Source organism: Corvus kubaryi, unplaced genomic scaffold (assembly GCF_017639235.1).
Source record: "Corvus kubaryi isolate FWS band 111438036 unplaced genomic scaffold, C.kubaryi_AGA036_p1.0 37357, whole genome shotgun sequence".
Classification (NCBI taxonomy): domain Eukaryota; kingdom Metazoa; phylum Chordata; class Aves; order Passeriformes; family Corvidae; genus Corvus; species Corvus kubaryi.
The window spans coordinates 9,583,717-9,655,805 of record NW_024581117.1 but is presented as its reverse complement, the minus strand read 5'-3'; positions in this window follow the sequence as shown (position 1 = coordinate 9,655,805).

Here is a 72,089-nt window from a genome sequence, read left to right as displayed (position 1 = left end):
GACATATACAGTGTTGGTAATTCCAAATTTCAGTGTCACACACACACAAAAAAAAAAAAAAAAAAAAAAAAAAAAAAAATCAGAGCTTTCACAGAGATTTATAGATCCAAAAATCAAGCCAGAAAAATAATGGATTTTACATGAAACTGACATGGGAGAATGATGAAGTCTTAATGGACAAATAAAAGAAATTTAATTGATTCTAATGCTGTTACAATGTGTGCTCAAGCTAAGGAAGTATTCGAAATTTTATGAGCTCTTAAATATAAGAGAGTTTTACTGTAATGCCCAGAAGAAGTTGTCCCTTACCCTCTGAAAATTAAATATTTTGTAAGGAAGGACAAAGTTTCTCATGAGGCCAGTCTAAGTATGGGAAATGGCCTGCTTAGGAAATTAAGATTCATTGGGCACAATGCAAATTCACTGGTCACAAGTTCCTTACCACATATATCAAAGTAAAGGTCTTATGAACAAAAATCAATCACTAAAAGACATAAATTCAAAACAAAGATACTCCACTTGATTTGCTGCTTCCTCTTAGAGGAAAAGATCGAAGTGTTATGACAACCATAAAATAACACAACATACTCTGAAAGCTGCTCAGGCACCCTGCTGGGAGCTGACATACACACGTGTCCTATTCTATACACCCACTACAAAACACTGAACAACTCACGTGACTGATTGAAATGACATGATTGTGTATTACAATTTCACAACTACAGTTAAGTAGGAAAACATTACATTTGCTTCTGCTTCCTCACTGGATGGTGTATGTCCAGCTCAGCAGATCACTATTCACCTTGCAATCCATTATTCCCTTCCTGCAAAAGGACTACACTTTCATAAGTGTTTACTTTAAAACTCAGACAATTCAGCTGAGAATGAAGAGGCTCATGAAGAGCCTGGAGAGCCTATTCACTATGTGCTGACACCAGATTTGACAGAAGAATAAGAACAGTAACTATGTACTTTCTTCTCCCACCTCTCTGTGTGTGAGTAGCAGGCTGTGTGAAGAAGAGAAGAGAAAGTGGCTCCAGGCAAGGCTGACCCTCTCCTGCCTGACCCTGACATGTGAAGGCACAGTTGTCACATGCAGGAGAGCTGCTGTTCTCCACTGCTTCACAGAAATGGCAGAAAATGACTTGACTGAAGAACCCCAAACCCAGACAAACTGCTATGCTCCTGCACAGAGATTACAGGAAACCCACGGCCTCCAATAACCATGGATTTTATCCAGTTGTGTGTACAGAGAACTGTTTTGAAGGAATTTGTCAAACTATTTACATAAAGTCAATTAAACTGCCTTTTTAAAAAATAGTTCAAAATTGACCTTTTCCAGCAACCCTTCATGATTTCACAATATTAACTTCTCATGCTGCAGTATCTTCCAGAAGATTGGTTGGCCACAATCAAACCTGGTGTATTTAAAGTACTACTGAATGTGAAAGATAGGATGGGCACACTCTTCAGAGCTGCTGAAACATGAAGCATCCAAGGTCAAATGCTGACAGGTAAGTTTTAACTGAGTAGAAATGATGGTGGAAAATGCACTATTTTCAGCAGTGGCACAACAGCTGAAAATATCCATGTTGCCCTTTTTATTTTTTTAAATTGTTGAGTGAATTACAATGTGGAATTTCCTAGTCCATCATCATTAAGTTTCCTTTTGCACCGCATTCTACTTAATGTTTTTGTTCTAGTTCTTTTTAATGCACCTTTATATTGGGCTGAAGCAAAGTTTCACAGGAGTGTCCAATTTCTTTCAATTATCTGCAGTATGATGCCAGATTTGTTATATGCCACCTCATTTCCTTTACTGGTATTTACTGTCCTCCAGCTGTCAGCATCAATGTTTATTTTCTACCTGCTTGCTGCCAAGCTGCATTTCTAGGGTTGTTATGCATCTGCATTTCACCCACACTGCTCTTTTCATCATTATCTGTAGCACTATCTCTAAACATGAAATCCAACCTTCAAATGTCAGGCAGTTATCCACAAAAAGGTACCCAAATCACTAAATGCAGGGTTCTCCACTCATCTCTTCAAACAGATTTGATTTAGTTTGACGTGTCATGCAAATAATATCCAAGTACACACTGAAATTAATGCGCAAAAGAAAATATTTACACTATTCCCTCAACCAGGCTACAGCAGTAAACATGATTGTCACCAACATTATGTTGTTTGTACCTTTCTTTCCTTAAAGAGAGTGGAGCTTGTAGTATTCCCAAAAATAAACAATCATTCAAGAACCTACAGCCATAATATTTACTTGTTTAACACTTAAAACATCAGCATGCTATGCTTAGAATACGGAAAGCAATTCAGAACACTAAACAATAACAAATCACCACTGCCTTCAAGCAAAAACAAAAAACCAAAATTCAGTTAACACAAACAAAATTTCCATGTATTTTGTTGCAAATTGCACTCAGAAGTGGGAAAGCCTCATAGAGCTCAAATTTTGACTCCTACCTGTTTCACTGAGGTTTGAAATTTACCATGGGCTAATTAAAACAATCAAAGTAACCCAGACCTTGAGTCTAATTCAAAAATAGACATGTCTACTGTACAATACACTGTTGCACTGGTGCATTGCACAGTTATGAGACTGGAGGCACTGGTGATCAGAGAACACACCAGGATAAATTTACAGATAGCATTTATTACAGGAACTGGCAGGATGGAAAAAAGCAGACGTGATTCTGGACAAACAATGCCTCTCTCGTGTGAGATCAACTCAAATGATCTTTCACAACTGAAGGAAATATTTTTCTTTCCTTAATACTTGTCAACCGCTATTAAGATATTACTTCCATCAGCAGTGCTTGAATTGCTTGGGTCTGACACATTAATATATCTGTAAAGGTCAGAGCAACACCAGGCCCAGAGCAGGCCTGGCTAGCAAGGGGGATTTCTTGTACTCAGGAGCACAAAAAACACAAGCAGACTTTTATTTTGGAGTGTGTGAGGACAGCAACTTCTGCACAAGTTTTGGGAACAGAGTGCCTTATCAACATTGGCAGACACAATTATTCATTAACTTTAATTCATATTTAAAGAGATTGTGTCTATTTGAACCCAGGTTCTGTCAAGTGCATTGTTTCAGGAGTCTGCTATCCATGCGGCTTGTGAATATCTATGAGAACTGATGTAATAAAGGAGAAAAAAAAGACTGAAAAATACAAGATGAAAATACAGGTCAAAGACCAAAGAAAGTTACTCAGTGCAATTTTTAAAAATCTTCTTATATTACAAGTGTCATCTCACTGTTTTGATATCATATACCTTTTAACACTAGTATTACAGATTCTATAACTCTGGAGAAAAGAAATATATAGTTGAGTCAAAACTGAAATTAAATTACTTCTACTTGGTTTTTTCCTTACCTTCAGATCCTCCTTATTATCCCCATAGTAAGCATTTCTTCCAAACATAAGATTGTTAGTTTGGTTGAGATATCCAGTATGATAAGAACCTTTTTCTGACACAATGTTTAAATAACAATAATCTGGTATTGCAGCAGATCTAAACTGTCTGTGTACTTATAGTTTGAAGGTGACCCTGTTAGACTAATTTCATCTTGAAAAAGCAGAGACAGTCTCATGACAAAGCTTGAGATCAACAGCTTAATACAAAGGTTCAATATAGGGAAAATATGGTCCAATATAGGGAATGATGTGCTGCTAGCACTCCAGAAAACACTGTGGACGGTTTACTGATTATGCATATGGAAGACTTCCCCTGTGAATGAATAATAGTCTCAGGTTCTACAAAAATTAATGTTTTAAAGCCCTTATAGGCCAATTTATAAATTAAGCTACAGAAATATAGTGAGAAGCTTGTTATAGTCATCATAAAAAATGCACTTATTTGTACTGTTAAGGAATATAATAGGGTTTTTTCAGTACTTTTATAATTTTGGCATTTCTCCCCCCAAGAGTACCTGTTAATGTTCTAATTGTCTAATTCGAGAAGTTATATTAATATTTACTGTCTCACTTTTGTAAAAAGACAGCAAGCTTGCTTGAATGCAATCCAGCAGTGACTGCAAGTGATGCTTTGATACACAATACACATGGCTTCAATCCTGCAACACCTCTGTCAGTGTGGTGGGATCACTCACTTCAAACTCTAAAAAAATCATATGAGCCAAGGTTTAATATTATGTTATATTAATTTAGAGTGCACAGTTTTAGCATCTTTGAGACAACATTTAATCCTAGGTTCTAATTCTGACCTTAACCCCAACAATTTGAGAACAATGGGTCCTGCAGAGCACTGCAAGGTGCTGTCACTTCCCCACACTGGATGACAGTAAATTCTCTCCATTGCAGCCTTTGACAGGCTGTAAAATGAGGATGGTGCTTATACAGCACTTAAATTTTCAGTCACAGATATCAAAGTATTTATATACCTGCCACAAAATGTGATTGCAAAGAGAAGAAAAAAAAGTAGGAAAAGTTGATAGACATGAATACGTAATGTGAAGATTATCAGAGGATAGATTTTGTTTGATGGATATAATAGTGTTTTAGATTTGGAAACTGACTTCTTTGTATTACCATAAAGTATAAGCTGAAAGATATATATCCAGATTTGTCTCATGTTTCTTGCACTTACACAAGAGAACATTTTCTCATGGGGAAATATTGTATTTCTCAATTTTTTTGTTATTTGAGTGTTTCTTAAGATATTATTAATGTTGTCCTTTATTATGTGTCTTTTAGCTGACTTAAATATCTTGTGACTGCATCAACAGATTCACTATGTTTTTTTCTTGGAGACCACTCTTAGTATTCAAATTTCCCTTTAGGAGCGGACATAGGTGATCATCATCGTTAACTATTGGGGGATCTTTACATAGGTAAGCATTTTGCTTAGACAAAGCAATTCTTAAAATGCCCAAAACAATGCATCACCTTTAGGTACCTTTAGGGTAACTGCATTTGTAATCACAAGAGGGACTGAGACAGGAGGGGAAAAAGAGAAGGGAACCACCCAGGGAAGTCTTAACCTTTATGCATTTCTGACTCTTCTGTGACTTTACTAGATTTACAAACCAGCTGAAATTTCAGCTGAGTGCTGAAATTCCTCCCTAAGGCACCATAATGGTTGGCCAATATGTGCTCAAGTTTAATAGCAAATATTGTCTCCTTTCACTGAGGAACCGAGGTATGGCCCCTCACATTCACTTAGGTCTGCTCCTTGAAAAAACCAAACAACCCCAAAAAAATAACAATAGAAACAAAGTGTCTTTTATCCTGTAACAGTTCCCACCTAAAGAAAAAGGAAGGAATCAAACATGAACATGCTAAGATGATGATTTATCTTGTACAGAAGCTGGAATTCCATGGGGCAAATAAAGATTTGCAATAGTACATTACATAAATTAAATAATACTTTAAATACCAACCACCCCAAAAGAACCAAACAAAGCAAATTTTGTAATTTGATTGGTTCCTGAAGTACACTAAGCAAAATGACTTCAATGTATAAGATATGACAGAGAAGGCATTTTACCAAACATTGCATGTTTTTCAGTAATTACACACATTATTTTCATAATCCTTCTTTTGACTCAGGTTTGCCATCAAAATTTTCCAAGCTTGAGGATCTGAGTGCAATATTTCCGTTTTGGAACAAATGTCTTGATGAGGCTGAACATCCCTCAGTTCTATGTCCAAGCTACAAGAAATGACAGTTTGAAGACAATACTTATTTTCCCCAAATTTCTGTGGTGGCAAGACTGAAACTCAGAATTTGAGGTCAGTCTTCCACATTTCATTCTCCCCTGGAAGTTATCCTTTTAAAGAAAAGGCAGAGTATTAGAGTGCAAAGAGCAATACTTTTAGTAGAGTGTACCTCACCCCGAGATCACCTCCACTACTGTAATAAATCATGTTACATTTCACACCTTTCTGCTATGCAAATTAAGTCCTCATGCAGTTGTATCCTGTATTGCAGTGTGTCAGTACTGCACAGTGAGGGTGAGGGGATGTGTGCCATTCCCACTTCCAGGGATGTGGCATTCTGCCTGCTGGGGACCACAGGGGGCACTGCAAACGAATGCACAACTGAAGCCTCAGTGAGTCACATTACATGAAAGGGCTTATTCAAAATTTGAATGCTCTAAAAAAGTTCTGCATCCATTTAGGGAAAAGACCAGAGTGAATTTCCAGATTCTGGAGTTGTAGAGAAACTAAAGGAAATCTCTGGTGTTCTGAGATGAGTGAGCCCTGTGAGGGTATCAGATACACAACTGTATAGAGCTCATTATATCTAAAGAGACCATAACAGATTCAATCCAGACCTTGCCTGCACAAAAACAATTCTACACATCACTGCATCCAAGAGGAAAAGAGATCATAAACATGCTATTTTCTATGTAAACTAAAGACCAATCTGTTTGTGGGGTTTTTTTTTCCCTGAAAGATGTGTGTGTACTTCTGTATAATAAAACCTGACTTTGAAGAGCTTAGAAACTGCTCTGTTGCCAGCCTCCAGTGCTCTGATGTCTTCTGTGGAAAACTCAGAACTCACAAACATCTGCATGCACACAACTCCATATATACCTCTGTGTGAGTGAACTTCTCCTATAGAACTCAGCCCAGACATTTTCTCCAAACACAAATCAGATCTATAACTAAAAAAAGCTTTACTCATTTCCTGTTCTCACAACAGATGACATAAAAAATTAGTTCCATGGCAGATGAGCACCCTGGCAGCACTTTGATTTGTCAGAATAAATAAGACTCCTGTAAAGCCTAAATATATTAAGTAGATGTCAGTACTGACAAAAAGAATTAAAGACCTCTCTCCAGAAGAGTAGTGAGTATTTGCATGTTTGGATACCTTTTTGCAAGTACAGAGCTTTTTCAATCTTCTAAATGGAGATTTGAATCAGCTAATATTTTCTGGCAGAAGAGTTTTTAAGTAATTACATTATTGCTTTTAAAAACCATTTTAACAAGGAATGGGGAACAATTATTAGGTTGTATATTTTGACTTTAATATGCTTAGGACTGCATTGGAATGTTTGGGACAAAGAACACCTTCCATCCACACCAAGTTGAACTTCTCCTCCTCATCCTGACCTATCCCTTTCCCACTGTGGCATGTGGCTTACTCTCTAATTTTTATGTATTCACTCATTACAAGATGTTTGTATATCCTACAACACTGTTTTTGAAGTGAAAGATGATTTTGGAATCCTTTGTCATCCTGACAAAGGCTGCATTTGGAAGAGCTAACAGACCACTACAGAAACTAAGTCAGCCATCAAAAGCACTTTTCAAGAACTGAAAGGGATCACTTGGTAAGTATTGTTCTGAAAATGCCAATTTTTTTTTTCTAAATTATAGAGCTCTTTGAATTTGTCATTAAACTACTTCCAAGAAAGGCACCTAACTGATAATTCTTCCACAGATGTTTTCATAATAAAGTATTTGCATTTTTAGGCTTAGACCTCTAATTGATTTCGACATAGCCTTTTGAGTTAAAGGAAAAAAATATGGACATGCTGAATAAATTTTAAAAGGGTATAAAATGCTAGATCATCCAGAAGAACAAAGCTTACTCCTAAAGGCCAGTGAAAGATTTGAAATGCTCAGAGATCTTTGCATCGCTCTGGATTTGCAGGGGAGCTTCTTATATACAATATGATTAGTAGCTGATGATTAAGAGAAAGACATTTCAGGGCTATTGTATTCCTCTGGTTTCTATTTACGTGCATAGAAATAAGTCTGCTACCTAGTGCAGTTGCTTGTAACAGCACCTTACTGTTGTCACAGGTCACAAACTAAATAAAGTGAGGCAAGTCCTACCCAGAAGCTCTTCTAATGAATCAGTGAATTAACCAGAAGAGTAAAATTGGTCTAACATCTTTAAAACAAGAATTTCACTTGGAGATATTTTTAACTTTGTTGATGGGTAAGAACCTTCCTGAGCAATTAGCAGCATGACTCTGTATGACATTGACTGAAAGGGAATTTACCATTTTTCCACTGGAAAGCTGTGGAAAAGGAAACAAACAAAACATTTTCATTTAAATGAAAATTTTTCTTGAAAAAAACCCTGTTCTGATGAGATGCAGGACTTTTGTCTGACAAACTTGACTTTGAGGTGTTTGCAAATAAAACTTTTTCTTTTCCAGCTTGACTCAGGGTTTCTTTTCCCATCCCCAGTTGTTATGCAAAATACAGCTCTGAATTTATGTGCAGCTCATTTCTACATAGATTTAGTGCACTAACTTTTATAATCGTTCCACTTCCAAAGTTTCAGAAAACACTCTCGGCATTTAAGGACTATGACTGTGAAGGCAGTGAAAAAAGAGTTAGGAAAACCAGGTTTCTAACCATCATGTTAAAAGAGTTCTCAGACAACTGAAACAAGATAGCTGACAAACTGAAGGTGCTTTGCTGACTCCCAAGCCAGCTGTGGTGATTTGTACACACTGAACTTCTGACCCATTGCTTCACTGGTCAATGAAATTTTACAGCTATTTCTGCCACCCTAATAAGGCAAGATTCCAGTCAAGTTACACTCCATTAAATGAATGCCATCCATACACAGTTAAACCAAGCCATTATCAGGCCTTCACAATAAAATGACAATAAACTTCACAGAACAGATACCCACTCCATACTGAGAACTAATTAGGTTTGCATAAGATCCAGTCTGACACAAAAAGAACATCTCTATAGTAACCACAGGCTCGGCTGGTTGCTGGTTTTGCACTAAGCTGACATTACTCTTTTGTCAGTTGATGCCAGCCAGGTCCCCAATGCCAAGAGACTGGTACAAGAGCCACCTACTCTGCTGTGGAGGTTTCCTAAATGGCTGCACCTTATTTAGCTTTATCTGGATTGCTGAAGTTGTAGCTCTGGAAGAAAAACCCAGAAAGCCTTAAACGTTTAAATGGGCAGAAAAGCTCATCTTGGTTAGGGACTTCCTGAAGTTCAGCTGTAGCTGCCTCCTGGGGACAAGCTCCAGAGAACAGCGCACACATAGGCACTTGCAGCCAGGAACACGTGCCCAAGCAGGTGGGGCCATAAATGTGTGTGTAGGCTTCCCTCAAAGCCCCAGGAGGTAGGAAAGTACCATTCTCACTTTGCAAAGGAGGAGTGAGGGGTGGGACAGCTAAAGCACAGATTCCTTGTCCTTGTGCTCATTTGAGATCTTCACCCTGGCTGAGTTCAGTATTGTAAAAATGAATGCAGCCAATTTATCCTCAGCAAGCCAAGCTCCTTGGCAGCAGTAATGAGGTCTCCTGTTCAGGTTTTCATGGAAAACCAGTCTTAGGCACTTTTGAGGCCAAAGAGAAGTTGTTGCAACTCCACAGAAAAGATGGTATACCAGGTTTCACAAGGAATGTCTGAAATGTTCTGAAATATTTCAGCAGATACCACAGATTTATCACCATTTTTCAAAGTTTTCCATCTAATCAACATCTTTGCTCTCTCTGGGGAAATGAAAATTCATTCTGGAATCTGAGTTGATTAAAAAAAAATCTTTTTATACCTTGTGACAAAAGGCAAGGTTTGTCTGCTTTTCTGAAGAAAACCACTAAACAAATCTCAGCAAAACTATTTATTAACTAAAACACTGGGAAACAAGCTTTTTAAAAAAGGCTTCACGAATAATTTACAAATGGCAAGAGTGACTCAAAAACCCCATAGTTAGGTCTCACAAATGCCAGTTCAATATAACAAAGACCACCATAATGAAGTGGAATGCAAAGCAAATAAGCATTTACAGCCAACTTCACACACAAAAAAGGCAGTGCTTTGAGACTATATGAAGGAGAATTTCATTCAACAATTAAGAGGGAAGCTAATAGACAAAGAAGTCAAATAACTTCTGAAAAACATTTTTTTAGTCTACCTGCAAATACTTTATAGACACGTATTTCCAAAAGTTTCCAGTTGCCAGTGGAAAATATGTTAGTTCAAATGCATCAACATAACATTGGAAAACAAAGCATTTTCAATCCTATAGAGAGGGAGGTTGCATGCACTGCAGCCATACACGATGATAATATTGTTTAGACATTGCACAGATAGTCAAGTATAAGTTTGCCTTTATCCAGATCTATCTAGTTCTCAGAGTCATACAGTTATTTCAGAACCAAGGCTGGCATATATACACACATTGGAAATTTTGAAAGCCTCAAGAGGACGGCCAGACCTTGATTCCTCAGACAACATGACAACAAACAGAAGAAGAAACCAGCTCATCTGGGCACTCTGTTAGACATCACCTGTACCAGCCCTGCTCCCAGCTCCATGCCAAGTTCCTGCAGCCCCAGCCAGGTGCAGCACAGTCACAGGTGCTCAGGTCTCCCTGAAACCTCAGCCTGTTTAACATGAAGACTTGGCCTTGTATAGTTTTCAGTCCTTTCTTCCACCCCAAGAAAGAGGAGCACACACTTTCCCTCCTGTCTCATATAATTACTACATCAAGGGTTTGGTGGCTTGTGCAACATGAGCACAACCACAGGGACTCTCTGCTCTGTATGCTTAGTGTCTATGCTGGCTTAATGCAGGTTACTGTGCACTAAGAGTACAGGAATGCCTCATGCAAGCTCCTCCTTTGTTCAAGAAGCAAACAACAATGTAGAAGAACTTAATAAAACAGCACAAAATTTGGAAGTTAACACCACCAAAGAGAGTGCAGGAATGAGGACTTTTTCCCTCACTGCTAGAAATTTCACTACAGACTAAGATGCAAAAGCATAACTTAAACCTACACTGAAGATAAAGCAAGATGCCTTAGTGTCCTACTTTATTAATAATGTCTTGGTTTGCCTGACATTAGTAAGTACAAAAGAGTAAACAGCTATTTTAAGAAACCTTTCTACTTACAGCTCACAACTGTAAGTATTGAATTGTATTCAAGCTACCCACCCAAAGCGAAAGAGGACACTGAACTTCCTCCCTACACTTCAACAGCACCCTCCCAAAGGCTTCCTTTTTGGGAAAACAAGTACACTCAGACAGCTCAGAAACTGAACACATTCAAACTTAAGATCTCTTACCTCAAACCCAAGTCAGCCTAGACTAAATCTCCCTTGTTAACCTGGCACCTTTTATTGCCTCTGTTATGAGACACAGCTGTTCCTGGGTTGGTAACAAGGCACAGGTGTGTTTGTGTCCCGTGCATTTAATGTCCTCTGCTTTAACATTAAGCCTTTGCTGGGAAAATGAGTTTTGGACTTCAGTTCTATTTTAGAGTTGTCTAATTGACTGAAGTCCTAGGTAATAGGCACTTCCTGCAAATACTGTAGTCTGTCTGCAGCTATTGGGTGAGCCTGGTTGTGCAGTGGGTACTGCTGTGCCCTGGTGGGAAATGGGAGTCAGACTGGAAGCCACCTGCAGAGCAAGAATTCCAGGTGATTACAGTGTGCTGAGCAGAGATCACAAACTACTGGCCTTGCTAAGTTATCATTTTCTGTTGGGGGACTGGGGGAATAAAAAGCAGAGAAACATGTTTTTCCTAGCATTTGTATTGTAGTAAGACACACTTAGGCTATCCTAAGACTTAGGGATAATTCTTATATGCATTCAGCCACATTAGTGGTAATTTTAAACTGTAGTACCTGGCAAACAGATGGAGAAGGGCAAGAGACATAAAAGTGCTTTGCTTCATGGATAAAACAAGTGTTCACAGGAAGGCATTTGATCAAGGATGAGTTTTTAAAAAGAGGATTAAGATAACTCAAGAACTGGATGGGGAACAATCCAAGTAATAGCAGGTTGTGAAAATGTGAGAACACTATTCATTCTGTACAGAATGAGACAGGATTTTCATGAGAGAAAAAAAATGCATCACGATTAAGACAGTATGAAAAACATACTCACAAGGGTCAAATTAAGGGTGCACTGATACAGCCTAATGTTTCAGTGTTTACTCAAAAACATCATATCATTTTTATAATGGAAAAGGGAGACAAAGAGGATTGCAGAGAGGAATTGTCACACTTTTTTTGTGATCTACACATATCACTGTGAAATGTTATGCATGGTTTACTATTCCAAGGGAGGACTATTTTTATAATGGTTTTCTTAAATATATAGGTGAGAGAGAACTTTAGCAGGTGTTCTAATTATTAATGAGTCAAAGAAGTTAGAGCATGAGCTGGGGCTAGGCAGAGGATTGTTCATTCCAGTATTATATACTACAAAAAGCAACCCTACCTCCTCCCAATATCCTCACAGTTCCCCAAAATTACATAACAAACTTGATTAGTTTTCATTTTTTTATAATATTTATAATTTTGCTTCTCTTTTTCCTTACATTTTTTTGGATAGAGAAGGAAGTGGAGTAATGGAGAATGAGCCAAGAAATGTAAATAATTTAATTAAAAATTGTGTTTTGCTATAAGTTTTCAAAATAAAGCAAAACATTTTTACAATAAAAAAATCCATAAATATTTATGATCTGAAAAACATAAAAAAGCTTGACCAGTTCAAGTTATAACTGCTTTTCTTAAATAATGGTGCACAACAAACATGTCAAGCAACAGAGAACACTACATTATTTATCACTAAGATGCTTTCACATCTGGGGATACCAGGGTGGTGAGTAGTAGTAGCAAAAATGGAGCAGTCAGGAATAAGTTGTGTCAGACCAGCCTAGTTTCCTTTAATTCTCCTTACTGGCCTAGAGACTTTGTGAATGGGGAAGAAGTAGAAGATTCAGACCTCGTGACTTTTATCTGGACACCCCAGAGGTCGTTCTCACAAAAGAGATGGGTAAAATTGGATTAGATTATAGCAGTAGGATGCACAAAGTGTGTGAGAGGCTGTTTGAAAAGGGAATAAAAGGTCTACTCCATCCATGTGGATGGGACAAATGCAAAAGGAAAAGGTGAGACAACCAAAATCACTCTTAGAAAGAACAGAGACCTGATTCTGCTCTTGTAAAGTTTGTAGTCTCCACACACACAAAAAGATTTAATGCATTCCTGTCGAGGATGCCACAGGTTCTTCTAATCCCAATCTGAGTAAAAGGGACCTCTCAAGGAACTCTCAGTCTTCTTTTTCATAATAGGCTTAGTGATCTGAAAATTATACACATATTGAGAAGTGTATACACAAAATGAGGTGCAGTTGAATGGTGACTTTCAGAAGCAGGTTTAAACCTACATGTGAAAATACACCAGAATCAGGCAAAATATGGATATTTTTAAAAAGCATTTAAAAATGTACAAAAATTTCAAATATCTCTGTTCTACAGAAAAGTTTAAATGCATGATCATGCTCTCCTCTGATTTTGAAACTCTGTCCTCTGTTCAGGGGATCCTACAGAAGCAGGATTCAAAGGTAACAGAGAACTCGTCATTGTACTTCCCCCTCACCAGGAAGCCAAAGCCTGGGGCCAAAGTTCCTGCTACCTGTAGAGCAGGATGAGGGGATGGATTCCAGCCAACAGAAGCAACAGTGGAGAACTTTATTTCACTATGTTTCTATGATTCTTGCAAAAATTAATATGATCTTATATCACAAGAATGTTTTGTCAGTGAATGAATCAGGGGCATGCTGATGGAACGGGGAGCTTCTGTTTGTACACAGATATTTCAGTAATCAGCAGCGATGGGAAAGCAAATACAGAAATGTTCAGGACAGTTAAATGGGAGTTGAAATATGATAATTTTTAAAATTGTGGCTGACTCTGGCAGAGTAGTTTTAAGCAGGATTTCAGCCAATGTCTGAAAAGTGCATATCAAGCAGCCTTGAGCTTTTAATTTAATTTATATCAACCAGCTTACTTGGAGTTTTCAAATTGATTCACCACCACTGTTTGAACATTCTGTGACAGAAGCAATGCATATTGAAGTAGCTAAAGTTCTCCTTTCAGCATGCCTAATTAACTGTATTTCTGTCACAGGGAGTTGCAAAATATTAGAATATAAATTCATTCTGGATATCAGACAGAAAATTTTAACGGTTGTGACTGAGTAAAATTCATGATTTGGCTATGATGCCATTGAGTATCTTTCTTTTTCATAATAGTGTATTCAAGTGTCCTTTTTCAATAATGTCTCATGAATGATAAAAAGTTCTCAGTTCTCATAACTACGTGTGGTCATGTTTGTGCTTAAATAAAAAAGATACCACAGTAGTCTTGGAAATACTGAGAGAACTCAAAAACATCAAATCAGTGATTCCATCAGGAAAATTCAGGTTGCAGATAACTGCTGAATGGCGAATACAGAAAATAATCTCAGTAAATATTATGTATGAGACTGTTGCTTGAGGATTTTGGAAAAATAAACATATTTATAACAACATGAAAATCACCAGCATAGGAGCTAAGCTTTCAGAATAGCACACTTGCTCTGAATAATTTATCCAGTTCCAATATTTGCTCATACATACTCTAGAATTGAATTACTTATTTCTAAGCAATCATAATTGGAAGAGTATTTAAATTCTATTTTCTGCCACAGGTTTCTCTATGACCTTGAGCAAGCTGTACAGATTTTTTTGTGCGTTTGTCCTGCCTTCTAAAATCAGCAGTGAAGGAACTGACAGAACTGTGAGGATGAACATTTTCTGATGCATACAAGTAATATTCTAGCAACAGGGGCACCTAAGACACCAGTACAGAGCCCTTTAGAGAGGGAGCTGGCAGTACAGGAACTTGCACCACAGAGCTGCTGTTTAGGTTTAGGTAAGCAGGATAGTGCTGAACCATGATCCAATGGCCATGATCAGCGTTGCAAGCTTGTGTTTTCTCTTTCATTTCAGCCTTTATTTTAACCTGCTGTAGCTATGAAGTTTCTCCAAGAAAAGAGAGACAAGATTGAAATCCTTGAGGCCTCCATATCTGAAAAGGGTCACTTGGTTTGTAAGAGAAACAAAATGCATCCAAATATCATGAGGAAAGTATCAGAATACCCACAGGCTGCAAATAAGTTTAGTTCCACTTAAAACAGCACCAGCAGGAAGAGTTAAACAGGCACACTTCCCATTTTGCCTGTTCCTGCACACTTCACTTGGACTGCAAGGAAATCAGTGCTGTGACAGATCATTTATATTAATACAATGCACCTGCCAAATTATTTATACACCATAAGCATCAGTCTGGAGAAAGCACACTCTGGGAACTTCATTGGTAGAGAAGAAAGGCTTCACTGGGAGGAAGGCATGTTAAAATAGTGCAGGATTTTGATCTCAGATGTACTCTGGTAAATAGAGAGTGACGCCATTGAAGCCTATAGACTTAGTTTGGATTCATACCAGTGAATGTGATTGACAGGAGAAAAAGTGTAAAATTGCAGCATAAGGTGATAAGTCACTGACAAGAAAATTGGAAACAGAAATACAAGTTAGTGTTGGATTGATCTACTATTCTGTTTCTCCTGGAATAACTGAGCTTCTCTACCACGCTTTTTTGACTGTAATCGCTTATTTTCTAATCCCTAAGTGTACATTAACTTTAAATTACTGGGTACTCCAAAAGTTAGAAAAGCTAAATAAAATCTACAGTTTAAAAGGGCATACTTTCCCAAGTTCTAAAGAAAGGGAAATACTTGGTAAACATGGATTGGTTCCAATAATACTTAGTTACTTTTGTTATTGAAAAGCTTTGATATCATGTGCCTTGCTTTAGAGGGAGTTCACATATCCAAATGTCAACCCTTACTAGCAAATGGCTTCAGATCTGCTCCACACAAGGTCCTTCAAAATTTATATCTTAATCTCAGCTATTTTGAAATATAGTGTGCTCATATTTGCTTCCTTAAGGAGAAAGGTTTTCAGTGCTGACACGAAGAGGGATTTAGGGGAAGCTGTACGCTTTATTCAGCATAGAACATTTAATTTACTATGTTTGATCTGTAGGTCATTAAAGTTTATTTTTTTTTCAGCTGATTGCACTGACTTCAGCTCAGGCCCCGTTACTTATGATTTGATAGGATCATATGCTAATGTATGATCCAGCTCCTTTGCTCTTAAATCAACCTGCAGATGCAATTGCCAGTCAGCATTATTCCTTTAGCTTCCTTACTTTGTGTTGGACTATATGAAAGCACATGTACCCTCAAACCAGAAAGAAAACCTAGCACAAGTCACTACAAAAAACTATTAAACAGTAATTAATTAACAAATCAAGGACCAATTTTTTCCAACCCAGCGATCTGCCATTTTTTCAAACTGACACTGCATAACAGAAAATAATCTTGCACATTAATAATAAATTCAGAGCAGCTGACAACACAGCATGCAGCTCTCCAGGATGCAGATCTTGAATGACGACATCGGTGTCAGCATTCCCTTTCTAAGCAGAAATTGGTAGACATATATAGTTTATAAGAAATAAATAATACAAACAAGATATTGACTCTTCTTTTTTCAGAACAGGCGAAGCAAGCATGAAAAATGTTTCTGTACCAGCCATATCTTCCAAGGTACTATTTATCAGTTATCTACCTACTCGAATCTAAGGAAAGACTGTCCTTCATGCTGATAAGTTTTGCTTGACACCCATTTCACTCTACGCTCTTCAAAATGTGGCCTGTGACCTCTGATTGAAATACTCCAATCAACCAATCTACAACATCTCCCACAAAATTTTGTTAAAACACAAAATTGCTTAAGATATGAACTGGAGAGGTTATTGTCATTCTTTCTCACCAGAGTTGTATGTTAAAAGCACATGCTAAAGAAATTCCAAGTTTTGTTGTGGAAAAAACCCCAAAAACTAACAGGAAAGAGCATACACCCCAAAGGACCTGGTAAACTGTAAACTCTTGGATGACAAGATCCAGAGGTCACCCCAAAAAGACTAAGTGAGGACATCATAAGGTACATCATAACACAGAAGCAGGGGAAGAGCACTAGGATTTGCACCTGACCAAGTCAGAAGAGGAAAACAAGAACTGAACTTGAGACAAAATATATTATTGTGAACAGAAGTTGGAAAAAAAGAAAAATGACAACAAAAAGTTGTGGAAAGTGCATGCTCAGCTGAGGCAACTGATGAATCCTCTGGAGTGGGTGAGTGGCACCTGAAAGCTCCTGCCAGGCATCAAACTGCCAGGTCTGAAGCCTTGCACATGGAGAGAGTCCCCAGGGCTGCTGGGCCAGGGCTACCAGAACTCCACGTTGCCCTCAACTCCATGTGGAGGCACTACAGGGCACAGTGGAGCTAATCCTTGTTTTCTTTTGAAGAGGGTGAATGAGAATCAAAGTACTCTTGAAAACCTACCCGTGGAACAAGAGCGATTCTCTGTAGCAACAATGGGAGGAATATCACGTGCTAACAATTACATTTGTGTGTTGTGAAAAGAATTTAGTGTCTATTATGCATAATTTTACTCCAGCTTCCCTTCATTATTTTCTTGGCCTCATGATCAACTTCTGAGATGTTTCCTTAACAAAGCAAAGGCTCTTGAAGTATTTTGAACTGTGGCTGCTTAAAAATTGGATGTCCTTGCACAGAATGTGATTACATATTTATAGACCTATTCCCATACAGTTATTTTAAACTAAGACACAGCTAACACCTTCTGTTATAGTCAGAGCTGAATAATTAAATCAATTGAGGGAAGGAGATGAGGTATTTTTCTGACTTTTATATAATTTATGGAAAAATTGCCACGTTAAATTGATCTGTAGATCCTCAGTTCTTGTTCAGCTGTAAAGTCAACAACCATTTTAAATTTCAAGAAGGACTAGAGCAAACAGAAAGTTTTGTCTGGTTTTCAGATGCCTAATAGGTATTAATACTACAACCTTGACTTGCCTCTGACCCTAAACCACTATTTCCTAAGTAAAGTATTATTTTATTCAGAAACATTTCACTCAGTCACTCATTCCCTCATTTTGCAATTTCATTCAGGATTTTAGAAAAGTGTTATTAGGTAAAAAAGTGACCCAGCATCTTATGTCCTTGCCCTAGGAAGGGATGGAGGGTGGAACAGACATCATTCAGAGGGGAAGGTGTGTGATGTTTCACAGCTCAAACCCCACAGTTTCCCAGTTCAGAGACCCTTTATTTGTATTTGGAACGATGGCTGCAGGATGCAGTTGAGTTCCCCATGCAGATTTACACGGCACCTTGAGCAGACATCCTACAGATTAGGGGTTGCTTATAGGTTTTATATCTGATAGCAACAATTCTTGCTAAAAAAATGGGTTAACTTTTGAGTTTTAAAAGATACTCCTTTAAGAGGGAACTATCTATGTAGGTATTTTTTGCTAAAATGGCCAACAACTATGCTTATCTGAGTCACATTATTTTGCTTTCAGGACTAGTAGAAGAAATTCTGATACTAGAATTTTTTGAAAATCACTGATTTCTTTTGTAATGGTACCATGTATTTCCCTGTCACAAACTAATTGTTATGATATGAAAGCATGAGAAATGCTGGGAAATTACTTGCTTTGTCTGTATTTGGATAAATTTTAATAAACTTAATGGCTTCATTGGGTCATTATAGTTTTAAATAGGAAAAAATTGCAGTCAGAGTAGCTTATCTGTGGGGGACATTAATTTTGGTTTAGAGTTTGGGTTTGTGGTGGGTTTTTTCAATCCAAAATAAATCACCACCTAAATTTCACTATCAGGATAATAACCAAACAGCTTTCCCTAATACAAAAAAATTATTTGTGAGATAGAAGGCTGAACTAAACTATTTGATGAATGGTTTAACATTTTCATTTTTGTATTCCGAATGCAACAGTACCCTCAATGAGTTCTAATTAAAATCTTACTGTGGCTTGATGAAATACTACTTACTGAAATGAAACCCACATCAGCATGTTGGTTAATTTCTAATCATTTACCCTATAACAGTAAAATATAGTTTGCAGCCTCTTCACTTGCTAATCATGAGGGTGTCATTATGCTGGCTCTGCTGTCTACCTCCAGAAATAATCAGTGTAAAAATTACTTGAAATTTAGCTAGAAATAGTTGTCCAAAGAAGAGCTCCAATCTGTTACTCTAAATTTAATTAAGTGCATATTCAGTTTATGATTTTTTTTCCCCCCGATGAAGTTCTTTTTTGCGCGTTGGGAACAGTTTAAATGGATTTGACTACAAAACTAAGAAATTTAACTTGGTGTAAATGCATGGGTGTCTGTATGCGTGCCTGCTATGTGAGCAAAGAAAGGGGAATTGCAACATCGGCTCATTTCCCTATACACCAGTAAAGATGCTCAGGAAACAGCCAATACAGGAGGCATCAGTAACAATGCTCTAATATTGAGATGAGTGAAACTACAAAACTAATTTGAAATAATCTAAGAACCACATTAATTCCTGCTTGCCTACAGCAAATCAGAGGGATGGAAACACTGATCAGTGTATGTAGACTCAGCAGCAAGGCCAGAAGAAATGTCTGAAGAGATGCAGCTATTCTGATAACTGCATTTTCTATTTTAAAACCCCTTCAATTTCTTGCAACATCAAAATAGTTTGTTTCTCTTTTGAAAGATTTTCTTCACGTCTGCTAGACCTTGAGCCTCAGCTAGCAAAAGTGTCTTTCAAGCACCTAATGACTCAGCTCTTTCTTAACATTCATGAAAGGATAAATGAAAAATAAAATGTTGGTTTGACATGTGTTTCTTTTCTGTTACTGGCCCCTGTCTGTGTGGTAAAACTTTCCTATCCAAAAAGATAAAGGGATTCTCTCAATAAGGAAGAAAAGTACAATCCTGCTTTCCACAAATAAGAGATCCATCTTGAGTGGTTCTGGTAGTGAAGAGTGATATTGTGAGGACAGTGACCACACACATGATTTTATGCTTCTAACACTCTTTTTATAAAGGGAAGTGCTAAATCAAAGCTTTTTATGTAGTGTAAATAAATTGAAACTCTTTCTCCTTATATTTCTAGTCCCTCTGCTCATTCCAAGCCTGCCTTGCTTGCCAAATTTTAAATACCTGTCACTATGAAGTATGTTCTGAGCCCTTGGCTGATGCTTTTACTCTAGTGAACAGAATTTTTTGCCTACTTAGTAGATGCCAAACTGGAAAATTGTTAATAAATTTCTATTACTGTCAACTTCCTCTGGCTCCTTTTGTTTTAGCAAAATTGGATCTCAGAGGAGATACATATCTATTCCTCCTTCAGGTCTCAATACTAATTAAGTAATATGGACTTAATTAAGCAAAAGGCAGGCTCTGCAAATATATAATGTATAAGTAGGTAACATCGACCTCCTTCCCATGACTTATAGATTACTACCACATAACATTTGCTAGATCAGTATCTTTTCATTTCCCATACTGTTCAGCCTACCCTACTGCGTGACTTGGAATGTTTTGGACTTGCAGCAGTTGCTTCCTACAACAACAGCAACAAAGAGCTCCTACTGAAGCACATAGCTGGCATTTAAAGTTCTCTTATTAAGACTGCTATAATTCCCAGTACAAATAAATAAACCTTCTCAAGCAGGATCAGCGCAAGCCGATCCTTCACCTGACTGAACTCAGTCTAACACTGAAGCAGTGCATGGATAACAATAGGAACAAGGCAGCTCACACAGGAGGTGAAGCTTGGAAACCTTGCCCTTCATGTAACCTTTTAGATATCCTAATAGCAGAGATATTATTGTGATCTGCTGATGGCGTATGTCATGTTAGCTTTGAAAATAAATGAGTGGCAATAGGCTAGAAAGAGGCTCTTATGTTGTGAATACACTTTTTATATATTTTTTCCTGAGAAAATTTAGTGCCTGAATCATGATGAAAAAGTCTAACAAAACAAAACTCTCTATTCCCTATGCTGACAGCAAGAGCATGTCCTGAGATAATTTGGCATGCAACTGACCCTGGTTGGAATCTTTCAACAGGAAATTGTAATAAGTAAATGAATGACATTAAGGTGCTCCTGGTGTGTTGCCTACAGGTTACCCTTAGATTTGCTTCAATGCTCTTGTGCCCCACAACTCTTCTCACGCTTCTCTTGTGAGCTGAGAGGAAAGAACAAAGCTGAAAGCAGGATTACACAAATGCAAAGATTTCCAAAGTGGAACAAATGAAGACGTTTAAACTGTCTCTGAACTGCAGGAACCACAGTGGAAACTCCTTGAAAGTAATTCCTTGTTTATTCTGGGCTTGTGGGCTGCAGGGCAGCCACAGCACGTCGCAGACAGGTTCCTGTGCTGCAGACCCAGCAGGCATCTCCCCTGCCATCTGCACAGATCCTAAGAGATATCTGTGAAAAATTGTGAGCTTTTTGTCTACTTAACTTGGCACGAAAGTGTTCATTTATCATTCGTGATCAACAGGATGATTGATACTCACCAGGGAGTGTGACTTTATGTGTAGACCGGATGGTTAAATACAGCCCAAGTGCTAACTAGGGCTCTTCAGTAATGTTGTATTCATTATTAAAAAGATCAAAGAGTATCCAAACACTTTCTTTTTGCATATATATTTTCTAGAGTATAATTTAACTTTATTGATTAACGCTCCAGAGCTAAATTCTTATTAGCTATTTTCACTACTTTCATTTCACTTCATTTCACTTACAACACACCTCATTGAATTGTTATTATTCTACTAGGTATGTTTACTATGGTAGGTACTGAAGTAGCATTCTTCACTGGTCATCCAAAATAATCATAGGCTACACACTTAACCTCACATTTTTAATTTATGAGCAGCACATGTCACCAAGCTGGTTTCTAACCAGCAGACCTACAATACAGTCCAGTTACACCAAGCCAAACTCTTGAACTTACATTTTCTCAGCATGCACTTCCAAAAAGAGAACACTCTGTAGCATCAACACCTATAATACTACTACTAGTTATTATGTCAACAACTTTTCTATATTTTATGCATCTTCAAGTAAAATTTCTTTTCAATAGAAATTTAACTGAGAAAGAGACACATTAATATTTATTCATTGCACATTAGACACTTCTTTAAGTAACTTATATAGTTGTTTCTTTAATCTTCAAACTTCACACATAATGTCAGATCTTCATTTGATGTATGTACATTCAATTCATAAAGCCGTGATTTTACTCAGTACCACAGAATTTGAACAAAAGTCTTTTCAATTACACTTGGAAAAAAATATCTTATTATACTTTTCTCCAGAAGATCAACATGAGAGTATTCATAAAGAGAAAAATCAAGTCATAAATCAAGCCATGCAGCAAACATGTGGATACACGTGCGAGAACACACATAGGGATGAAAAGTGCATCGCTATCTCAGTGCGCTTCAGTTCAAGAGAGGAGATTTGTGCTACAAGAGGGTTAAATTCTTCAAGATACAGAGCTCTCTGGAGATGATTTGACACAGACAGCTTTAAACATACCAGTATAATCATTGCATTCTTGATTTCAAACAATAAGAGAATGAGAGCAAAATGAGAGAAGATTTATGGAGATGTCGTATTACTATAAAACCCCAGATAATATGAAAATTCTGAGGAACTAATTTTTCATCTCATGAGTCCTACTATAATTACAAAAGAAGCTTCAATTGCATCTCTAAACTTTTCCAAAGTGCATGCACTCTCTCAAAGTTAAAAATTGGACTGATGTAAATACATGCAGTGCATGTAATAACACTAAGCAGCTATGGCAAGCTTGCACCTCTGGAGCTACTGAAAGCTGATCACAGATTAGCTTCATGCAGCTTTTTGAGAGCCTCACTGCCTCCTTTTCCTTATCTCTTATGCTTTTGCACAACCAGACACTGAGTAAGGTAAAGGCTTTAAGGGACTGAATGGAAGTTTAGAAAAGGGATTAGTATTAGTGGCTCTGTGCTTCATTAAACTAATCTGGCATCGATCAGGGGCCTGTCAAGCAGTCTTGAAAGATTCCCCTTTTTATTTCTGGACTGTGTGAAGAAAGATGTGTTCCTATAACACGCTGTAAAAGACTTAGCTGGGCATATGTTATTCCTTGCCTCATTAAAACAAGCAGTCTCATCTATTTTTGTAGTTGTTATATCAACAAGTCCTAATTTTAGAATAATCAGTCCTGGATTTGGAAGCTAGCTGACCCTATAATATTTGTCATGCAAACCCTCCCTAAAAAGACATCTATCAAAACGTTGTCCCCCTTAGAAACATATATAAATAATGCATCTATCCTCAGGCCTAAATGGTAATAAAGGCACAAGGCCTTAAAGATTTTTGGTTTATTCTGCTCTGAGAATAGAACCAGTATGTCTTAGCACAAAATATAAAACCAATAGCTTAATCCAAAAAAGATTAAAATGCAGTTTGGTTACAAAGGCTTATTGTCCAGTAGCATCCTGGAGCCTCTCCGGGTCCCCATTGATTTGAATCAGGCTCCTACAGAACATGGAAGGATCAGTCCAACCTTGCAGTTGTTAAAGGAAGTTCCCTTCAGGGAAGCAGGTATCAAAAGAAATCTAATGGCTGCTTACAGCCTGGTGGCAGATGAGATGATGGGACTTTCTTCTAAATGGATGTAAAAACAAACCTCACCCCATCAATAGTCATTTATTGACAACGTTTCTTACAGTTGCTCTCCTTTAAAAGGCATCCCTGCAGCCTGGGATGGACACAAAAACTTATCCAGAAGTTGTCAGTGTGACAGTTTTCATGACAAATAATCCACTGAAATGAAGCAAATGCATGTCTAGTGGTATCCAAATCCCTCTCTAAAACGAATAATTTAAAATCAGATATTCACTTGCCATTTAAACTATATCTTTATTTAAGGTGTTCTTCCCCAAGGCAGTTATGATGAGTTAGGTCATTTCCATCTCTTGTTCACATCCCAATGTGGAGGCAGTGAGTACAGGAGTAGGTAGTGAGGAAGAATGTGTAGCATATCTGCACAAACACCGAGGATAGTCAGGAGCCAGATTTTAAATGACCTCATGCTAAGATTTTCAATGAGGCTTAAGGAAGTCAGGGATTCACATTCACTGGGAACTACGTGGCAGAGTCCTCTGAGCTGGTCTAGAAAGCTCAGCTTAAATTAGACAGAATGGTTGGGCATTAATCTTCTCAGGGTGGTATTCCAGCAGTCCAGTTTGTTTTGACAGGCTGCCTGCTTAGAAAGTCGTTCCTTAGATTAAGGCTTGAATTTCCAACAGGGATCTCGGTTTGTATTCTCAGTGGCAGCAGGTCTCTATTAATAGCATTTTTGGTTTGTTTCAGTCCTGACCCTTTACAATACTGTGTTTCCTGGTTTGGATATAATGGACGGTTATAACAAAAATCACTAGAAATTTTCAAAGCCATCATTACAGAATCTACTTCAATTAAGGGAAAGACTAAGATCTGTTCAAACCTGTGCTAGTTTAATAAGCAGGCAATCACATTTTTGACTGAGTGAAACACTAAAAAAAAAAGCCTTTTACTGTTTCATTTTCAGACTCTGGAGTTCTTTTTTGCAGCACCAAATTACACATCTCATAGTTGGAAAACAGTCATCCCAGATTTAACTTGCTAATCAAAATGAAATACTAAGTCTCCACACCAGACAGAACTATGGCTCCTCCATAGCTACTCCAACCTGTAGCAGCCTCTGTTGGCTGATGCAAACAGAAAAACAAAAGAGGGCTGGTGGAGATCTTCCCTTACCTTTGGATAAGACAGGTTTGCATCAGGTTACAGTCACTGAAGATTGAGAAATGAAAGGGTCCAGTGACAGACCAAGTGTTGCTGTATAACACAGTGTAATAAAGTATTCTGAGGTACTATGAAGGGTGGGAGAAAAAAAGGCAGTAGAAGGCTGGATACATTTGGAAAGTTACAGGCAATATCAAAGAAAGAATAAGCATAAGAAGAGGAAGCTGGAATCTGGGAGGAGGGGAAATGCAGGTAGAGGATGCTGTGCCAGCGGGGGGGTTAGAGGAATGGGTGTGTTAACAGCACAAGGTGTCAGCAGGATCCCAGGGAATGAAGTGTTTCAATGCCACAAGGAAGGAAGGAAGGAAGGAAGGAAGGAAGGAAGGAAGACAAAGAAAGAAAAACAGTTCCAAATGGGTGTGTAAGTGAAGGACTTTCCATAAGAGATGGATGATTGCAGAGCATTGAACAGATTGGAAAAATAGAATGACTGGATGAATCACGGACTTGAAATTTAAAATTCCACTACTTCTGACAGCACGGTTTTACTTTGATAAAGGCTATGTAAATGGCATTTTCTGCCTCAACAGATCTGCAAACAACTCTTGTTCTGTGTTACACGTGCTGACTTGAAGATAAACCCTCCCCAGCCACCATCCACCCCCTCGCCCCCCACCAAGTTTTTCTTGTCTTTCACTTTTAAAGAAGGAGCATTTATTCTGTGTTCCAAAACTTGGTGTTTCCCATGGCAGGAAAGAGGAAGCAAAAGGCAGACTTTCATTTTTATGTCATATTGATCTCATGACACTACTAAGACTAAACAATATTTTACTTTTAAGGACTGTTTTAAGGACTCCTGTCAGACACAGTTCACGAAGAGATGCAGACTTTGCTGCCCTTTTGGTACCCCCTTGGAAACTCCATAAAAATACTGATGTGCAGATTCAGTCCTGAGTTTCTCAACACCCCTGTTCTCAGTCCTTCTGCGGTGCATGGCATTGCTGCTGAGAGAGAGGGGGAAACAATTCCCAGACAGGCAGCAAAAAGCTCATTCCTGTTACTGCCATCTGTGCAAGCCACTACACGCAGTACAAACCAACCAAAAAGCATCACCCGTGTTCCACACATGGCCCTCAGTTACAACTTGCAGTTTAAGAACAATAGTTGATACTTAAAGTCTAGAACTTGCTTTTCATGAATGTAAGATCAAGAAGAAAGAGTGACCATCAAATTTAAAATCAAATTTCTTTAAAGTCTAGAACTTGCTTTTCATGAGTGTCAGATCAAGAAGAAAAAGTGACCATCAAATTTAAAATCAAATTTCTTGGCAGACATAATGTGAGTGTAACACGCAGGTGTTGCATCATCATTACCCATGCCTGGTTACATCCCTATTAGACATACATTGGATCCCAAAACATCAGTCCAAAGAGTATATTCTGTAGAAATGAGGTATTGTGCTTGGGGTTTTGTTTGTTTGTTTCCCCAAAAATAAATGCTTTGCCATTCTTTCCCCCAAAAAGCCCTGCTCCACATCACAAGTTTCCTAAGGCAGTCCAATAGCTTTTGCACGCAGAGTGCTGTGAAGTCCATGTGAAAACACCAACAGCCAATTTATCCATCTCCTAACACAATACAAAAGGAAAGATTTTGACCTTGGACATGGTGAATGGGATGAAATGATCTAGGTGGAAACACTGAGCAATTCCTGACATTCATTATTGAACACGATCAAAGTAAGTCTTTGTAATTTGTGCATATTCCCTGTTCTTTCCGTTTTGATGCTCATCACAAATTTTCTTATTTCACTCAGCAGCTGTTTGTTCTTTACTTCTGTAATATTATAAAGAGCTGATTATTTGTTTACAGTTATTACTTATATATTTTAATGGAGAGGAGGAAGCCAAGAATTTTAAATGCTCAGCAGAACTTCCTCCAATTATGAAAAAACACAAACAATATTTCTAAGAGTACTTTAATCTTTTGTCATCGTTGCTGTGTTTTCTTTTGATAATTCACATTTTTCCATTACTGTGCTGTCATTGGCTTTGTAATCAGCTTTAGTTCAGAACACCATTTTTTCCAGGATGATACTTGAAAATAAGACATTAGAGGCCTGCTGTGCTGATCAGCAATGATAGTCCCCAGCAGATCCAGCAGCAGTGTCAGGGGATTATTTGTCAATACCCTCAGTTTTCTTCTTGCTAGTCTGTCTGTACTTATTCCCAGGAACATGTGATTACAAATATCCTGACAGAGACAAATAGATATCCTTCTGCTGCACTATAGTCACTCCACCTGATCTGACTGAGGGTTTTACCATTAAAAACAATTTTCACTGGTGTCAGGAAAACTGATAAAGAAATTCAGAATAATTTCATCTGATGGTTTGCAAATAGACTCGTCTAGGGTTTCCAGACATGTTTTTCCCAAGTACTTAACTCTAATCTTCTAATCTTGGGATTTTCCAGCATAGCACCAAGCCCCAAAACCCAATCAAATGAAGGTGATGTAAATTCTGACCCAATTAAATGTATTAATGGGTAATAGGAAAAAAAAAAAAAAGAGAGAACTAAATAACACCATAAAATCTTAATGTGAGATTAAAAAAAAATATGGAATGATTGAGATGTTGTTCTCAAAGGATCTAACTAAAGTTAATGGAGGAGGGGACAAAGGAAGATTTTCCTTTCTTTCTCCTTTCTTCCAAAAAATGAGCACAGAAATGCTTAGCAACTTGCAGAACGCATGAAGGACACAGAGGACAGAAGGATCCCATAATTTTGCTCTTATCTCTTGTACCAATCCTTGCTACATAAGCAAAACATGTAGGAAATGTCTCTGTTGCACCTTGATAACTTTAATACACTTTAGTTATAGAGAGTTGGCAGTTTCAGTTTAGCTGAAAAGCTGAAAAGCAGAGTTTGTTAATATCAAATGCTGCAAAGAAGGGATGTAGTTACTAAAGACATGAATTGTCTAAAATGCTCGTTATTTTATCAGCAATATAAAATTAAAGCAACCAAGCATCCAGAGGCGCCTCGATAATTTCATGTAAAACTTACTGTGTAAAAACTGTCAACTCAACAATCTCACTGTGGCTGGCAGGAAATTATTCCAAGGTCAACATGTTACATAAGCAATCATGAGAAAGCTTATCTGAGGCTAGGCAGCTCATGCTGACTCCCCATCATGCAACAAGCTCAATTTACCTTTCAGCCAAAGTCATGTTCTAGTTTCACTCAAGTAGCAAGTCCTGTCTTAGCTCCCCTAAAGACTTTGTACAGTAAATGCACAATTTGAATTGGTTAATAAAATGTTACATATTAATACCTGTTTTTACCACACCTGAGGTAGGAAATAAGATGATTTTGAAAAGAAACCCACCACTACCTGGTTTTTCTCAGCAGACATGGATAGGAAAGATGATCTAATTAATATTTCCCCTTTTGTCTCTGAAGCAATTTCACATTCAGATTTATACTTTTATAAAGTTCCTCATTACGACAAACGAAATATTAAGCTATAATTCAGCCTTAGCTTTTTTCAAGATTTGGCTTTCATGATGTTTTGAGAAACTTATTGCTCCAGTTCCTCGTGTTCAAACATCTGAATTCCATTGCACTGCTTCTGCTGCTTGGTTGGGTAAAGTGATGTTTACTCAAACAGAGCCAACGCTCATTAAGTGAATAATGAATCCTACTATCTACATAGGAATTGTTCTTATCCACATGAAAGATTACAGTTGCATTAATAAAACACTGCATGAACATTCATGATGAAGCAAGCAAAAAAATATTAAGAACACAGACAAGATGGAAAGCAAAAAATGATTTGTTAAAAAACCCCACAGAACCCTTATGTACAGGTTTTCAATTTTTAATGTCAATGTAGAACTCTGAATGCCTCATTATAAAAGGGTTAAAGTATATAAAAAAGGTAAGGTGATGAGCAAACGTTTATTTTCTCTGTATTCTTGTCATTTACCTTGGAATATAAGTAAATAAGCATGAATAAATAAAGTTCTGCAAACATTGGGTACAATCCAATGAATGTGAACCCCTCTGTATATTTGAAATTATTTTCCCATCTCATTGCTTTAAAAAAAACCCCAACATTACATTTTATAATAAGGAATAACAGAAGCATTATCAGTTCTGTTGCTAGTACATTAGCATTTAAGTATTTTTTAAAATGTTAGCTAAAAATAACAAAATCATCAATAGTTCAATTATAGCTGCAGCTTTGGATAATTCATTCCAGTATTTTTGTTATGTTGACTTGAATGTTTATCCTTTTTTCTCCAGTGAGGAAGAAAATTCAGTTGAAATGTTTTCTCTCTGTACAATCCTTATTCTTGTCCTGCCGTGGTTAGCTCTCTTCTTGTTATTAATAGCACCCAAGTGAAAATATGGGAGTTCTGTGGCTTGCCTTCTTAATAATGAATAAAGGTGATGCATTGTATGAAACTGCTTCAATAATTTAAGAGGTAATATCAAGCAAAGACTAACTGTAGTGGTCTGCAGAAAATATATTGCATTGAAAAATGATTTATAAGTTGCATAGATGTAAAAATGCTAAATTTAAGTACCAAGTTTCTAGTCTATTAGAAATATTAAAGTTTTAACACCAAGCGTGGCTATTTTCCTACTTGTTTTAAGTTGTAAATTATTTTCTATTCCTGTCCTTTTTCATGTATATTTAGAGACAGAGTACACATTCTTCTGACAGGACGCCCTTTGACCTTCAATTCAAGACAAAAGAAAGAGACAGAAGATTCACTATAATCACTGATTCTGGTTTTAAAAGTAAAGGCTAATGCTATATGTCCCAGGAGGAAAGTGCCATGGTGCCATCTGTCCCCGTTTACTTCTGAAAAGCACAAAACTATGGTCACTGAAGTATTTCTAAGAGATTTTTTCTCTCCAGTTCTTCATCACAATGGAAGCCAACTGGTTTTCATCTGAACTAAAAGCCAACTGGTTTTAAATGTTTTGCTGCTTCTGCAGTCACTGCTCCCCTTGTGGCACAAAGAAAATGATATTGCCCATACTCACGGTGAGGAATTGTTCCCGGGGTAATACAGGAGTAGCACTAATTGCTATGGGGAGGGTCACACAACAGAAATCTTCTGCTTTCTAAATACCACATGCGGGTTAGAGAATTAAGCAGTTTTAAATGGTTTCTATTCAGAGTGTGACCCTCAAAATTATTTCTAGTGCTTTTAGCCGGCCAAACCCAGATTTTGGAGACTAGGTATTTAGAATTCTCCTTTTCTTGTGATACCATCACACTGAAAATAAGCTGCCTGATATCCAGAAGATGGACAAGCAATCCACTTTAAATTGACTTCTCTCTGATACTCAAAGTCCAAGTTATGCAATAGAGCACTTTTGATTGTTAGGATACAAGTATACATTTATGCTCAGGTTGAATTATGAAATTAACACACGCACACTAATATGAGATGTCTCATTCCTATTGTGTTTCATAAAAGCTTCTCCAAAACCAGTAACAAATAACACTTCCAGAGGCAATAGTAACTTGCACAACATAACTTAATCATCCAGTCAGAGAAAATTGGCAGATTTAGACCAATCACATAGTTTAAGTTCAGACTAAAGAAACAATACTCTAAAGAACCAGTTTCAAAGTTATACCTAGGCACAGACCTACTCAAACTTAGCCCTTTTATGAAGAGTGAGTAAAAAAATCAGCACTGCAGTATAAGCACAAGCCAAAAAAAAAAAAAAAAAAAAAAGCTAAATACATTACTGGTTGTAAAACATTTGACCAGACATACTAAAAGTGTTTTTATTATGTGGAATCCCCCAGATTATAACAACTAACAGAAAAAGGATCTAAACACATTAATGTATGGCAAAAACATTTAAATCTGTGTTTTATTGCTCATCCTGTTCCTGCAGAAGCAGGCAATGCCCATAAGGGGACACAGGTACCTCACTCCCTTGCACACAGTACTGTCTCAACAGAGTAAAGCAGAAGGAAGACATTTTTAACAGGGACACAGCCACATACAGAAGAGGTAAAGATAAATCAGATGAGCAGTGTAAACTGTTCAGTTTTACACCAGAAGTATCCCATTTCCCAGGACACAAGATGGGATATTTGAGAATGACACTGCTGGTATATTTACAGTCTGGCACGAGTGAGCAATTGTAATGGGCAGTAATCGCCAGGTTGTTCTGGGAAATAATAAAGTTGTAAGCTGTGCTTTTCATGCATTTGCATTTATAAACAAAGTTCCCATATAGACCACAATGAATAAATAGTGGTAAGTAGATATCATTCCTAATTTTGTAGAAATACAGATTTAGATGGCAGAGTCTAGAAGTAAAACCATGCGGTTTTGAATCTTGGAGAGTCTAAGATGCAAGATGCACACAGATGTAGACTGCAACTTATTGTACAAAGTCATCAACGCTGACTTTTTAGAATGATGCCAGTTCTACAAAACCCAATGGACTGGCAAGAAGGTTTTGTGACACTTTGTCCTGGTACCGATGACACATAATTTTTTGACTTTGAAAAGAGCAACAACGGCAACATTTTAGTGCTATACTGCGATTATTTTCTGTTAAAATAGACCAAACCAAACCAACAAAAACAAACAAAAGCAGTAATAACAGCAACATATAATATTTACATCTCTCAAGAGAATACTGCAGCACTGTTGTAAACAGTGATTTACATTATGTATTCAATAGTTAGATATGAGTATATCCTGTATTTTGTAGCTAATTTTATCAAATGAATGGTTTTGAATATGTCAGCTTAACATATTTGTCTCAAAAGCTTTCTCTTTCTTTACTTGGAGTTAATAGTCTTTGCATAGAGTCCATACATAGGAACTTCAATGTAAATTCAGAGTAGCCATGTTATTGCAACAGTGGTCACCGTAAAAATGTCTTCATTTACATAAGAAACAGAATCATAGCACCATCCTTCTAACTAACTAATACGCCAATGCATCAAAAACCATATAAAATGCAAAATAGTTCAGAAATAAAATAAAATTGGATTTACTTAACTCTTTAGATGGAAGGAATAATTTGATAAAATTTCTTATTTTTGAGCTTTAATACTGAATTTAATCCTCCATTTCACACTTGGAAAGCTTAGCATTTAACCATAAAGTACATTTTAAAATGTTAAATCTACTTCACTTTCCCCTTCATTCACCAAAACAATAATTGCAACCTTTGATGCCAGGTTTGTTTTATTAGCTCATTTAGATAAGGGAGCTTTTGGTCAGTGACTTGGAAGAATGTTATCTTAAAACTTTGTGAAAAACTGTGCTACTTGAAAAGTGCAGTGAAATACAAAGATGCTACTGAACATTTTATCCTCACTGGCGTCTTGTACAAATCAATTCACACGGTTCCCCAGCCCTGCCAGCTATTACTAAACTGATTTTCTTTTTATGCAAAGGTGTCAGAGTTCAATACTCTCTGACTAGAATTTTTTGGCTATTCCATGCGTGGAGGGCTTTATACTTAATATAAAATTTACTTAATTAAAAATAATATGTATTTCAAAGGATTTCTGATTTAGCAGGTCACTAAATAGACTACAGTGTATATATAGCCACTTAGCAAAAAATTTGGAATAGTTCAATCCCAATACCGATGTGATTTCCAGTGCCAGTCCCTGGAGCATGCTGTCCCCACGCTGGGAAAGAGCAGGGAGGTTGTGGTCAGCTCAAGCCCTTGCTCTATTTGAAAAGCTTTTGGCAGTTGTTTAGGGTTTATACCCTTGCTGGGCTGAGCCACCTGCTCAGTCTTGCCCGGCTGGCCTGGCCACCCCAGGGACACATGCACTCCTTTGCCGTGCTCCAGGAGGAACGCTCACAGCAGCGATTGGTGCCCTTGGTACCTGATGGCCTCGAACAAAGGCAGCCCCGCCCCGCAGGTCACACCCGCGCTTGGGCACACCTGCAGTGGTCCCTGGGCGTCAGACACACAGCCCCCTCCCCATCTGCTCTGAGCCTGCTGTCGTTTTGGGGGCTTACTGCTCAGTCCCAGGAGATCAAGTTTATGAAATACGTTGTCACAAACCCCACTGTTTTAAGACACACAGTCATAAAGCAAAAGAACTGACGTACTGATATCCCTCCTTCTCTTGAACTGCTATAGAAACCCAAAAGATACTCAAGTGGCTACTCATTCTTTTACTGTGATGCATTTGTAATTTTTCAGGTACCAAACCTGCATGTGGTGTTAAATGTCATGGATCCATTTAGGCTGCGGAAGCATGAAAAACTGCAAATGAAACATCTTCATGAAAAACGCTTATACAGATAAAAAACTGCAGCTCCATGAAGGAAACAGGGCAGTCCAGGTCCCCTGTTCAGCCAGTTTTGGTCTGTAAGCAACCTTTTAAGGGATTTCCCTGTACACATATAAAAGGCAATTCCCCAGCAATTGGGGGTATCAATTACTCGTTGTTACCTGCATCTTTCTTTGGGATTTTTGGCCAGCTGTAAAGCCATTCTGCAGTACTTCAGAGTCATTAACACTGGAAAAGCCATCTAAGATCATCAAGTTCAGCTGTTGACACACACTGCCATGGACTGAACCACATCCCCAAGTGCCACATTCACACAACTTTGAACACTTCCAGGTATGAGGATTTCACCACTTCCCTGAGTAGCCAGTTCCAACACCTGATCCCACTTTCAGTGGAAAAAGTTTTCCTAATGTCAAATCTAAACCTCCCCTGGTGATACTTCATGGGGAATGAAATAAATTCTTTATTCACTATAAACATTTGCATAAACAGAAGCCAGGATTTGCAGGTTTTAGTCTCAGGAAATTGTTTTTCAGTGGGAATAAACTACAAGATGGGTACCCTACAATGTTCAGAGCTTGCTATTTTGTTCTGCTCTTTACACGGCCTCTTGTTTTAAGCTCAAGACCCACTAGTGCAGGTCTGCGCCAGCCACAGTAACTTAGAGATACTAAAGACAAGCTATATTACCAGCTCCTGGCAGCATTTCATGTTTGGATCCTTCTTTCAGATGCTTTCAAATAGAGTTTACAGTAATTACTATTAGAAAAAGTCAGTATTTGTCAAAGACCTCATTGCCAATTTCCACTACTACCCGTTCTTTCCAAAGTAAGGTTGGATAAATCCATATGATTTCCAGATATTTTATGGGTCAGATTGTCCCTGATGTCTGATCTTCATCACATACCATTGAATCATACTACTCAGGATTCAGCTCCTTGTTCTCCTTTTCTCTGTTAATTTTTCTGAACCAGATACTATCACTGCACAAATTTAACAGCAGTAACAACAGTAATCATACAGTGCTAGAGGATAATGATTTTGTTTTCCTGGCACATAATACAAAGTGTCTTAGAAGAGGAACCTTTTCAGGTATTTGACATCCGATTATTTAAATAGATTTATTGTTATTAAATGATGCTTCTGTAATTTTCTAAGGCAAAATAATAGGGGAGAGAGAGAAAGAGATCCAGAGAGATAAAGTGAAAAATCAGGTTTCTTTTACAGGTTCCTTCCATATTTCAGATAATTTATTTTCATTGTTTATCCTTGTTTAACTCAAGAAGAAAAAGGGGAGCTATCCAGACTGATAGGTCCTAGCTTTAGGATGTTCCTTTCAGAGCACAAGTTGCAGGCTCTCCACATTGTGAATGAAATCTGAAATGAGTTAATGTGGCAGAAATGCATCCTTGAGGCTACAGTTGTCACAATATATGTACAGATACACTAATATCATTCCATTAGATCTCCTTTCCCCGAGATGTTGTTATACAACCAAACTCAAATTTAGCCAGCTCTTATGCCATTATACTGTTACGTGGTTACAGGGACAGTAAAGGATAATTCCTTGACAATTCCTCTCCAGATCGACAAGTTAATAAAATTTTAAAAGTATTATAAGAACATATTTATATAAAATCGGTCTTTTTGACTCTGGGAAATAAGGTGTCTTCCTAAGCACTTATAAAACCTTGCATCTTTAGGCAGCAATAGTCTGCAATAATTTCTCAATGTTTTGTTAATTTTAACTTCTATTAATGAAGACTTTTGACTGATATAGAAGTGTCAGCTCATGGGAATAATTGTTTAGTTGTAAAGATGTTAACTCATATTTGAAACTCTACTAAGATTATTGCCTGTGTGCTTGGAAAATTATTTAGAGTTATTAGCGTTATTAGCTGATAACATAATTGTTCTCTATGAAAATTGGATTGTATGTTTAAAGAAAAACAGATGAAGAAAGAAATGCAGAGCCAGGAAATAAAACTTGATCTTTTTATGTGTGTACCTAATTATTAAAGCTTTAATAAAAGTTACATATTTTTTAGCAATTTTCCTCACTGGTACTTTTAAGAAGTTTCTGATGGCTTCTTCAGTTCTTTGTGATATTGATACAGAAAATATGAGGAGAAATAGAATTCAGAGATGATGTGAAATACCTGGGATTTTCCTGTTTAAGACTCTATTTAGGCAGCAGCTGAACCAGCTCTGGGACAGACAACCCCTTATAGTTCCACAGATTTTTGAAGACATGAGGTAAGCTCCTGGGGTAGCTTACCATGAGGTAAGCTCTTGTTTTCCCAGACTGTCTCAGGACTAGGCAGGATGCTCAGGAATGAGCAACATTTAAAGTTCATGGCACTTTTCCAACACAGGATTCAAATATTTTATGTTTCTCAAATTTTGGTGGTCAGCCTTACTGAGAGAAGCTTCAGAGCTCCTAGAGCTGCCTTTGGATGCCTCATTTGGGATGACTGTGTTGGCCAAGATCAGCAGCCCCACTCAGAACTGCAGATTTGGTGTCTTTTCCACATTCAGCCCTGAAAGGTCTGAAAGAGAGCCAGCAGTGAATTCAAATAACACAGAGGTCCTGATGTAGCTTCATCAGCTTTTCACAAAACTAAGGGACCACACCTGCTACAGGGAATAATTACAGCTGTCACTTAAACTACTGCTTCCCTTCTTACTGTTTTATAAATATGTCTTTATGCTGGGGATCTTAAAAAGTTTTCTGAGTGCACAGTGAAAAATGTGCATAATTAATCTCTTGACTATTAAGAAATGTTATCATCCAAGGTGCATTTGACTCCTTTTATGTCCTGAACTCATAGATTTGTTCATAAAACTGGAGTTTTTCTTAGTCTTTGATGGTTGCTCTCAATGAAGAAAGAAAATACAAGTTATGTCACTTGGTACACTTTTTGAAATTAATTTTTAATATGAATAATGTGTTTATGTATTAAAAGACAAGAAGTTTACCATAATGGGTGGGGTAGCATAAACCCCTAGCAAACATGAAATAGTTTAGGCAAGTTTTATTTGGTATAAAAGTAAATAAAAATAATTTTACCTTCATTAGACAAGTATCATGCTTAGGATTGCACTGAGTAGTGAAATAATGATTTGTTACACTGTGCATTAATCAGCTACAAAATGCTGCCACTCTCTTTCAAAGCTTATTACCATATTTCTAAGCACCCTCATTTATCTGCTAAAGAATAGTCCCTCACAGCTTTATTTATTCCATTTTCTTGCTAATAGTCTATCTTTAAGCTTCATGCCTGTGGAAATACAAGGCTTCTGCCTTCTGCACACATCTCTATAGGCATCTGCCTCCTATGTACATGCACATTAAGAATTGTCACGTGGGTCTTAGGTGCCTCTAATTTGCAAGTGCCAGATTGCTGACAGACTTCTGTAAGATATATCCTTTCTTTAAAATTAATCTCCAGCTCAAAAAGGTCACTTTACCTTATTTATGACTCTTTTTCTCCTTCAACTGACCAGACAACTTTCCAACTTTTCCAACATTTATGTTCTATTAATAGTAATATACCCAGCATATAATTTTCAATATAAATAAAGAATCCCAATTATGATTTTCTGAGTTGATTTTCTTTCTGGCAATTTCCTTGTAAAATAAGAAATGTTATATATGCCATAGACTGCTGTGTCTATTTACCATGGAAATTTGAAGGGACTCTTACATCCATCAATATGAAGCAGAACTGTATTCATGCTCTTACAAGGTGAAGAGACCCTAGGAATACAGACTAATCTGTCCCTGCCCTTGTTCTCCTTTCCAAGGACCCTGTTCATAATTAATTATTAATATGTCTTACTTTCTGGTTAAATGTTATTATTGGCACTCTGGCCAGCTCAGTATTACACCCAGTTCTGTAGAAACTCCATATGCTTTGTGTATGAATGTCCACAAAGATTTGTCCCTGTCCTTTCCCCTCTACTTTCTTCCAGCTAGATATTCTTCTAAATCTTGTGGGAGATAAATTTATCTCAGGATTATATCTTTCTATCCAATTGAGCTAAACTTGAATAGCAACTTTAAAAATGATTGTAAAAAAAGAATGACAGGCAAATATACACACAGAATAGAAGCAATTATGGCGGAAGTTGGGTTAAAAGTTAAATTACATCAGCACGAACATTTGATTGTAAACCATGCAGAGTGAAATTAATGCTAAAATGTAGAAAAACACTTGAATTTCTACTGCTGTTACACGCAGTGTTGATATTTTAACAGAAGTCAGTAATTCATCCTTTATTTCTTGTGAGAAAATGAGAGGTTTGCATCATGTGACATTTCTGAACTGGCAGACCAACTTGTACTGAAGCTCCATTTGGTGCCATTAAGGAATCAACTGTCTTGAAGTTGTTAGCTTCTGAAATTCCCTTCTGTCAGTGAATACTTACTATTTATACTGTTTGGAAACGAGGATAAGTTTTGTTGCAGCAGAAGAAATGCTGAGCTGCAGCTTGTTCATTTCTTTTTCCTTTTGATTGGCATGTAGTTTTCTTCAGAACTCCTGAACAGACAGCTTTGACCATGCTTTTTGTCATGTTTTTCACTTTGCATTTATTGCTACCCTTAGCAGGAGGGGTGACAAAGGCTGTGGATCTTCCTTTAGGTCCCTTCTCCCAGCAGAGTTCTAACATGCAACAAGACAATAAGCAAACAGCAAAAATGTTTTTTAATTTTTGTAAGAAATTATGAAATTGTCTTCTGCTTCCAGGGGGAAGAATTTAGTAATGAAAGTATGCTGCATGCTATTCCTCTAAAAATAAACTTGGCAAAACTGCTGCAAGAACAGTGTCTTCCCTCTAACATGTCTACTGCTTAAAATACAGGTTGGGCCATGTTTTACAAAGAGTGTTTGACATCTTCCTCTTTCCAATCCTAAGTCCATGGCACTCTATGGTCAGGCCCTCCAGCTGCAGCTATCAGCATATTTCAAATGCCTCATCTGAGAGCTGGAGTTCTGCTCTCAGATGTTCTCATCTGAGAGCTGGAGTTCCACTTCAGCTAAAGGGAAAAGAGTGCCTAGATAGGTAATGCAGCCAAAAAATCTTGAGCACCAAGATGTAATAGGATGAGCTCTCTCTTTCCCTATCTCCATGGCTGTAGACAAAACATAAATGCCTGATGCAGACTGGTTTCACAGTCTTCTTCCATTTAGCTGGCATTAAGTGAGTTTAATCCAGGTCTTTGGCATTTTTCCACACTGAGGTGGTAGAAGTGCTAGTATTTTCTGGGAATTGCAAGGCTACATTTTCTATTCCAGATTCATGTAGCAGATGTGCTAACCTTCTACAGATATAGCAACTGCAGCATCACAGCTACATCCAGAAATGATGAGTGCAGACTATATCTGAATACAAAGGGTTTGTCTCTGTGATAGAACTAAACTAAATTACTCTGAGACATTATTTCATGTATTTCATAGTTTCTTTCTCTTTTTTTCTTAATGTTTAATTGATAGAAAAATTTGTCTTTTATTAGAGAGAATGAAAATTTTCCAAAACAGTAGTTGATGTTGGATTCTGTGCTTGATGGCATGCTTTCCCCAATTAACTGCACTTTTTCAAATATGTAACCATAGTTCCATTGCAAAGTTCTTGGTTTTGGTGATACAGTAACAAAAGTGGACATGGTGAACTCAAAACAGCTGGAGATGTGTGAGGCAGATGTGAACAGCAGTGATGCAGGAGCTACATTGGTACCAGTGGGATCAGTACCAGCCCAGCCAGCTGGAAATATGATCTTGTGTTTCGTAAATATGTCTCAAAACCAGTCTTGCTGTTGACACTTTCTCTGACTAAGATAATTCAGGCAGTTCATTACTGGGAATATTTACCTGCAGCTGTTTGGAGGGTTCATGTGGTAAAATCTGCTCTTTAATTACTTTGCCACAAATACTTGTTCAAATTAAATACCCACTGGTAGTTAATAAAAACATGTTGTTACTGTTCAATCTTGCATGCATTCTGATGGAAACTGTGTAAATGCGAGCAAGAGAGTCAAGCAAATTGAATCCAAAATCCATATCAAATGAATTCAGCTCTTGATTACTTTTGAAGAAAAGATTAAATGGTAAACTTCAAGACCTCACTATATAACCCTCTAATAGATTCATGTGTAAGGAAGTAAAAAAAAAAATCACATATTTTAAAGCCTTAAATATTAATTTTCTGAGTAAAGAGTGGTTACTATTAGAACACCTCTAAATTTTTTTTTGGTTTTTCATATGAAACACGATAGTTGGAGCAATGGCGCAAATTTTTCACCTCAACACAGTCAAATTCTAATGGGATTTCAGTTCTCACAATACAGACCCCACAGCTACTGGCACAGGAGTGCCACAGTAGCTCAGTTCCAGTGGCTGATAGAGGAAGTTTCATCACGCAGCAATTGCTCCGGGGATCTGCTGTGGACCTGGACATAACATGGTGGAACAATCTTTTTATAGGAAGAAACAGGAACACTCTGATTTCAGCTACAGTGAGGCACAGTTTGCTTAGTCTACTTACTTTGTGTACGTCTGATATTTTTGAACTTTGTTTCGGAAGTTTATTCTCTACTTATCTTTCCCCATCCATAATTGCCTCTTAAATGAATCTTTTTCCATTATCAGATCCAGATGACTTTGCTTCCCTTGCTGAGGAGGCAAAGCCGCCATTACCTGTCCAAATAATTAACTCTGGGTAATCATTTGTGTTGCCTCTGCTGGGCAGCACCCTGGCTGTTATTGCAAAACGAGAAGACTCAGCACCACATTAGGCTAAAAATGATTTATGAGCAGATGTAAAAGCTACTGACGCTGCCAAGGAAAAAAGTAACAAATGTCAACCGAGCTTTGAAATGTTCCATGCTCCTTCAGCTGAGGTTCTGGTAGAGTAGCTAAATATACCACACTATGTATTGTATCCTTGTAACACTGCTAATTCCACAGGCTCGGGTTACTGAAGTTTAACCAAATGAACACTAAACATGTTTATCAACGCCGCTGAATGCTGCTGTGTTCCTGAATAAACAGGATCAAGGGAAGGGTTGGAAGGGAGAAGAGAATTTGGCTGCTGGTGATAATTTCTAGTTGTGAAACAATTATTTAGATAGCAGAATTCAGTCTGAGAAGAAGGAGTTTAGTAAGTGCTGGATTTGCATAATAGTAATACACGTCACTTTAAATTTCCTCCTGGCGTTTTCATGCACTTTTAAAATGAATCCTAATTGTAAATGTTATACAAGTCTCACATAATGTGAATTTACTTGTATGTACATTTGCATTATCCTCATTTTTAAGTGTGCTGATGATTAATATTAGTAGCCAAGTTATTATGCTAACTGCAGGAGTATACTACAAACTATCTTTTAGAAATTAAATGTTATGCACATTAAATGTGCAGAGAACTCTAAAAATTTACCCCTAATCAACTGTACAAAAAAGAAAAAACAAAAAAAATCTTAAAGCAAGATCAGGATTAAAAGCGAAATCAGGATTAAATACTGTACTTGACATACTTAATTTAAATATGAAAAAAAAGACATTTAAAAAAGAGCCAAAACCCATCACATTGCTTTTTGATACTGGAAATAGAAGGAAGGTTTTTCAAAGAAGCTACTCAAAGAAAATTTACAGAAACTCACTTTCTCATATGAATTTTTAGGCTACAACATTCCATTTTTCAGGTATTGTGTGAAAAATATGAATGACATTAAATTTCTTTGAGCACTAGTATGGTTATTCTGAGCTAGACCATTCTCCAGAGTGAGTCACTGCTGCCATCTGGAAGCCAATAAATTGAATTAAGAGGTTCATATCTTATGTGAAGACTAAAAAAAGCATTGCAAAATTTGCAAATATAATCTGAGGTGAGAGAACATGAAAACATGGATCCCATCCGTGTAGAAACAGTGGATCTCACCTTGCAAAATTTACTAAACTGTTGTACAGAGTATACAATTCAGTATAATCAGGATATATATTTATTAAAAAAATTGTGATCAATTTTTCTGGTTTTTGTTGTATCTCACCAGAGTGGTTTATTTTTATCCTGACCTAAACGCCTGAAATCTCTCCTTTAATATTAATAAACTTTCAATCCATCCAATAAGAACTTCATTATGTGAAGATTTCCTCATGGAGAAATTATTCTTTCCAATTTTCCATTTTCTGAGGACGGGAAAAACAAACACAAAAATTATATCTACTTACATGCAGACAATGCAGAAAAAAGTTGCATCTACTGGCATCTGTCAAACAAGAAATAATTTTTCCCACGTTATGCAGCATTGAGTTTTCCTTGATAGATCCAATGATAGAGTGTTTTAGTCAGAAAACAGCCTCAGAAAAAATGCATTAGCATATGGTGAGCATTGTACTCACATATCCAGCTGCCTAATCCAATTATCCTAATTGAAAAGAAGAATAATTTATATTTTCTAGTGAATGCCATGTAGAAATTGTGACTACATTGTGTCTTATAATTTACAGAAAAAGTTTGGACAACCCAGCAGAATAAATCCTACGGGACAATAAATCTCACAGGCTTTTAAAAAACATTATCTTAATAGTGTCAGTTTAGAAACAGGTGATCTCGAGGTGAACCTTGGAGAATTCTTCCATCAAAGACAAACCTCGCAGCAGTGTCTGAAGCCCTGCTTTGATCCGGCTTCTAAATCTGTCCCCAGGTTTGCAGGGAGCTCCTGCAGAGCCCTAGAGCCAGGCTGAGCCTTGGGCTCTGGACCTGCACCCTTCCCAGTCCCTGGCTATAGAGGGGCTCCAGCTCTGCCCTCACCCCGAGTGTCTGTGACCTCCTGCAGATGAGCACGTCCTGGCAACCTTTCTGACTGGGAGCTGCAGCAGCAGCTGTAGTATTACAGGCAGTTGTCATTTTTCTTTGTGGTTTTTTCCCCTTAATTAACATTTTTGCATGGCTAATTAAATTTATTAACGAAGTTATTTCATTGCTCAGTAAATAACAGTTCATTAAAAACACCTTTTTGAATGCTTAACAACAACAACACAATAAAAAATACAAAAAGGGTAAGGTAATGATCATATTTGTACTAATATCATTGTATGAGAAAGCTCATTACTATTATTTATTTTAGATTGCCTCAGTAAATATTATTATTTATAGCAGTGCTACGCATCGCTAATATGTTTTAATGATCTTTTATTTATTCAGTGAACAATGAAAATTGATGATGTGTGAGCATTTGTTCAAGATTTTACAGCTTGTTATAAGGTTTCATTTGCACACAGGAGCAATTAACACACCAGCACACGAGAGATTTTATTGATAGAACAAAGACAATTTTAGGAAATTACCCATGACCAGCTCTGGAGCAGATAAAGACACAATCTGAACTCTGCCAAGAGAGTACCTGGGGCCTTGCTGACACTGAGGCTTGGGACTGAGCACTCAAGGAAAGTGTTTTCACAAAAACATACAGGCCAAGTATTGGTATGTGGAGACACACTGCGTGGCTTCCATAAGCAGTCTGATAAATTGATAATGTGCTTACATGGACCACTTTAAACAACTTTAAATGTCTGATTTTGAATATGAACCTGTTTTCCCTGGAGTTACAGGAAACTTGTCAGTTTTGGGAGAACAGATTTTCCCCTCAAGTTGGTATGCAATTTAACATTTCTCCACACACAACACCCAGGCAGCTCCAACTCAGTTCTCCAGCCTCTTTGTACCACTACCTTAATTAACTTCATTGATATTATTTATTCATCATGAGTTGTATGGAGATGAAAGCCTAGCAATTCTTTAGTCTCACAAGAAGGTTCATGTAAATGGTTTAGCTATCCAAAATCCAATTGCTGCCTTGTATAGTTCAGTCTCTCGGGGTTAGTGAAAGAGTAGAAAAATCAGTGTATTTTGCATGTTGCTGACTGTTTCTTACAGAGGTATTTGTTTGTGTGCTGAAGAGAGTTGTGGGAACTGGTGAAGAATATGAATTATATTTACTGAGGAGCCTGTTTTGTCTTCTGATTTGCTTCCAAAGTAACTACAGACTTCTTTACTGCACACAGAGAGGTGACATAGCACAGTGTGCTCTGTAAGTCACTTCCAATTCCCATCAACTCCAGAACTGCTTTATAAATTGCTGGGGTGAGTTAAGTTTCCAGCTACCACAGTCTTCTGCAATTTCCTGAGACACTTGCACAGCTGCTCATGAGAAATCTGTTGTAACAAGAAATAACCTGAGTAAAAATAATATGAAGATTGTAAAAACAGGGGAAAAAAATAAAGTGAATTAAAACAGTACGGTGAAGTCTCTCAATAGGAGGAGTGAGCAGGATTCAGTACCACCGAGCTCTGAAAGCTGCTACCTTAACAACAGTTTGGGGTTAAACACGAGCACAAACTTCAGAAATGTGACTTCAAGCTCTAACAGACTTTTATTTTCATACAGCAAAGAGAGGTTTGCTGTTTTTAATAAGAAGTAAGACCTTTTTCTCCACAAATATCTGTATTTTCAGGTGTCTCTGCTTCACTGCCTGATAGAACACTTCTGATGCAGCACAAGTTCTGCCTCTTAGGGCTTGCTCTACAGGTTTTAGTTTATTCATAAGGAGTGAAACAATCCCTGGAGTGTTTGACTTCTGCATTGACAGAACACTTAAGGGTTTTGTTTGTTTGTAATTAACCTCAATATGGTTTCAAAATGAATGCGAACTTGGTACTTGTGTTTGTCAAACATGCAGGAAAAAAGTTGTGTTACCAAGACTCAGAAGCCTGAACTAGTGGATATGACATGCAGGAACAGTGTGTAGCTCTCAATAAGCATCCATTTGCATAAGAAATGACACATTTGACAATACCCAGTAAGAAAGCAAAGTTATGAACATCAGTTATTTCCCTTCTTATGTCAGTGCAAACCATCTCACTCCTCCTGCTTGAGAGTTCTGTGGAACCCCATGTGCTTAGGCCTGCCTGTGTTGTAGCTGTGCCTTTGCCTCCCCCCACTCTGTATGCTCATGGGAAAAGCATTTCCTCCCGAGATCTTGAATTCCTTCTGTACTTACCCCCATCTTTACTCCAGGAAAAATATACTGATGACACTATTGCTGATACACAGGAATAGTACTTTGAAGACTTGCACAAATGACACCATTAAAAATAAAACATGATCAAGAGGGACAATGTTATTCAGAGAACGAAACCTAAATGGGAACTTCAGGATGCCATTTGCACATCCAGCTTCATGGTGACTTATAAAAAAATCTTACATTACCAAAACAAGCAAATAAGTAAGGAATTCTTAATGCAGATAGTAGCCATAGCAAAAAGCTGAAAACAAACCCTAGATTAAACAAATACACAATTTCAAAATACAATAAAGAATGTCTTCACTGAAATGAAAATATATTTGAAGACTACTTGGCTACAGGAAGCAAGTTTATAACATTGACAGTATTGACTGTAAGGACTCAGCTCCTGACAGAAATAAAGGCATTTAATAATGTCCTTAAAGGAGTTTATTTCTTCCTGAGATTATCATGACCTAGAGTCAGGCAATGGGATTCTAGAAATTTCATAAGTACTGTGTTACGCTAAATTTTGGTGTTCTGGGATAAATATATGACACCAGAAGAACTCGCTTCCTAAAGAATGCCATATAACTATGTTTGGGTATGACAGAGGCAAGGCTGCAGCCAGGCTTCCTCACTATTGTGCCATGAGGCAGAGACAATGGACTGTAATACATTTATTTGTCAGGCCTCTTCAGAGAGCACTTGTCATTAAACCTCCAGAGAAACCAGTACTGCCCTTGCCCAAATCCATAAAGAATAATTGGACTTTTAACTGTAGGGAAATTTAATTATTCTTTTAAAACTCCTTATAGAAAAGTGGTGCCCAGCGGGAAGAAATTAGAGTATGTCACTATAGCTCCTTGAAATGTGGATTTATAAATAGGGACTGTGGAAGAATCAGGCATGTAAATCTCCAGAGTGTAGAAGGGATAGAGCAGAGAGGGGTTTGCAGTGTTTCTTTTCAATTAGTAAGGAAACTGAGTGGTAAATCCTCTTTAAAAGAAGCTGTCTCTTGGACAAAACAGAAGATGGGCATCATCATTTCCCAGAAGTTTCTGACACCTCTAATTTTTTTATTCCCAAGGCTGTCTAGAGAGATGTGAAGTCTGGGTTGCTACAGGAATTTACAGCGACCTAGGCGTTTGGCAGCACCCAAGACTCTTGTATTAAACCAGCATCTGACAAGTTTTCCCAGCACACAAGCAGTGGATCCCCTTCATTTTCCGAGCCCAGTAACAGCTTCTGTTCTGTTCAGCACTATGCTGCTATTGCCTGGTGATGCTACAACAAGACTATGCCCTTGACAGATTTTGATTTAAACTTTATTAGGCTTGCACACCTGCATAAAGACAGGTTCTATTTACCTCTCTAACTGAAGCTATGAACCGTTTGTATAGAACAGAGACTGAACCACTCTGGGTCAACTCAGTTCATTCACTGTTTGAAAAAGACAGTTGGACTTCATTTTGCAGTATACAGCACTGTTATTTAACCCTCCAAATTGTCCTCATTTTTCTACCTCACATTCTTCTGTCTGGAAAACAATTTAATTCTGATTCCCACATTACTCTTAATTAACACTGATTTAATTATCGGTTAAGTATATATTTAAAGTTAAGCAGAAGATACATAAATTCCAGAACCAGGGCCAAGATTTGTGCCAGACAAATCATATAAACTATACAAACAAATAAATATTCAACAAAGAAGGTAATTTTAATGATTTAAATTAAAAATATATTTTAAAAGTATCATTGTCAAAAAAATATTATGCAGGTTAATTTTACTGGTGCCTTTGTTTAGGAAACTTCCATCAACTAAAAAGAATGGTAATTTCAACATAGGCAAAGGAGAACAGTCATTAAGTGAGTGCTAATGAATTTGTCCTTTATTAAAATATTTTCAAACTGGAAACTGTGATCTCAGCTCATTATAGCAGTAATTGTGTTTACTCACTTATTTACTCAGCAATAGCTAAGGTACTTACTGGAATTACTTCAATACACAGCTGAATGAAGTTGAATGGCAGCAAAGAGAACAGCTGAGAGCTTGCAAATTTAATTTGCTAACTACTTCCAAACTATTAAACAGCTGGTTTCTTCAATTTATTTTGATTTAAAGATGCAAATACAACCTGGCTCAGGACCTCTGCCCTCAGCCATTCTATGTTCTGAGACAGTGAGCACTTCTCACTGTGGCCCTTTCTCTACTGCCCAGGCAGCAGCAGCAATACCCAGGCATCCACACAGTTCAAGTACTAATTCCTCCATCCTCTACTATTGTTCTTGAGGTCACATATTAACCGATAAGGTCATCATTCAACAGGAGGAAAAGATTGCTGAATCAATAGTGAAAGTTTTGGGAAATTTTTCAGACAGTAAAAAATAAAAAGAAAAGGTAACTCTCAGTAATCTTTTTTAGGTATTGTGGATATTTCAGAGAATTACTGCCGATAGTGTATTGAGCATCAGCAGTGTTCTCTATAAACCTGGCCCTGAAAGTAAGTGCAGAATTGTGCAACTGAGTGTAAATGGATGTTGCTCTATGTGTGTGCCTGCAGAGTCACCTGTACAAAACACACAATACCTGTTGTGGAGTTTTTAATGCTGCATTAGCACCGAGATCCATGAGTTAACAACAGGGTGAATAAAAGCCATAGTACTTGTCCTACGAGTCCTCTCCTAAAATTGAGCAGCAAAATTCATGTCCATGAGACTCAAGTGGGTCAACACAATATGATGAAGCTCAATTTTCAGAACATTTTACTCTGAAGAATTCTATTTTCAAATAGAGCAAAAACTGGCTTGTTCAGCATCCAAAAGTACACTGTAACTGAAATCCTACTGTCATCTATGTGTTCTTAAAATTAGTATTGTATATACAAGGTAATTTTTGCATTAAAGAGCATTTTATAAGCTATTTGTACAAAGTTATCATAAAACAGACCCAACACAGACAATTCTATGGTCAACTGCTTCTCAGGATCACTTCTGGGTGCAAATGTCACCATGTTTCATCAATATACAACTACAACTCACCAGAATACTCTAGATAAAATTCCTTATGGACTTAAAGCCAATATTTTCCAAATAAAAAAATTTAACAAAAGTCATGACCTAATTTAGGGAGGACCTTTAACACCCACTAGAGCATTAGGAACAGAAAGCAACAATGTCTTTGAAAGGCTGCTCTGTACTTCCAATTACTGTTTCATATTTGTAGCACTTGTAGATGATGAAGGTATGTATTATTGATGAAGTGTGGGCAATTTTTTCTGAGCTCAGTTTTTCAGCTATCTTTGAATTCCAGCCTCCTTAGGAGTGCTGGCATGGAATCCACTGCGCAATGGAGATGAGGGCTTGAACAATATCTCAAAAGCAACTACATGCTTGAGGGTGCTTCCAGTACTGCATATCAGTTAGAAAGTTTTAAATAAAATTCCTTTGAGCCACATGTTATTATCGAGGATCACATTTTCTGCAAGCAGATCGTCAAAAATGCAAAATGTAAGTTCTTCACACTAACCTTTTACAGAGTCTTTCTAAAAATATAATTAGCTAAAAGGACAAGTTAGAAATCGTGTTAATATTAATTGTAGCAGATGGAATTTTGAGGGGAAGCAGAAAGGCTAATTTTAATTTCTTATTTAAAAATAGAGCTGTACCAGCTGCAAGTTATTCCCAGCCAACTTGTGTTCACTGAAACTGAAAAAAAACTGTCAAGCTCATGGGTAGCCAACATCCTTGCTCACAAATCTAGAGGCAGCAGTATAGGACTTCTGAACTTGTGATGCTCTGCACACAAACCCTTCCCCCAGAACATGATGGCTGTGTTAAACTGTGTCAAATCTTAAAGAGATTTATTCTGAGGATAAGAATTTATAGCACTTGTTACCATAGGTGATGTTGCCAAAATTGTGCAGAATATTGGCAATTAGCCTACTCTGTAGTCATATCTGTGAGCAGAAAATGTGCCTGTTATCCGATACAGGTCTGCTTGGTATAAATAATTCTAGCAGTTATAAGTGCTGATTTACTTTAGAAGCTTGGAGACTGGTCTGGCTTCAAAATCTTCAGATTTCTGAAGGATTTGAAGGTGCTCTTTGGTTCATCAGTTAACTGCTTTTACCAGATTAATTGATGTATTATCATTTTTCGGGGAAAAATCCTCTTTTGCCTTTTAAATTTCCAGATATACACATATCAGCAGTAGCTGTCTTATCACAGACAAGCCTTTCCTGCTGAAGTACATTTCATTTCTAGGAGTGCTTCATGGTATCCATTCAAACTCAGTTGCTCCTTCTGAAGTTTGTCTAACTCTAAGCTATTCAGGAGTTAGTTTTGACATTTCTCCCACTAAATTATTGGGTGTCTCACCTCTATGAAGACACAAATGCCATTTTAGCAGATCAGGTGCCACCTCCAGTAGCTGACTAGCCCACTAATTTGACTCAATGTCGTTAAACTTCCCCCACATGGTGACTCAGTTCGTGCATTTCAGTGTAAAGCACCTTCAGTTAAAGAATCTCATATTGTACATCTGCTCATAAATTGATTAAAAATGCTTCAAAGAGACTCATTCAATGGATTAATGCATGCAGGTCATTACTGAATGTTAACTGAGATCTGAACTGATGGAAATTAATTGCTTCAGGATTAAATTAGCTTGTGGCAAGGGATTCTCACAACTTTTGAAGGAAAATGCAAGAGCACCACCATCTCCTCATCTCCAAAGTCTGCTTTGAACTTCTCTACTCTGTTTAGAAGACCCTGTAGACAAAATATGTTTCTAGTCTAAATCTTGTTGCATAAACTCTGGTGTTGGGCAGTTGCAGAGACTGCAACTTATCCTGGATCAGTTTCAGGCTTTATTTGTAGGTGCAACACATTCAATGTAGCCTGTGATTCCAAGCGACATGTCTTTTCTTCAGGAAGATGAGAAGTTAATGTCATTTTATCTGCATAACAAAATACACATTTCCCAGTTTATCTGGTTATATATATGATTCAACTAAGTAGAGAGACTTAACAGCAGTACCAGAAATTCTATTGTTACTAAGAGCTCTCATTTGAGTGTTGCTCACGGTATTCCAAGGGTTAAGCTTTGGTTTCTATGTACATTATAGAATTCCTTCCTATCTCATGTAGCAGCCTTAAAATCCAACTTTATTATCAACTATTTAACATTTCTTATCTAGGGTTATTTGAAGCCTGCTTTCTAAATAAAAAGATGGTTAAAGAGGTGGGCAAGATCAAGACAGGTATAATAGTGGTGTATTCTCATGTCTCAGCCCCAGCTGATATAATACACACCAGTCTTACATAATAGTGCTTTTTATCTATACTTGCAGTTTAACACTGGTTGAAGCAGAATTAACTAATTTAATAAGTATCTGATTATGTCCAAAATAACTGTTGGGAGGTGTGAAGGGAGAGAAGAAGATGAATAAATACGTATAAAATATCTGTGTATAGATATGTGTACAAATACACATATTTAAAATACTCTTTGCTGTGTTTTTCCTTTAAAAGTTTAACCTTATCGACTTTAAATTCCTTACTAATTCAAGATGAGATCAGAATAACTTAGAGCTCCTTAAAGTTTGAAGTAAAAAAAAAAATCTAACTTCAAAATGGCGCATGGAAAATTCAGGTTGACACTAATCACTATGGGCAGGCAACTTTATTTTAGCTTTAGAATCATGTCCTTACTACAACATCAGGAGATGAGCTAAGAAAGCAGCCTATTCTTACTGCAAAACCCAGAAGAGCATAAATGTTCTGACAATAAAGCCCTTTTTAACACAGAAAATATAAACAGTGTTTCCCTAATCCCTGTCAAAGGAAAAATATGGCAAGTGCTTAGAGTGAACCTAATATTTGCATAACTTCATTAAATTGGCAGACACTTCTTTTAAAATTCCATTTAGCCGCCATTCATTGAAGGTGAAATACATTAAGCACTTGTGGAAAAAGGTTTAGCCACTAAATCTAAAAACTAGGTTAAAAATGCAGATTACCCACTTCTTGCACCACATGCTAGGGGTATGCAACAGCTTAAATGTGAGTCTTGAATCCATAAATGACCACGAGGATTTAGTCTTGGAACCAGAAAGAATAAGAATTGTTTATTCATTTTTTTCTCTCCCTCTCCTGCAACATATACATATAAATATATATATTTCTCTCATTTTATATATATATTTATATATATATATACATACATATATAGTAAGAATTTACAACTTTTCTCATCAGATAGGGAAAAATGTAATCCTCAACCTCAATTTACTATTTACAACTTTACCGGCAGCAACAACATAATCATTCCAATTGTAGGGAGATCAGCTTCACCGACTGCACTGCCATAAGGCTATCAGTGAGAAGCATGGAAGTGTGGGAGAGAGAATGAAGGCAAAAAGAGTTCTCCTTATGTGGCTTTTTTTTTGCTATCACCAAAAATTTGCACTAGCACCATCACCTTACAGTCTGCTAAAGGGTCTTCCCTTTAATGCTGCACAGCTCAGGCATTCTTGCAGTCATAACATGTTCTATGATGTGTGACCTTTCATTAGCTTTATTTAGAGATTTTTGTTCTTATTACCCTTAGAGAACAGCTCTTCAATGGCCAGAATGTATTGGTTAGTAGAAATTTATTATCACAATTATGCTGTGTTAATGTAGCTTGGATGATTTTCCATTTCACTTTTTATTCCTGATGTGCATATCTTACTCCTAATCAGGGAAATTTAGCTGGCTATGGTTGTCTTCTGGACCATAAACTAATTTCTCGCAAGACAAACAAATCACAACACAATTCATTTAACGTTTCATTAGAACTTCGGCTCTTTTTGTTAGAAAAGTCTATTTGGGTTATTTAAAAAGTGAAACAGAGATGCACAATCATGTTAGTAACAAAATTCCTGTTATTGAAGAGTGCAATTCACCTCTCAACACTGGCTTCTAAAATTTCAGCATCTGGCAAATCTAATCAATGCCTTTTTTCTTCTGTAGAAAGAAATGAAGTACTTCCAGAGGGTGAATTCACACATGTTATGGAAGACATTTAAAACAGCTGGGATTGATATTCCACAAAAAGCACCATCTCACTCCACTGTCTAGGAAAAGTCCTGACTGCTAGATTAGCCATGTGCTTCTAAAACATCAAAATAAACAACAAGATCCTCATCTACTTTGTCAATATGGCTAAATTAACACCACAGCATAACCTTAAAACTAATGAGATAAAATGCTCATTAACATGTATAAAAATACATGCTAATAGTGCATGTGGAAAATTTGACAATCAAACAATTTGAAGACGATTTTTAGTCCATTTTAGTTTTGTTATGAAAAGTGTGTGCTATAATTTCTTTTGCCTAGTTTGGCAAATATATAAATGATTTAATCTTCTCTCTGTGAAAATTATACAGAGAATTTCAAAATCTGACATTTGACCTAGTGTCTGCAAAATAGGGCAAGAAAATTTTTCATGGCATCCTGTAACTCCTGTGATGGCTCTAATGCCTTTGCCCTAAATTTTAATCTGCAACAGACTGAGCCAATCCACAGTATTATTTAAAAAGTAGTTTTCTGCACAGCTCAAGAGAAGACTACATCACAAATAAAAAAAATGTCAGTGGTGACTGCACTGAGCAGTATTGCCTAATTTGAGGAGAAGGTGTGCAAGGCAAAATCTGATTATGACACAAGAAATGCAATTATAAAAATACTCCAAACAAATGTGGTATATTCTAGACTTATCAGGAGACAAACTTGAGGTGGGAACAATAAAACAGTGCTATGGAACTTTGCATGAAACTTGCTATCACAAGATATCACTGAGACAAGAGGTTTAGGAGAGGTCAAAGGAAAGATGAGAACCTTTGCAGTTGAGCATTTCCCAGAGAGTACAGAACTATTAAACACTTTACCTTTGGGGTTAGGTCATAACACAGCTTTTACCTCAGGTCAGGAAGTGTTATTTGTCTCAAATAATAAACTTGTGCTGTTCAAGACTTTATAAGGGCTTCCCATTTTTTCTTGAGAGATGCATTTCCCACTGCCAGACATCAGGCAGGATGCTTGACTCCATTGACAATTTCTCTGATCTAATCCCGTTGTGTCTCTAGCATGATTAGTAATAAGATCTGTTTCATTTCCTCTGTTACAGTGAGATCATGCATTATGGCCATCCATTTACAGCTCCTGAACATGCTTGGCATCTTGCTGACTAATCTCATCAATATTTTCATCTTGCAGTGTGTATATTATATTCTAATCAGCAGCACCTTGTGGGGTTTTTTTTATTCTTTTAGTCTCAACTTCTATTTAATTTTACAAAGTCTTGACTTCTTCAAAGCTGCTTTGGTTTTTTCTAGAAACTGTAAAAGTCCAACCCTGGGGCAGATACATTTTTTTAGCATTTCCTTTAAGTGTTATAGCAGGTAACATCTGCCCTAACTCATTGGATTATGAAATGATGTGGTCTAAGGAGCATCTGACAAGTTACAATGGATGCCATAAGGTAATTTCCATAAGTTAAAAAAATGTGCAATGCTTTTCAAGAATGACTATCTCCTGCCTGCCCTGTTTCCTAAGCAAGTAACCAACTGTATCAACCAGTTCCTGTTCTTTTAAAAATAACTTTTATTCTCATTGCTTTTCCCTGCAAGACACCTGCCTTGGGCCCAAGGTAGTGAGACAATAGAGAGTGCAGGGAAATGGCAGTAGAACATTATACTTTGAATGTTGCTCTCTAAAATTCCCCTAAGAGGCACAAATTTAAAGAACAAGTAAAATTAGCCAAAGTTTCCAAATTGCTTATCTATAATTAATCTTGTTAAAATATGTATTCCAGCCACCTATAGATCTCTTAAGGTTTTTGATTGTATGAAAATACACTGATTTTATTCCAGCATATCTGCGAGGAGCTACTTTGTCTAAGGTATGCTGAAACAGAAATGCCCTCATAAATACTGTTCAGAAAGACATTTGTATGAACACTGCTTCTACACAGGAACACCTTTGCTCTTTAAACATCAGAGAAACAACCAAATACCATGCAGAAATGGAATTCACATTGGCAAGCCAAGTACTACCTCAATCCAGTGATAAGAATGTTTTCTTTGTTCAATTTGTTGCATGGGACTCAAACATATTTCAAATCTTTATAAAGCTGGAATTTAAAAGCATCTATTATGACTGGCATTCAGTTTTCTCTTCAAGTGTGACATTAAATGATTGAAGATTAAGTGGGGAGAGTTCAGCTTGAAATAGTAGGAGCTCCTAGCACACTAAAAATAAACATTTCCTAAAAATTCCCAAGTTAATGTCAAAGGAATCCTTTAGAAAGTAGAATTATTATATTTAAATACTGAATTTGATACTTTTATTTGCTGTTATTAGTTTAAATGACACATTAATAAAAACTGATATGACACTGTAAACCTACAGAAAAACACACATACCTCTCCTTTGACCTTCTCACCCTAAAAATGGGATTTCAGTGAAACCAGGACCTATGAAGATACTGAGATGCAGCATTTGAAGAGCAGCTGGGGAGGGCAAAATGTCCTCTCTACCCTTCTGCATCTCTGTCTCCTCATCACTCACACAGCACTGTGAGATCCATCTTGCCTTCCACTGAGAGGCTTTGGAGACAGGGGAGGAAGTTTATCCTGGAGCTTTTGGAAATTTTTAGCTAGCAGGCACTCTTTGGTGAGGTGACTCACAGGAAGCACACAATGAATGTAATGATCATTGCTCTCAGCTGTCTCTTGTAGGTTCAGCCCCCCCCCCCCTCCCCATTCCAAGTCCCTAAGAGGCCTCAGGTGTCTGGTTTAGCATCTAATAAGAACTCTAAATCAGACTCTATGGACATTAAAAATGTTAGAATATAAAGTACTAACAAGAGGACATTTGGATCTGTTTCTCATGATCGAGCTGCTGGATACCATATTCTAACAAATGCAGCTGGCTTTGGTTAGATTTTTCTTTGAGAGTGTTATATTGAAAACAGCAGTTATATTAAAAACAGGGTTATATTAAACAGCATGTATTGTACAGAATAATATTATATATGTAGCGTTGTGAATTTCTGCAAGGTTTTCTCAGCCTTCATCAAGCACACAGCATTCCAGTTTACAGGAGAGGAAGGGAAGTTAATTTAGTTGTTAATTTTGAAGGTCATGTAGATAGATCATTTGTATACTTTATTGCAGCCTGCATTATATGGCATTTCTTTTTCACAGCTGTATCCTTCAAAACTCTACAAATCACTCCTCAAAGAGAAATCCCTTCAACATGGGAAAACGTGTGACTTACCACAGCAGTTCAAAATAGAAATATAGTGACATATTATGTCACCAGTCCCCCAGTGAATATTATCAATAGCTACCACACACACTAAATAAACTCTACATGCAATACAAGTAATTACACCCACAGCTGCGTGAGATTCAATTGGGTCTTTGATTTTGCCATTTGGGACACCACGTTCCTGTGTGGTTGTTTGTTTCCTAGTGCTGTTCCTTGGCAATGTAAGGTCAGGAACTTCTTTTGTTTTGTTCATGACAGCTGATTACCTCATTTTATACTTTCTATGAATTCCCAGGTCTTAAGCAGAACTAATTCCCTTTGTCCAGTTACAGATTTTACTACCTTTACCTCAGACAGACAACCTTCATATCACCTCCATCCCACTTGCTGTGGTCGTCAAATTGCCTCCATGCAGTTCACACTGAACTGAAGCTTAGCTTGAAAGCATCACTTGCATTTCATCTTTGTTACAGCACCCATTTTTAAACTCAGTTTCTCAGTTGCTAAAATGTATTATTGGGCTGTTCTTTGAGCCTCTGGTGCTATCAGAATAATGGTGCTTTCCATGAACTATGCAAACCTTATTTGTAACCTAACAATGATAACATTGTGAAAGTCAATTTCCAAGGAGAAAATCGAATCCATGACAGATGGAACTTTGTACCAGACCCTCAAGGCAAGAACAGGACCAGCAAAACCAGCTCCCTTAGCCCCTTTCTATGGCCATTGGCAACACATATCTAAAGACCATTATATATTGCCTGAAGGTCTACATTCATGTTTCAAGCCTAGTTGCAAATCTGAATATATTCATCCTACCCCTTCACAAGCAACTCTAAGGCTGACAATTCCTGTTTTATGCTTCATTTCCTTGACAATGTCTCAGTTGTGAGAAAACAAAGTCTCTGTTTTGATCAATTGATATTTTGTTTATTCCTTTTCTAAACGTTAATAGAGATTCAACTACTTTAAAAGTTTAAATTTATAAGAAAGAGGGCAAAACATAGCAATCATAAGACAATAGATGTTATCTCCCCTTCTCACTGCCTACAGATAAACAGCAAATCATTAATATTGACAGGTGCGTGATAAGGAATGAATCATCCTAGGTCACTTTCAGTCATTTCTCTTCAATCCTAAATCTGTGTTTCAACTCTCAGAGCCTATTGTCAGCATTGCAAATTGCCTCAAATGTCCATGGGGGCAGAATGATGCACTTCAGTCCTGTTCCTAGTGGGGATTGTTCCAGGTTTCATTCAGCTCATTATTAACTGGATTATAAATAGCATTCTGAATGTCTTGTCCTAAGGCCTGGCAGACCAGCCTGAAAGAAAGGATCCAAAAGGTAGTAGGAATATTTTCCTTTCTTTTTTTTACTCTCATTTCTACAGCATGTTAATTGATAGTGTGACCCAAAGCATGCAAGAATCAAGCAAAGAGACTAGCTTAGCCCAGAAACATCAGTGATTTTTCATCTCTCTCTCTCTCTCTGCAGAAAGTAATGAATTAGATGGTTAGAACATTTTTTCTCCTTCTGATCTTTTAACTGGATTATCAATGTCCTCCTTTGATTTTTTCAATGGCTTATTTTAGGAGGAAGGGATAACATGAATTCTAAGGCTGCTGTCTCCTTTGAAACAGAATTTTAAAAGCTGTCATGTAAGAGGGGAAAAGAAGGATTCCATTGAAAAAGCAGCCAGAGGAGTGGGTCGGTATCAAGACAAGCAGAGTAAAGAAAATCAAATAGTTGTGGACAGTCTTAGTTCAACTGATGAAACAAGCAGTTATAAGATGCTGATTTGGATAGAAAGAAGCTAGCAATTATTTTAATATCTGAGGAATAAAATGTAAAAACCAGACAGGAAGAAAGGAATGAGAAAGGAGAGAAAACACAAACTCATGAAACTGGGAAAAAATAAACTGAAACACTTTTCCAGCATGTTTTTTTATTGAGTATCTGTACTTAGCTCATATACAAGGCTGCATCCCATTCTTAAAAAAACTGGTTAGCTCAACTATATTTGGCATGCATCACATCAAGCAGAAATTTTATATTTATTTGGACAAAATTTTCCTCTGTTCTAAACAAGGTGGAGCCACCCTGACATTACAAAAGACTTTGTGAGTAGACATAAAATGGTAGAGGATTCATTCTGTTTGTCCCAGTTGGTAATTGCATTAAAAATAAAATAAAAAAACACGGTTCTTCAATATTGTAAGTATGAGATCAAAATTGTGCCAATTAAAACAACTTCAAATATAAGCTCAGAAAACCTCAAATATGTAACTATTAAAATATAGAGAGTATTTATAATACATGAAGTCTTGCTAAAGAATATGAGGGAGGCTCAAAGATGTGCAGTTTTTAAGCTCAGTTGTTCACACTGTCACACTGAAAGGGTAAATAACAGTTTGGATAACACCTGCAAAGTAATCCTCTATTACACCTCTTTATGAAACATATTTTCTTACTCAGTATATCGAAATAAGTTACTGTGGAAACATCCACTTTCCCTTTAATAACCAAACATTTATAGAAATGAGGTTTAGGTCAGAAAGAAGACAGAGAATAAGAAAACACAAGGTGTTTCATCTTTTAGCCACCTGATTAACCACAGGACCAATCTACAGATAGCCTACGCTGGTGTCCCACTGCAGAAAGGAATTAATTTTTAAAGGTGGTTGAATATTTATCTGTAAAAAATATACTGCTATGCAAAATTTTGCCATAAATATTTCAAATAGATCTTGAACTCAGTTCTGAAACATACATCATAACCCCTGTTCTGACACTTTAGGAAACCAGCAAGTTTTTTAATCATAAAACTTCACGTTGGACTGCCTGCTTTTTGAACAATGTAAAAATTAAATGGAAGTAACTTGGGATCTAATATGTTGCATGTGGACTGGAGACTTCAGCATCTTTCAATTCTGTGTTCTAAATGTTCCAACATTGAGAAAATCCTATTTCGAAAATTTAGGATTACTAGTACCATAAGCCTGCATAAACTTAGGAGAAAACATTACCTACACGTAGATAAGAACCAGAAAACAGTTTAACATCTCTTGCCTTCTGGCTCTCTAAGAGTTTAGAACAGATACTTTAGTCAGAACATTTTCACTATAAATCTTTGTTATAGATCTCTGGAGAATAGTAAGGTCTATTTTATTTTCAATATAGTCTTCTTGCAAGCTTACAGAGCACATTGTAAAAATCAGAGAAATGTCACAGATCACATCACACGTACCCAGAGACCCCCAAACAAAATCATGATTTGAAATAAACAAGCACTGTCTTTAAAGGACATAGATGAGATTTTGAAAACATCTCAGGGACTGATTTTAATGTTTTCAAGTGAATTATCCATCTGATTAAATTTTCAACTATGCTAATACACAGAGAATTTGATAATTATTGCTCTACTTAATGGTTTTAGAAAGTGACTTGGGAGCTGTGGCCCCAGTGAAAGCAAGTGAGACTGAGGTTCTAAGCACGTGAACTAGAAAATCATTATGCTCTTTTCAACATGCTCATTCTCATGCTTTCTTTCATATTATATGGAAATAGAAAGCAAGTCTGGATCCCCCAGTATGTGAAAGCATCTGATCAGCTCCCTTCACATTAATTGACTGTTGCTCCTGAAGCTGAGCATCTGTTCAGTCTAGATTAGGGCCCTCATATCTATCCCCCCAAAATTTTAAGGATCTCTATAGTAGCAGTATAGGCCCTTTGTAATCAGTTTGAATTATTATTAATCATCTGTCTCCTCAAACACCTGCACATTTTTTTCAAAATTCTTCCTTATTTTTGTTGTTTTATGCTTGTTCAGAGTCATCTGCGCAGGTTCTGCACATGTGGCAATGTTTCATTTCCAGCAAGCAATGTAAAACTATTTCTGGATTTAAACATTATTGTCACAAGTTTTTCACAGTCTCACAGTAGCAAGAAATGTTAAAAGTGCTTGATTCTCTACCAGAAATTGATCCTGGTAGGACTCTTCCAGTAATCTGCAATCTCAAGGCAGAATTTAGTAGAGGTGGATTCACTTTTTGTTATTGTGAATAACCAAAAAACCCAGGCTTCGTTTGCATTCAGAAGATGGTCAGTATCTAATTGACCTAAAACGAAGAAAAGCTGGAATGATACAAGATGATTATTTTCCCTTTCTTCATCATCATAACAGATTGTTACCTATTGTTGCTAGCAATTTCTTTACACTTCAGTTCTGCTTTGATTTCGAGCCTTGAAAATATTACAGTCATTCTAAAAATTATTCTGAAAGCTGCCAAATATCACTTCTTTCTAAGTTTAGAATATCCCCTGGTCCAGTCAAAAGAAAAAACATTTTAAAACTCATGAAAACTGGTCTGTTAGGAGCAGGGCATGTTATTCTGCACATGCAGACTCTTGACTCTGAGGGAATTACAGAGGAGATCCTATCTCCTCACCAAACGTGCTTCTGAAACATGAATATGGAATACAGGGAGAGAACTCAGTCCAGGCACCACGAAACAATTACTGCTAGGAGGCCCCCAGAGAACCACATCACCTCCCATTAATTATGAAGTATTAGCTCTAATCTCCTGTAGAGTGAGAATATTGTTGTACACTGCTAATAGGCCCTAAAGGAGTGGTTCATTCTTTCTTCCTCCACTGTTTAGTTTCCAAGCCAAAACACTGTAAAGCTACAGAATCTCACCTCATCCAATGCTGTTTCCTGGCTGAAAAGAATCCCAGTTAAACCACAGATGGTGTTTCTGTAAGAAAGCCTCAAGAAGAAACTTTGCAGAGAAAATAAACACACAGCAATAAACCAAAGAGCCATGTTATTTATCCTCAGGATTCTATCAGCTGCTACTCAAATGATTGATTCATGATGAATCTGTAATTTCATTCCTTTGCTGAATGGATTCATAATGCTTTTTTAATTTTAGCTAATAGTAGTTTGGCTTTTTCTAATATCTTTTTTTTTTTTTAACTAATTATTAGATGCTGGTTTTGGCTTTGTTTAATGAAAAACTGTGACTAGTGGGCAGATTCCAGAAAAAAGGAACTGACTCTGGAGTTTAAAGGAAAAACCATGAAAATAGTACATCTCAAAAGCCCCAAATATTTTTAGAAATTGGTAGTGTGAATATTCTCTTTAGCTGATGAATCTCAAGAAATAAAAATTAAGTGAGCAGACATAATCACTTCTTTGCAAATTTTTTCACCCACAGGTATCAAGAGAGACTCACTGAAAAAATACATTCCTCATTTGATTGATTTCTGCTCAAAAACTGTTTTAATATAGAGTTGCAGAGAAATGGAGGGGAAAAAATGCTCAGTCAATCTAGCAGAGGTCATGGATGAATGCATGCCAATAATTTAATACATAATGCAAATAGTAAATAAAGAAGCACAGCTTAGAGAACATGAAGGCTCCCTACTTGCAGCCAAGCACAGTCAAATGTCACCTGATTTCTTGCAGAAGAGCTGAGCAACTGTGGAAAGAAGTATTTTGCAAAATGATTGATGTTTATACTGATGAAAACTGGAAACCATTAGCTGTTGCTTTCTAGCTTCCACATGCAGTCACCAACAAATAAGAAGTAGACTGACAGCCAACATTATTTAAAAATACCAGTGAATGAGATATTGCACTAAAAAAAGAGATGACCACATGGACCACAACCACCCAGACTAGCTGGATTCATCTGAGTTCCCCAGAGTGAGTAGTACTGCACATTCTGTGTGACAGAGGATAAACAGAGCAAGGGAAATAAGGGGATTCATGGCTCTGGTGTGATTTGATATTGCCAGGCAACAAACACACCAAACGCCTTAGGACTGAGAGAAGGAAAAAAAAAAGGAGATGGTTTCTTAGCATATGCAGTCCACAGTAAGCAACTGTTAATAAAGTTGTGTTCTGTGGATAGTGAATAAATGATTTTGATTTTGCTCACATTAGTTCAAGAGCAGCTTAGCAGCATTAAAACCCACCTGAGACACCAGTTAAGTTTAAACATAACTTTAAGTATCTGAGTATTTCTACTGACTGCAACAATCTTATGTAGTTATGAGGGCTGGTGCAGAATCTAGTCTGAGAATGCTGCTCTTTACAGAATACTTCAAAGAGAAAGTATTGTGGTAAGCAGTTGTTTATTAGAATTTTCTAGAAAGAAGCTGGTACTTAGAGTGGGTTAATATTCAGATGAGAATTACTATACCCATTCTTCCATTTATTGAGATAGTATTTTAATTTGATTTTAATGACTGTAAAGCGGTCCAAGACATTTGTAGTAATACTGCTATATAGTGGCTGATTACATTATGAATTTTTAGTATGTCGCTTTTAGTACAGAGGAAAAGGAGTCAGAGAAATGCAGGTACCAGCAAACTGGATTTTTCAGCAACAAAGTGACCATAAGACCATAAGTGCTAATACTCTGTGCAACCCCAACTCCTTCTTCTCCCTTGTATTTGCACAATGGCTTGACATTCTTTCGTGCTATACTCTATGCTTTAAGTTTACAGGCTGGAGATGCAGAAGAACCTCCTTATTGTGTTTGAATTATTTTTAAAGAAAGTATTTGACACAGAGGCTGCTGCTCTTGAAAGCAAGAGGCTGGAGTCCTTGCGTTAACTCCATAAAATATAAAAATCAGTCATGCAAGCTACTAAATAGAGCCACTGCTCCTCTTAGCTTATTTCCAACATTTCATAAACTGGACATCTATTTAGCAGTTCAAACTGTAAGCTTACTGTTTTGACTGCCCGCTGTAATAAATCTACTCAATATATGTGAGCTAGCAACTGCATCAGTGTTTTAACTTGGGGAGATGGTAGAAGTCTGCTAGGCTCTGTTACACATGAAGCATTTAATTTAATATTATTTTATGTCACTGTTGGAATATGGCTAAAACAAACAGGCTTTAGAAATTCACTTATTCATACTGCAGCTTAAAATCAGTTTATCGACATCAAGTGAATAATGGAAGTGAGAAAATGGCTTTGCCTGTGCTGGACTGGTGGAGGCTGTGACTGTGACAACATAATTTATTAAAATCTTCACCCCACACTTCTCACAAACTACTTTCCTATCACTATCCAGCCTTTCCCACTACATGATAAAAGCAAACATGAAGTGAGTCTCACATAAAAGGTCTCTGTAGCAGGAATGCACAAATTCAGGTCACCAGCAGGGATGAACACAGTATCCCATCCACTTTGGTTATGCTGATTTATGACAGATGAGGCTCTAGTACTTTACCTAACCTGTTGTCTCGTGCATGTGGATCTCACAGGCACATGAATCTAAACACCACAACTGCACGGTCAATATTGAGAGAGTGACAATCAAAGTAAAAAAAACAATGAGATTTCTTATATGCTGCTGTATGTTCTGTCAATCAAATATGGAAAAGCCCAGTCTAGAGCCTTTCAGCAAAGTTGCTTTTCAAAGACTGATACAAATTTTCTAGCTATCCAAACATACTACATGTGTATCATTTTCATTAAGAGCCCTGCAGAGCTGGAAGTATCACACATTGTTTTTCTTGCCTGGTATAGTGCTATAAATTATTATCATATTTTAGGTCAGTCAGACATAGCCTAACATATCTCTCCATCATTGACTCTGCTGATAATTACCTGGAAGGATGCTAGGGGACAGTATAATATCTGTTCTTAATATCACTACTCCAAATAAAAACAACTTTCTTCCTGTATTTCACATGAGACAAGGGAAATCCTTGACAAGTATTTCTTTCTCTTATTTATGCCAAAGATCTTTGTTACTGGGATATCCAGAATACAATTTTCACAATGTAAAGTTCTGTAGCTCTTCAGAACACCAATGACAATTATCATGTTGATTCAATTTTTAGTGTTATATACACACCTCATTGTGATCTCATTGTATTGTCTTGTGTTTCAGGCTGTTTCGACATCAGCTAGGATGTCCTTACCTATAAATTTATTAGGATCCTATCTATTTCTTACAATCTGAGGGAAAATATTCACCTTGATACCTCTTTATAGCAGAGTATGCATATATGTATAAACATAGGCACGTGTGTATGTGTCCACATGGGTGCAAGTTCAAGCAGAAGAATACATACCATTCATCTGATATCTTATAATTTTTATTAGAGAAAGCCATTGTCTGTTGAAAATAATTATGTAGAATTCTGGTTAGTTTCTTTCATTTCATGTAAGAATTCATAAATGTCTTTTCCTAGAGATTATTGGGTATGCAGGAGAGTGATGAACAACCCACGGTGTAACTGTGATTGGCTCCAGGGCAAGAACATTCCCATCACTCTCTAATCCAGACTACCAGGTAATTTCAACATACTCTCCATAAGTGATCTGATTAATATCCTTATTTCCCCTCTTCAAAATGGAAAATTGTATTTTAGTTGTTTTATAGAGGAAAAACTGAGGCATAGGAATTTGAAGATTTGCCTAAGCTCAGACCCTGATGCAGTGCCTACACGTGAAGCAGAATAGGTTGGAGTTCCTGCCAATTTAGCCCCTAATTACCACAGTAATTAAATAAAACTGGCTTCTTGTGAAGCTGAAACCAGAAGGAGTGATGTGTTATCCTCTTCCTTAAGCAGTACCTGTGGTTCATGTCGTTTTGCTTCAGTATGAAAACTCCTTTTCCCCCTCAAAATAGGGCTTCCCCCTGAAGAGAACCCACCTTATTTTGCTGGTTTACATGTCAGGAGATGACTTTTGTTTGTGTTTGTTAATCATGGTTTGATTGACTGGTTCCTCTACTGGGAAAATCTTATAATTTGTATCCTTTCAGTTTCCCTTCCCTTTTTGGGAAATCTTGTTATATCTAAGCAGTCATATGTTGGTGGTTGTTCTTTTCCCCTCCTTACGCAAAGATTGAAGCAAAACACCTCTGCCCTGTGTTCAATTTTAGTTTGTGTTTTCTGTTATCAAAAACAATCAAAATACACCATGAAGTAGAGCATATCATTCATTCAACTGAGATAAGAATAGACACAGAACCAAGTCACAGAATCATTGGCATACCTCCTAGAATGATACACATTGACTCATACTTCAATATGTAATTAATTTAAATCAGGGTTTATAGTTTTTCACAGTGAAAGTCTGTCCAATTACTCAAAACTGCTCAAATCACACTATATTGACAGATTAGTAAGATATCAGTTAAGTGACTTAGGTTTTAAAAGAATCCTAAGAAAAATCCTTTTAACAATTCTGAAATTCACTTCTGCAGAAGAACTTCAAGCCTGCTTTCTCTTTCTTTTTCTTTCTTCTTCTTTTTTTTTTTTTTAATTATTTAAACTTGTGGTATGAAACCTAGATGGCTTGGCTAAACTTACATAAAGTTCTTAAGTTAAAAAAAGGCACAACTTTCTGATCTAACTTTTGTTGTTGTCAGAAGATGGTAGCAGCAGTAGCCAGCCCCACTGTTCCAAGGCTTTCATAGCACCATTGATTTAAGTAATATTTTTCTACATCTCCGCTCTGTAAGCCAGACCCACACATATCAAGCTATCTGAATTGCAGGTTACAATTGCTCCCTGACATCCTATTATTCCTATAAAAAGGAGACCACTGCTGCCATTCTTCCACTGCTGTACAAGACAGAAAGCCTTCTGAGGTGAGAAGGGACGGCTAAACGTTTCCTTAAATTTTTCATCAGCAGGTATTTAGTGAAAATTTGTTAATTGTTTTATATTTTACTGAGCTGTGAGTCTTAAAATTTGCTGAACATACATCTAAAGTCCAGGACCATTGGAATATCTTTGTACAGCATGATACATACCACTGTTGTATTTAGGCAATCATGTGGGCTTGCACTTGGAACCATACTCTCACACTTTTTACTTATTTCCAGGAGATGAAGAGTTTACTAATGTTTTTAGCTCTCAACATGACAGAACTTAGTTCTCCCATAGAGAGTTCTGGTAACTCTCTGAGAACAAAGCAAAGAGAAACAATTTGGAGAATTTCGGTTCCTGCCTCTTCACCATATCCACAAGAAGTTGGCAGACTGAAGATGTGTGCCATATCAAGCTAGGGGCACATTCATTCTCTGCATGAGATTTATCTTTCAGGGTGTAACGTTGTCAGACTGAACAACCTGCTCTGCTGAGAATGACTGAACTGAGCTCTGTGTTCGCAATGTGCCTGGAAAGAAGACAATCCTTTCTGAGGTGAAAAAAAGAAAATTCTGTCTCACATGACCAGCTACATTATTCTCATAGGTCCTCTAGAAAAAGAAATAAAATCAACTTATTCAGGTTTTCTTAACAGCAAAATACCTTCAAGCGGAATAGAAAGAGAAAAGCCAAAACCCCCAGAAAGACAGATAAGCCATGCAGAAGAGTTACAAAGGGAAAGATTAAAATCATGCACATTAAGGTAAAAATACAGGTTTTAAAAAATTTTTTAACTCCACAGAAATATTTTCTGAGTCATTGTATTTGATTTGAATTTTTATCTAGAAAACAAGCTTTGACAAATACAGCTAATTTCTTTTCTTGCATACTCTCAGGTCAGGAACTAGCTCACCTTCAGACTACTTTGAGCCTGATAGACTGAGAGCAATCAATCCTACCTAGTTCTGGATTTTCCATTTCAGTGCTGGATTCTGGATCATACAAGCCAACCTTAGGTCACCTGATGTAATTCTTGCCCAGGTGGTAAAAAAATCCCTTTTCTAGGTCAAACTCAAAATTCAGAAACAGATTTTGTGTTAGCATTTGTTTTTTTGGTATTTTTTTCTTTTTTCTATATATTTTGTCTTTTTGTATTTTGATTTTTGCACAGTACCTAATCTCTTATGCTAGCAGGGTTCCATGGCTGAAATTCTGAAGAGCGTTACTGAGACCAGTATTTGTTTCTGTGAGCTATTCCATCACTGACAGTCACCCATGTCCTCAGCTGCTTCAAAGAAATGGGAACAAAATCCTAATTACTTGGAGAACCAGTAATTTATATAATTCCACTTCTTTTGGAGGGTGAGGGTGGTGTGTTTTGGTTTTCTCTGAAAACTTCAGAATTTCATACATATATTGAAAATAAAACAAAGCAGAAATAAAGTGATAGGCTCTATACTCAGTTTATACTCAGGCAAGGGGATAAAGTGAGAAATGTTTGTACTATGGCATACACCATAAATTTAAACCACAGATATTTTGATTTTTTTTTTTTTTGCTAATATTCACTCTACTCTAAAATATACACTATCTGAAAGCATGCAGAATGTAAAACATATGCTTTAATTTTGGTAATGACAGTAGTGCAACACAAAAGTTGAGGACTAGATGGAATCATACTTTCTAGAAATGAGGATCTTGTCTTAAGCCCAGGTTGACTAGAGAATGTTTCATACCAGTGCTAGGGATACTCACCGTGGGGATTTTGTGAACTGGGCCTAGGAGTATTCATCTCTGAGGTGTAGTTATCCCAGATAATCCAACCTATACCAAAGGCTCCTGTAGCTACTAGTGGGTTTCCTCTCATTTATTATTTTTTTTACTATTTTCATAATGCCATAATCCAGCTATCCATCAGCCCATTGACAAAAGGTTAATATATATATTCTATCAGAACTCCTGTACCACAACACTGTTTCCTTGCTGGTCACTTGTCTGCTGATTTGCTTCTCTGTCCCCTTTATCAATGCTCACACACCCCTGAGTGGAGCAGGAGTTAGGAGTTAGACCTTGGCCAGGACAGAAAATTTAAGAAGCACAGATCTATGTCTCTATCTGTAACATAGTGAAGAAAGACTCCATACTGCCTGTGGCAGGGATGAAATCTATTAACAAACATGCTGCTGTCTTAGTCTTCATCTTCCCTGGCCAAGCACACTAAACCAATTATTTATACTCCATTACATCTGGCAGTATTTCGGGAGGACAGTCTCAAAATACAGAAAGACTGTCTCAGGATACCTGGATAGCTTTTGTGCTTTATTATACTTCACCCCTTCATTAATTCCATCCTGAGGTTGATGAAATGTATGTGCTAATGTGGATTTTCCCAGATAATATATTGCTTGTCATTTTACTTTCACTGCTGCCACATGGCATGTGTGACTCATGTGTTCTGGGGAACCTCCCAGTTAATTTTCCTAATGCTGTAGTGTGGGTGTTCCCTGATAATATTAGCCTTCATTTTTCTATTAATCAGTGGACAGAATAACCGTAATACGATCTTTACAGAGAACTGCATCAATAGTGAATGTAAATCACATGTAAGTGCTCTACAGGGAAAATGCAATCTTATAGTATTATGACTTAGAGTGAATTAACTGGTTTTTTTAGAATATGTTTACAAGTAATTAGTAAGGGTGAAAATAAATACAGTTCAGGTGTTTCCTTACTTACATTCAACTGAAATATCATTCGACTGGAAACAGAACCTATATGCTTGACACTTATCTGTGTCTTATCTGCCATCACTTTTTATATATATCTATATATGTATTTTTAGGTATATATATGAAGTAAATGGTGAAAAGTCACATGTACATGAATTTTAATTTGCATGTATGGTGACCATTGTGTTAGCTGCTAGAGCAAAGTGTAGCTGTCCTGTTCCTCCAATAACATCTGCAGATTACTATGCAGAGAAATACAATTATGTCTACTGTATTTTTGGCATGAATGGCAGGCAGGATCTCATCAGAGCCTTCTTTCATTGCAGTGACCTGGTCTGTCCTTCACAGAAATGAACAATATTTTTGCCCTCTACGCAAAAGCAAAGATTAGCTTTGAAAGCTAAGTGCTCATCACAGTGACAGCCATTATAAAGTGAAATATTTTAAATGCACTAATTCTAGATATTCATAGCTCTCATGTAAATTAAATAGTATTGCAAATTTTGTGAATAGCAAATGACAATAAGACATACATATTTATCTGCTTTACTACTGTTCTCTGCCATTCTTGCTCTGGTTTCATGCTGTACCATGAGCCCATCTATGTTCTACAATGACTGTTTCAATATATATCTCTTTTGCAGATGAAAAAGTGATCATTCTTTCAAAATAGAGCACACAGTAAAAAACAAAGTCAGAGGAAAAGACTGGATTAGCATCAGAAACCTAATGAACTGTTCTCAGTATTGGAAATTCAAATGGTATCTTTTTTGTTCTAGGTGGGGAATAAGCTTTGCTGAAAACACATTCAATGATAAAAATGATCTTATACTCAACAAATATCTACCACTGCAAGGATTCCAAAGCCATTTTCAGAATCAAAGACAAGCTGAACTGGTCAGATGCAGTCCTTCTTTCTGACATTGTCCTCCTTGAACTGGAGAGAAATGCAGATAATACAAAGAGTTTCACCTACTGAAGGAGAACAATTAATTCTCGAATTATGAAGGGGGTAAAGAAAAAGTAAGAAGTCCAGAGAGCATGTGAATGTGTGGAAAAAGCATCAAGTGGGAGCTCCCATCCCAATGTGCCATGGTGACTGTCCTTGCATGGCTGCCGGTTCCACGGTGCTCCACGGAAGAGCACAGAGAAGAGCAGTGAGGAAAAAACTCACTGAGATATAGACTCACTGGAAAACAGAACGTGCTGAAAAGAAACTCAGGGTGACCTTCTCACACAAAATAACACAAGGATGAATTTGTCAGTCTCAAAATCACTGAGAGCATTTCATAATATGCCACAAGAAACTCATTATGAAGCAAAGTGGACAGTGCAGACATTTGGGTTGGGGTCTCTGTTAGTTCAGTCTCCTTAGCATAATATTGTGAAAAGCACTCACATCTCCTGTTGTTTGGAACAGATCCATATTCTTATACAGACCATAACTCTTGCTTCCTGCTGTTTGCTTATCAACAAGTGCTTTCTTGCAATAGTATTCCAGTTTAGGAGCATTATATGGGAATGAATCTTATTTTACTCGCCGATACATTCTGTTTAAATTCTGAGGGTTTTTTAATGGCTGTGTGATATATATATTCTTTTCAGAACACAAAACAAGTAGCATGGATATACTTAGCCTCACCTTTTTTTTATGAAGGTTTAAGGATTTTTTCCACTTTAGCAGAATAAACCTACCTTTAAGTACTGGGGGTGTGTAGGTAATCATCTCAGAGTCTGCATGGCAGCTATATCACCCCTGTGTGCATCACAAGCCTTCTGCTGATGAAAGATGTGGAAATCCTTTGCTCCCTTTAGAGCATGACTCCTATGCACTCAAGCTCCTGGTTTGTGCTCCTTTGTACTCCTCAGCACATCTCCTCCCATTTATAAATAGGGTGCAACATAAATCACTCCTATTTACACAGAAATTCACTGGTTTAGTTCCAGGGTAGTGTGACCTTCCTGCAAGCACCTGCTGGTGCTCTCCATTGCTTTTAAAGCAGTGCCACCACACGTCAGCTGGTCTGGCCACCCTGCAATCAGAACACAACTCACATCCCTCCTAGGTGTGAAGGAGAGGGAAAATCTTGGACTGAAAAATGACAGTCTGTGACCAACTTAAAAATATACCTCTTTTGCCTCTTGCAATTATATTCCTTCATGAAGCCACCATGACCTGGTGGCATTTAGAGGATAGGTTACGTGTCTTTGCTTTTACACATAAACATTCAGAACAAGAAAAAAATTAAAAACCTTCAGGGAAAAAATTCCTTCCTTAGTCTTTTCCCATTTTAAAGCTTTTGGAAAAGGAGTTTCCTTCCAGTCATCCTTGAAAGCAGTCTACTACCACTTCAGGAATGTTTTCCAAATCCTTTCTCTTAAATTTCAGAACTTAACTTGTACTATCAGTGCACAAATCTCTTTCAGCTCCTGTGTTGTGCATGTGCCTGAAAAAGCATGGCACATTCCCAGAATCATCCCCATCATGGAGCATGTAAGGCAGACAATACACTGAGCATCCCAGTAATAGCACCAGTAAAAGCCCCAGCTACCCCGACCTGCGCAATATTGCTCATTTTGCAGCACATCATTTCAGTAACCTTGCTCTGCTGAACCCTTTGTGATTGATTGCCACCATAGGCATCAGTGCTCAACGTGTCACTCACACACTTGCATTTATATTCTGTTCTCATCCATCTAACAAAAAGAAACGCTTGCATATTTTTGACAATGATAAATTACAAGCTATTGGAGAGAGCAAAGACTTAGTTACTCTTTCAGAAAATCACATCCTGGACAAACATCTTCACGACACAGAGGATTTGACGGGGAACAGAGACAGTAGCAAATGAACGACAGCAAAGCTGGCAAGTAACCTCATTTCACTTTCCTTCCCAGCCACACAGAAGGTTATCACAGGTCTAATGTTCTCTCACAGGACACCAGGAACAGCAAAGTCGCCTACAGAAAATAAGATGAGGATAGGCAGTAAATGAACTTCAGGACTCATGCAAAACATTTAGTCTTCTTAAATTTCTGGTTACTCTTTTACAACTGGAATTAAATGGCTCAGTTATGGATATGAGAAGCAGTTTGGCAATCTGTGATAATAAACTAATAACCTTATGAAATAGTGTCAGCTGGAAATTTTCCAGTCAAGATGTCCATGTCTTGATTTTGGCGTTTTTTTCCCAGAATATCTCAGTTTGATAACCCTTCCTAAAAGGTAAGAAAAAAATAATACACAAAACTAGACCCAAACTGCTCAGTCTATTCCATGTAATTCATTGGTCCCAAAAGCGGTAACTTCACTTGAAGATTAAAATAGAAAGAAAAAACTTTTGTCAAAAGAAATCCATAACACCCTGAGGGTTCAGCATTGGTACTTACGATACCCGATAATTAAAGAAAAACATTAAAAAGGAATTCTGGAGAAATAGGCAGCTGCATTAGAGGCTATATTTACAAACAGCTTGATTCCCCATAATTGGATTATGTCTTTTAGCTCATCAGTTCTATAGAGGCCCTTAACATATTTCTCTTGTTATTTTGTGTATTGCATACCCAGTATACAGAACATACAGATGTTACAGAATACACCAGCCACCTAGAAAGAAGTGACAAATCTCTTCAGTGCAGCCAATTCCCCTCTCAGGAGGACTCTGATTCTTGGGTACGTCTCTTTGTGTTTGCACTGCTAAGGATAAAACACGATGTGCACCAGAAAAACAAATATTTACATAAGCCTATATGTCCCTGTGGTTATACACAGGAGCTTGTAAATGTAGGTTCCACAACAGGAATACCTTCAATCAGCTTTTTGACAGCCATATCTCCATGAAGAAACGTTCAGGCATTAAGACCTTTGGTAGCAGGTGATAAGCAGCAGTTTTACTTCATTGCAAGGGAAACCAGGCAATTTGGGGTAGTCTCAGGATAAAACTCCTATTATGAATATTTGCTAACAGGAGCATTTTCAAACCATTCCAGCTGATATTCCTTCCCTGACTCCTCTCTGGCACCCACCACATTAACATGAGGTCAGTGGATTTACTCACAAAATAATATGGTTACAAATAAGAAGAGAATGAGTTTAAAGTTCTTCTCTATCTCATTATGTGACGCAGACATTTAGTCACATAGCTGAAAATGAAGCAAAATTCTCCATCTGGCTACTAAGATAGGGGCTTTTTGAAGCTCATTCTGTCTATGATCGTCTCATGTTCAAGAAATTCCATCAGAACAAAGTATCTACATTAATATGTGAACAAAAGAATAGAAAATATCTTCTATATGGTATAGAATGTTTATAATATATACTTCTATCATCTCTTGTGACTTTCAAAGACTGTCATCTTTACTGGAAAACTCAAAAAGTAAGGGTGACATTTGCAACGTATGCATATAAGCTACTTTATACCATGGTAGAACATAGGCCTAACCTCTCTTTTCTGTGAATGTGGACATGGAATTTCTGAAACTCTGATAAGGCCTGTAAAGTGTCATGCTTTGGCAATTTTGGAAAATTCAAAATGATGTCTGAGGTCTGAAATAAACAAAAAACCAACCTAACAAGGAGATATAAAAAACTATGTTCTAACTTTTCCACATTAAAAAACCTCAACACCAAAACCCCAGAGAGTGTAAATCGCATCTAGGCCAAGAAGATGCCATTTCATGAGCCAGAGAAGAGCAATCAATTTTGGCTATGGACAGCTAAAGGCAGGCAGCTAAATCTACTTGTAGACAAGTCTTGCCTGTATCAATAAAAATATTTTCCGAACACAAAATCATCCAAAGTAATGGTGTTAGTCATACAAAATCAAGATGGGTACATAAATAAATCATGGATGGATCAGAGCCATAAATATTTGAGTGGGTGTTTCTGTGTTTAAACACTTACTGAAAACTACTGCAAAAATCTGACCTGAACATGATACAACTTCCATTTTGGAAATAATGACAATACCTTCATGTTCTGCAGGAAGATAAAAAAAAAAGTTTCTTTAGTTTTTTTTTTAATACCTAACTCCTCTAGTCCCCAAAATAATCAGAAAGCTATTCTACATCTGATTAAAGTAGTTATCATGGTCAAATCTTGCTTTATCTTCTTCATAAACCTTTTCCAAAACTCTTCCATTAAAAAGAAAGTAGTTAAGGAACTTGAGAAAAAAAAAGATCACTCTTTCAAAGCTCCACACTGTCTATCATCTGCAGTCTATATGCTACAAGAAATATATATGAAGACAACTTTCAGCTTCAACAACCTCAGGTTTCCAAAAGTGTCACTCTCATCATCAAAACAGTGATTATTGGTTGTTTTTCAGGAGCATTGCTGGCCCATTTTGTATGACACAAAATATAAGGCACCATCTAACATTTTTCATTGTCTTTTTCCTTCAAATTGTCACATTTGGCATAATGGTCACAGTGACCAGATCACATAGTAACAAGGGTAGTTCAATGTCCTCCTTCTAAACACTCTTAAAGGTTCCCAAAATAA